Below are 52,189 nucleotides of genomic sequence, written 5' to 3'. Positions count from 1 at the left end.
TAGTATAATATAAGTATACTAAGTATACTAAGTATAATAGTATAATAGTAATAAGAGGAAGAAGAATCCCAGACCAGGAACTATTTTCAACAAGATCATAGAAGAAAATTTGCCTAATCTAAACAGATACCTATAAAGGTACAAGATGCAAATGGAACACCAAATAAAGTGAACCCACAAAAAAGTCCCCTTGGCATGTAATAAAAACACTAAACATAGCAAAGAAAAAATATTAAGAGGAGCGAGGAAAACAGGCCAAGCAATATATAAAAACAGACCTATTAGAATTACACTTGACTTCTCAAAGGAGACTAAAAATGAGAAGGGCCTAGATAAATGTCCTAGAGATTCTAAGAAACCACATATGCCCGCCTAGCCTACTACTTTTAGCAAAACTTTCCATAGATGGAGAAAATAATATATTCCATGAGAAACTCAAATTTAAACAATATCTATATTCAAATGCAGCTATATAAAAGATATTAGAAAGAAAAATCTAACACAGAATTTAACTATGTCAAAGAAAACACAGTAAATAATCTTTTGTTTTGTTTTGTTTTGTTTTGTTTTTCGAGACAGGGTTTCTCTGTGTAGCCCTGGCTGTCCTGGATCTCATTCTGTAGACTAGGCTGGCCACAAACTCAGAAATCTGCCTGCCTCTGCCTCCCAAGTGCTGGGATTAAAGGTGTACGCCACCACTGCCGGCAACAGCCTACTTTTAATAAGGGTTCTTAAATGATTTGGCTTCCCTTCTATCTCACCACCCACCAGAGGTAGTGGAAAAGAAAGGTTATTAGTATATGGGGGAAGTGGACCTGTTTAGATATTGTTCTTTGGAGCAAATCCAATCTGTGTTGTCAGGAAATCACAGGAATCAACAGCAGCAGATCAATCTATTTGCAAACACTCCATGAATATATTAGGAATCCAGTTCAGTAGTGTTGGGATAGCAAACACAAATCAGCAGCAGTGGCACAACCTAGCAAAAACAGCCAGGACTCCTCTGAATCTGCACAGGTGAGCAGGACCAACCAGAACCAACCAGCAGAGACACAAGGGGAAGTTCTCTGCCATGATTCTCTCAATGAAGTGAAGATCAGCACAGACTGGACAACAGCAAAGCATGACACAGCTAGCTATGCAAGCTCTGTCACTGTTGGCTGGGTCCCTATTTACACTCCCTCCAAACATCACATCTTCCCACGATCTTGCCTCACCACATGAGTCTGTCTTAGCAAAAGTCCACGTGAGTCTGACATCATTTTGCCATTAAGCTTGAGTCTGTGGCAAGAAGCTGCCAGAACACCACCAGAAGTTTTTTTGGTACATTTTTTTTTCTACAAAGTCACAACAAATGGAGCTCAGCAATGCAATGTGAGGCAAACCAATGAATGTGTGTTGTTAGTAAAGAATCTCTCATCATGCATCCTTTCATGTACATGCTTCAGCAAAATATCCTTTCACCTGAAGTGTCTGCTTCAAGAAAACAGTCCTTCATATGTCTGCCCCAACAAAACACCATCCAACAAAACTGTGCGCCACCACCGCCCGGCAAAACTGACTTTCTAAAGAAACCAAAATTTCCACTTCAGTAGTTCATAACATTAAGTGCCTATATAACAAAACTGGAGAGATTACATACTAGTAAGTTAACAGAACACCTGAAAATTCTAGAGCAAAAAGAATATATTCAAGAGGAGTGGATGGCAAGAAGTATCAAAATGAGAGCTGAATAAATAAAAAGGAAACAAAGAGAATAATAGAAAGAATCAATAACACCAAGAGTTAGTCCTTTAAGAAAAATCAATAAGATTATCAAAAGCCTTATCAAAACTAACTAAAAGATGAAGGATGTCTAAATTAAGAAAATCAGAAATAAAATGGGAACCATAACAATAGACACCAAGGAAATCCAGAGAATCATAAGGACATAGATTAAAAACATGTACTCCATGAGCTTAGACAGTCTAAAAAAATAGATAATTTTCTCAATAGATACCACTTACCAAAGTTAAATCAAGATGAATAATGCAAATAGATCTATAACTCCTAGTCAAATATAGTCATTAAAAGTCTCCTAAACAAAAATAGCCCATGAACAGATGGTTTAGGGCAGAATTTTACCAAATTTTCAAATAGTTAATGCCAGTACTCCTCAAAGAATTCCACAACATAGAATCACAAAAAAAAACAAAATTGCCCAATTCATTGTATGAGATCACAGTTACCCTGATCCTCAAACCACGTATTCAACAAAGAGAATTATAGACCAATATTCCTATGAACATAGATGTAAAAATACTCAATAAAATATCTGCATCCAAATCTAAGAACTCATCAACAAAATTATCCATCAAGACTAAGCAGGCTTCATCTCAGGGACGCATGGATGGTTCAATATATGAAGATCAGTACATGTAATCTACAATATAAACAAACTGAAACAAAGACACGAGGTCATTTCATTAGATACAGAAAAATCCAACACCCCTTCGTATCAAAAGTCCTGAAGAGATTAGAGATACTGGAGACATACCCCAACACAGAAAAAGCAATTTACAGAAAGTCTAGAGCCACATTAAATAAAATGGAGTGAAATGAAAAAATTCCATTAAAATCAGGAACGAGACAAGGTTGTTCACTTTCTCCAGATCTCTTCGATGTAGTTCTTGAAGTTTTAACTAGAGCTATAATACAGCTAAAGGAAAGCAAGGGGATTTGAATTGGAAAGGAATAAATTAAAGCATAATTATTTGCAGATGATATGATGGTAAAGTGACCTGAAAAATTCTACCAGGGAACACCTACAGCTGATAAACACTTTTAGCAAAGAGGCTGGATACAAGATGAACTCAAAAGAAAAAAAAAGTAACTCTCCTATATACAAATGACAAACTGAGAGAGAAATCAGAGAAACACCACCTTTCACAATAGTCTCAAATAGTGTAAAATACCATGGGGTAACTTTAACCAAGTAAGTGAAAGACCTGTATAATAAAACTTCAATTTTTTTAAGTATGAAATTGTAAAAGATATCAGAAGATGGAAAGATCTCCCATGGCAACTCATACCGGCAAGGATGCAGAGCAAGGGGAACACTCCTCCGTTCTTGTGGTAGTACAAACATGTACTGCCACTATGTGGGACTGTAAAATCCTGGGTGTCCAGCCATGCCCCCAAAACCCAGAGACCTAGCATAAAGCCCTCGCTAGGTCACGAGACTAACAGGTCTCTGCCTCAAAATTTACGTATTACCTGAAGCCCCGCCCACTTCCAAAATATAAACAAACCCTTTCCGACATGTTTCGGGAAAGCTCCACACCACCCAAACCCGCCGTCTGTTAATAAATCAACACATCTTAAATCTCCACATGTCTCCTGTATTCCGGATTCGTGTAAGTCAAGACTCCCACACACCCCTGTCCTTGCCGGGTGGGGAAGGGACTCTAGCTAGCCGTGCGCGGCTGCCCCGATGGCTCTTGTCCTGTGCCGACCCCCCCCACCCCCACCACCACCTCCCCGGCTGCTATGTGTCAGCTCGCAGGACAGGGAGATGAGAAGCCTTTCTCTCCGAGGTCGGCTCCATCCAGCGCAACTGAACAACACACCCCAGGACCGCCAGCTCCCCAGCCCATGACCAGCGCGCAGGCAGTGTACGACACCACTATAGAAATCAATATGGTAGTTCCTCAGATAAACTGAGGGATCAATCTACCTCAAGATCCAGCTATACCACTCTTGGGGATATATCCAAAGGATACTCCATCCTATCACAAAGACACCTGTTCAACTATGTTCATTGTAGCTTTATTAACAATGGCCAGAAGCTGGAAACAACCCAGATGGCCCTCAACCAAAGAGTAAAGAAAATGTGGTATATTTACACAATGTACTATTACTCAGCTGTTTAAAAAATGACATGAAACTTGTGGGCAAATGAACAGAACTAGAAAAAAATCATCCTGAGTGAGGTAACCCACACCCAGAAAAACAAATGTGATATGTATATCACACATTATTCTACCACTTCTGCTGTTCCTGGTGTTTATCCCATGGTACTGGCATTTTGATGCTGGAGTCTCTTCATGCATCTGGGCTACACTTTTACCAATACCCTCCTCTGAGTTTTCTTTAGGGACTCCAGTTCTGCCACAGTGCCAAGCCTAGTTCTCTATAATCCCTTTATGCCTTCAAAACCCGTATCACCTGAGTGACTTACACTACCAAGCCCTGAGGCCAACATGAGGTACAACCTTGGCCACATCTGGAACACAGCTTCTGTGTGCTGACCCTGAGGAAACACTTCCCAGAAGACTTCACCTCACTGATTTTGGTCTCTCCTTACTCACTCATAATTTCTCAGCTCCAACAAATAAGCATCAATTATGTAAACAAAGCAAAAGTTTCACTTTAGTGGCTCTGGTATCTTGTTAATCACAGCCAAGTCTTCAGCTCCAGCTAATGAGACCACAGATTCTTTTTTGTTTTGTTTTGTTTTTAGGGGGTGTCTTAGGGTTTTACTGCTGTGAACAGACACCATGACCAAGGCAACTCTTATAAGAACAACATTTAATTGGGGCTGGCTTACAGGTTCAGAGGTTCAGTCCATTACCACCAAGGCAAGAACATGGTAGCATCCGGGCAGTCATGGTGCAGAAGAAGCTGAGAGTTTTGGTTTTTTGTTTTGTTTTGTTTTTTTTTTTGCTTTGGTTTGGTTTTTCGAGACAAGGTTTCTCTGTGTAGCCCTGGCTGTCCTGGAACTCACTCTGTAGACCAGGCTAGCCTTGAACTCTCAAACTTAGAAATCTGCCTGCCTCTGCCTCCCAAGTGCTGGGATTAAAGGCGTGTGCCACCACCGCCCATCGAAGCTGAGAGTTCTACATCTTCATCTGAAGGCTGCTAGCAGAATACTGACTTCTAGGAAGCTAGGACAAGGGTCTTAAGCCCACACCCACAGTGACATACCTACTCTAACAAGGCCATTCCCTGGGCCAAGCATATACAAACTACACAGGGGATTTTTCTTTCATTCCTTTTGGGTTTTTTTGGTGTTGTTTGTTTTGGGTTTTTTGTTTGTTTTGTTTTTGTTGCTATTTAGTTTTTGGTTTTTTTGAGAAGGGGTTTTGATATGTAACAGCCTCAGCTGTTCTGGAACTAGCTCTGTAGACCAGGCTGGCCTTGAACTTCGAGATTCACTTGACTCTGCCTCCTGAGTGCTGAAATTAAATGTGCCACCACTGCCCAGCTAGCAACACATTTTTAAAATAGCTTGATTTTTTACTTTGTTCTGTTAAGTTCATGAAATTTACTATTTTGGAACATAGCATAATTGATGCTTGTTTGTTCAAGATGAGAAAGTAACAGTGACCCAATTCAGTGTTCCTGGACCATGATCATGAATATTTAGTTTCAACATAAACTACCTCTTATTCCTTTTCACATCAAAGACGAAGTTTTGTATCATCAGTTTTCGGTGTAGATCTGCCCTCAGCCCAGAAGTCACATAAATTGGTGTCAGGTACCAGCATACGATCCTTGTGTTCAACAGTCTGGTGTTTCCTCTTTGTGTGGATATTGGTGAATTATTATTAGGGCTGAAATCTCTTGTGGTTTATTTGATGGTTCATTGGTTATTGTGGGTCAGTTGTTAGGATCCTATTTGTTTAGATTTTTTTCTTGGCTTCAGAACCTATGGTTAAGCACTGCGGTGGTTTGAATATGCTTGGCCTATGGGAAGTGGTACTGTTAGAAGATGTAGTCTTGTCAGAGGAAGTGTGTCCCTGTGGAGGGAGGGCTTTGAGGAGATAGAGATAGAGATAGAGATAGAGATAGAGATAGAGAGAGAGAGAGAGAGAGAGAGATAGAGATAGATAGAGAGATATGCTTGAATCTGCCCAGTGTGATCTAGCCCCTCTTCCTTGCTGCCTTTGGATCAAGATGTAGAAATCTTGGCTCAAGTCTGCTTGCACGGTGTCATGATTCCTGCCACAATAATGGACTGAACCTCTGAAACTGTAAGCCAACCCCAATGAAATGTTTGTCTTTCTGAGAGCTACCTTGGTCATGGTGTCTCTTCATAGCAATAAACCCAAGCAAAGACAAGAATCCCTTTATTTGTGTTCAGTGTGTTCAGCTTCAAAGCACTGGTTTATTTTTGTTTCATTTGCTTTAGAATTTTGTCTTGTTAATTTGTCAGTTTTCCCACCATTTTTCCCTTGGATTCCTCCAATAGTAGCTCAAAGAAGAAAAAAACTCCCCATTTTGTATTCCAGTTGGTTTTATGCCTCATATCTGTTAGTTGTATTTATACACATTTGAGAAATGATAAAATTTAGTTAAATATAGTTGGTTTATGCTTCCTTCAATTAGGAACATTTGATCCTAATCTGTTGTTGTTGTTTTTGTTTGTGTGTATGCTAAATTAGATGTTCTAGGCAATAGAATTAAAGATCATGAATGCTGTTCTGTCCTGTGCCCTGATGCCTCTTTGTCCAGGGCCACTGCTTCTTTATCACAGGCTCTGTGCTCTGCTGGGTAGAAAAACAAAGAACAGGAGACATTTCCTTGTTACAGTTAATCCAGTGACAATAAACTCATGTGGGATGTCAAAAAAAAAAAACACCGGGAGCTGGAGGGATGACTCAGTGGTTAAGAGCACTGACTGCTCTTCCAGAGGTCATGAGTTCAATTCCCAGCAACCACATGGTGGCTCACAACCATCTGTAATGGAGTGGTCTGATGCCCTCTTCTGGTGTGTCTGAAACAGCAATAGTGTACTCATATACAATAAATAAATCTTTAAAAAAAAAAAAAACACCTCATATTAAGAAACCATGATAAACTAGTAATTTACAAAAATAGGAAACTACATCCAAGCTAATGAGATGTTAAAAAGTTGGACATGGTGGCACACGCCTTTAATCCCAGCACTGGAGAGTCAGAGGCAGGTGGATATCTGAGTTTGATGACAGTCTGATCTACAGAGCAAGTTCCAGGACAGCCAGGGATACATAGAGAAACCCTGTCTCGAAAAAAACAACAAAACAAAACAAAAACCACAAAAAAGAACTACAGGTAAAAAACCTTAACTAAAAAAAAACCTATTCTCAGACTTCTACTTACTAAATTTAAAAGAGAGAGAGAGGCGACAAGTTTGGATTAAAAGAGGGAGCCCGGGGGCTGGTGAGATGGCTCGGTGGTTAGGAGCACTGACTGCTCTTCTAGAGGTCATGAGTTCAAATCCCAGCAACCACATGGTGGCTTACAACCATCTACAATGAGATCTGATGTCCTCATATGGGTGTCTGAAGACAGCTACAGTGTACTTATATATAATAAATAAATAAATAAATAAATAAATAAATAAATAAATAAATAAATCTTAAAAAAAAATAAAAATAAAAGAGGGAGCCCGTAAGGTAGCAAGCAGTCCTTTAGATTTGAAGAGATACAGCACCGTGGTCATAGGCTGCCACAATGGGGTCTTGAAGAGAGGGGAGAGCACTCCAAATACACAGAATAAAAGGGTTCTGATGCTTACAGGGTTTCAGGGGATTGGTGGGCTAAGTTCATAAATATGTGGTTTAGCTTGGCCTATCCTTGTGCCAAGGGGAGTTAGGCATCACCGAAACAACACAATATGGTTTGTTATAAACTCCCCATCCAAGAAGAAGGTGGGAAAAGGGGAGTAAGGCGGGGGAGGAGAAAGGCTTGGAGACAGAACCTGATTTCTAGGAAAGGAAAGAGGGGCTGGTCTATGATCTAATAGGACTCTCATCTCTTCTACCATCTTGCTTTTTCCTACTTTCTCCTCAAGCATAATGAAATTCTGTTTGAAAAAAAGGTTTGTTGCAGTCTTTTTCAAGATGAAACCTTAGGGTGGATTGTTTTATATCAACCTGACACAAACCAGGGTCATGAGGAGGGAATCTCAATTGAGAAAATGCCTCTAAGATGCAGTTGTAGACAAGTATGTAGGGCATTTTCTTAATTAGTGATTAGTGAGGAAGGGTCCACTCCAACGTGGGAAGGGCTGGAGGTCCTAAGTTCTATACAAAAGCAGGCTGAGCAAGCCGCTCAAGGAGCAAGACAGTAAGCAGCACTCCATGGCTGCTGCATCAGCTCCTATCTCCAGGTTTATGCCCTGCTTAAGTCCCTATCCTGATGCCCTTTGGATGATGTACTGTGATGTGGAAAGTTAAGCCAAATAAACCCTTTCCTCCCCAGGTTACTTTGGTCATGGTGTTTCATCACAGCAATAGTAACCATGACACAGACAGACACTGGCTCCAGTCTTGTAGGGTATTTCTGTAACAGATCTGACCATGTTTCTTTTAGAACTGGGGAAGGACTTTGGAACTTTGGGCTAGGAAAGCCATTGAGTCAAAGCTCAGTGAGCTATTCTGTGTGAGCTTGGAGGGTAAGAACCTCAAGAGAATGCAAATAATGGAGGGCTGGCTTGTGAAGTTCCAGAGGGAAAGCTTGAGAGTGTAAACACATTTAAAAAAAATAGCAGTTTTTCTTTGTCCCCAGCTAGATCCCAAATAAATGAGACAGAAGTATACGATTCATTTGATAAGCTTTACAACACAATAATTGAACACTTATTAATTTATTCTAATCTTCTGAGCTATTCTGGCTACCTCCCAGCCAAAATTCCCATGGTACTTGCATTTTTAGTATTGGTCTGACTCTCTGGGCTTCAGGTGTTTTTCCATGATGTCTCTCCTGAACACCTTCCTAGAGATGAATCCCTCTTCTTCCTCCCCTCTTTCTCCTCCTCTTCTTTCTCTCTCTCTCTCTGTCTCTCTCTGTCTCTCTCTGTCTCTCTGTCCGTCCCTCCCTCCCTCCCTCCCTCCCTCCCTCCCTCCCTCCCTCCCTGCTGGTAGAAGTCCAGCCCTATCTATTCTCTATTGGTTGATCAGCTTTTATTGACAAGTCAGAGAATAAATGGGAATCAATGTTTACACAAACTTGAAACAGGAGATTCTTAGAATAAGTATTACAATGCCATGTCCTGATTACAATAAGATATGTGGGCAGAGAAAGCAGCATTTGAATAATGCAAGGATAAATTTTAACACAGTGTACAAAAACCCATTATGCCTGCATGAAAATAACTCCAGCTATTGAACATTTTCAGTTAAGACTCTGTAGTGGTAACACATGCCTTTAATCCAAGCCCTGGGAGGCCAAGGCAGGAGAATCCCTATGTTTGAGGACAGCCTGGTCTACAAAGTGAGTAGTAAGACAGGCCAATCTATGCAGAGAAACTCTGTCTGAAACACCATGAAAGAAAAAGAAACAGAATTGATAGATGGTGTACATATTGGGAGTGGGAGAGGTGGCATTGTAGTGACTTACAGCTGTGATGAGGGTAGTCCAACAATGACTGCCTCTTGATGGAAAGGTCAAGAATCCAGTACTTGTTTAAGTCACTGGATGTCTCAGCAGTCTGGATCTAGATCGGCACTGTAGTCCCAGAGGATTCCTAGAGGGCTGCTGTTTTTCAGTCTATGTTGGAATCCCAAAGAAGTACACCCCAATGCCAGTGAAGAAATGCTCAACGGCAGAGCAGATGAACTTGTCAGTGAGAATGAAAATAAACAAGCAAAAAGCAAAAGCCTCCTTCTTCCATATGTCTTTGTTGTTGTTGTTGTTTGTTTGTTTTTTGTTGTTTTTTTTTTTTTTTGAGACAGGGTTTCTCTGTGTAGCCCTGGCTGTCCTGGAACTCACTCTGTAGACCAGGCTGGCCTCGAACTCAGAAATCTGCCTGCCTCTGCCTCCCAAGTGCTGGGATTAAAGGCGTGCGCCACCACCGCCCAGGCATATGTTTTTGTTATTGTTGTTGTTTGCTTGTTTGTTTTGCCTTATGATATGGGGCCTCATTGTGTAGCTCAGAATGTTCTGGAACTTACTATGTAGACCAGACTGGCCTCAAAGTCATAGACATTCACCTGCCTTTGCCTCTCAAATCCTGAGATTAAACACATGTGCCACCACACTCTATTCTTTTACCACCAGAAGATGTGGCCCAGATTTAGAGTGAGTCTCCCCACTCGATCAAATTATCAACTCAAGAAAAATTCCTCATAGCTATGTTTAGTTGCTCGAGTTTTAGCTGATTCCAGATGTAGTCAAGTTGACAACTAAGATTAGCCATCACAATGACCAGTCATTACTAGGTCTTGATAACAGTCTGTGTTTGTTTTCACACAGATTTGAGGAATCATTCAGTGGCCTTCATACACAATGTCCTATGGAACTAAGTGAATCCTCTCCATTGATAGCAATATCAAGAACATCGAAGATGTTCCTTGCTAACTGGAATGTCCACATGGTTTCTGTTTTCTTTACAATAATCTGTAAATCATTCTCAAATACAAAACAACAGTGTCTGGTTCTAAGTACAGAGATTAAGTACAGAGATTTTAGGTTTCTTTAAACATAAAAGAAAACAAAAACAAACTACCATTTCTTCTGCTTGAGCAACCCCTGCCCATTGTATGTGGCAATATAATCACCAATACTTAACAAACGCCTAGTATCTTTGATCCGTGAATATGCTCTCTAAGATCACAAAACATGTCAGCAATGCCAGTACTTTGAAGAGGAGTGTTAGAGACATGAAGACACTCTGCAGCATTGAAGGAAGACCCCAATATAGTTTTTGAAACACCCTAGGCTAACAGGAAGCAGTTGCCATGGAAATGGTACAGACAACATCTTACAGTTGCTTCATGTTTGGCCATCTGAGCTGTAGTCTCTGGGTTCTCTATTTCTTTTAAAATATGTGAATACCTCTGCATGATTATTTTACCATCTTTTACAATTATTTTATAATATTTTATAATTATATTAATATAATTATAATATAAATATATATTTATATAAGTATAAATAATTATAAAATTTAAAAATCATCTTATAGAAAATTTAAATGTAACTGTTATTACATAAAATATATAGTCACTTAAATAGAGATTACATGGTAGATTAATTCTGAGAAAATTGATAACCTACATAATATTGGATATTCATATACAGTTGTCTTTTTTAACCTAGGTAACAATACCTTTCTTGATATAGGTGTAATACTTTAACATTTTGCTTATGTAAAGTAAAATTACTATTGCTTGCAAATGTCACTGTTAGAATACCCTAGAGCCTCCATCAAAAAAACTGTTTGAACCAAGTAACAAATTTTCAGTAAATCTTCAAAATATAAAGTTAACATACAATCGAAAAACCAAAAAAAAAGTTAACATACAAAAACTAGTTGTATTGATATACACTAATAACAGCTACCAGAAAAGGAAATTAATAAAACAATCCTACTTGCAATAGCATTAAAAACAAAAGCAGGGTGGAGTCCGTGGGTACAGGCTCCTGCTGCCAAGCCTAAAACTTGAGTTCAAGTCTTGGAACTCACACAGTGAAAGGAAAGAATCAATCTCACGAGTTGTCTTTTGATATCTGCATTTGTGCCATGGCACAAGCATGTACACATACAATAAATAAATGTCAAACAAATGTAAAAATAAAATACAAGTCAATAGCCCAAGATTAAATTCTATATACTGATAACACTAATAAAAGCAGACAGGAATGCATAAGTGGAAAGATATACTATTTTTATGGATTGAAAAATTAATATTAAAGTGCTTATATTACCTGAAAAGATGGATCAAGATACTCAGTATCAAAATTATAAAGGTTTTTTTTTTTATAGAAAGGAAAAAACAAAACAAAACACTAGACCAAAAATAAAGCAGGGCATGTGAAGTCAACAATTTGACAAGAGCACTAAGATACTTAAATTACTAGGAAGGTAAGTTTTATATAGTATTCTATGTAAAATAAAAGCAAAGCCCACAGTAATAATGGAAAGGGTGGGAGGAAACTTGAGAGGTGAGGATGGTGTTTATGACCTTGATTATTATGGTTTCACAGATGTATATACTTGGCTGCAACCTGCACAACATTTTGTCAGTCATATTAAATAGTGTTTTTAAAACCTTACAGTTTTTAAATCTCTATTGTGATGTTTGTATTGTTACACAATTAACCAGTTATTGCTTATATCTAGAAATAGTTTTTGTTGAGGCCTACCCCTCCCGCAGCATAGATGTAGCCATGCCTGCCAGCTATTTCATATTGTTGCTATAATATACCTTGCCAGTCATTGACACAGAAAAACAACTGGACTCAGAACAAGGTCATGCTCATCACATATCCTCTTAGGTTCTGTATGAGGTTTGTTAATCTTAAGAAATTCCACAAAACTTTACGAAGGACCCATCACATCAAAGGCCAATATGAACTGTTACGTCTAAAATGGCTTCAGTCAGGCCAACCAACAGGCAGCACTTCCTGCACCCGAGTATGAACTCATTACGGTTTTTGTGGTTTTCTTCTTTTATAAGCTGATAGAGAAAGATGTTAGTAATCACAGCTTCAGCCTCTAAAATCTGAGGTACAGCCCTGATCAGTCTTAGGGTATACGCTCAATACTGACCTAGTATGGGCTATATTGCTGAATTTTCTTGTTGGTGACTTTATTTTTTTCTTTTGTACAATCACATCATCTGAATAATTATTTTCCTCTTCTAAATTTTATATTTACTTCATTCCCTTACCTGGTGAAGAAAGAAACCATTCAGAACAGAAGAAACAAGATGTAAAACTCCAGAAAAAAAACGCAGAAACTGGAAACTTTGAGATAGGAAAAGACACCCCAACTTGATGTATCCTTGTCCTCGCTAGTGGGATAATGGTAGTGCCTGGAATTCTACATATTTCGTTACAGAGAAAATTACCTAACAGTGATTTGGATCATTTTATGTTCATAATGAGAGCTAAATTTTCTTTTAGAGTCACAAAGAAAAGACCTAACAGTTTGACTTAAATATATAGTGGCATTGCTGGGTGTGGTGGCAAACACACTCAGGAAGTAGAGGCAGGCAGATTTACCTGAGTTCGAGGCCTGTCTGGTCTGCAAGGCAAGTTCCAGGACAGCCAAGGCTACATACACAGAGAAACCTTGTCTCTAAAAAACAAAAGTATATAGTGGCATAAGTCTTGTGAGTTCCATTACTATCGTTTTTTGGTAAATTATCAATTTAACATTTTTGAGAATGTACAAACTTCTTACTATTCAAGGGCAAGACTTAAAACCATTTTGAGTAAGACTCTAAAATCTCTCAGGACCGAGATTGTCCTGTGCAATTTAATTAAGTCTTTGGTTCACCAACTCCTTTCTAGTCTTAAAGACTGTTCTCTAAAAACTTATATTTGGTTTCCTCACTGAATTGTAGACTTCTGAAGGTCATGGCATTTTGGCCTTAGAATTTTGCCATTAACCAGTCCCTAGTTATACACACTATTTACGCAATAAATTCAGCGCTGTGCAGAAGGGTGGCCTTTAGCCTCGTGTTCAAAATGGCTATATCTCAATTAGTACTGCCCTTTAGTTAATAACGCTGACCTGCCTGGGGAAGTGGATTTGGGAGGCAAGCGCGCAGAGGACCACAGCAAGAGCTCGCCCCGCTTAACTGCGGTCCCAGCTACCCGCCGCTGGTCTAGGCCCTGCGCGCGTGGAAGGACGGCGAGAGGTCAGCAGTCACAGCACTATGCTCCGATTCCGAGCGGGAAGGCTCATTGTGACGCGCACGCGCGGCCGAGTCTAGGCGCGAGCTCGGGGCCGAGTGCGCGGAACGGGGCAGGGCGGCGCGGGGGCGCGCACGCCCCTGAGCGCGCGCCCGGAGGGGCGGGCAGGGACTCTCGGCTCACACGCCCTTCGGCTGCCGGGAGCCCGAGCTCCCTTCCGCTTCCGACGCGCTGTCCGCCAGCCGGTGCATGTGCGGCAACAACATGTCCGCCCCGATGCCCGCCGTTGTGCCTGCCGCCCGGAAGGCCACCGCCGCGGTGAGTGGCGGCGGCCGGGCCTGGGGCCCCAGCGAGACCCAGGCCCCCGCGCGTGGATGCGTCCGCGTCGCCCCTCGGGCTCCTCCGGGGTCGGGGCGGGGAATCGGAGCTGGCGGGGCGCCGCCTGCCAGCCTAGCACTCTTCACCCCTACCCCTGTTGCGACGTCCGAGGTCCAGTGCTGAAATAGCCGACCTGCGGCGCGAGTGTCTGTGCTGCAGAGCTCAGGTTAACTTTTGCTTCGGGAAACTTTTGTGATGGAAAAATTCGACTGTGTGTGTGAGGCTTTCGTGACTTGACTTTAGAGAGACAGCTCTCTTTATCCGACTGTGTGAGACCTCTGAGTGCTAAAACGGCACGTTAGCCTAGAGATTAAAAGGAAGGGTTATAGAAATTAATTAGCTTGTGGAATAGTGTTCTGTTGTAAGTTTTTAGGACCTTCATTCGCTTTTGTAACTTAACAAAAGATGGAACAGTCCAGTGTGAGCTTATTTTCTCTTCTTCTCTTTTAGGTTATTTTCCTTCACGGATTGGGAGATACTGGGTAGGTACCATTGTTGGTAACTCTAAGGAGATAGGGTCATGCAGCTACTTACTGGTTGGTCAAAAGGTTGTATGCAGAAGAAAGCAAAATTGTAAGAACAAGTATTTTTCTCAAGCAACTTTTCTGCTTTCAAACGCTCACAGTTCCCCCTTATCTTGAGTTTCTCATCTTTAAGATTGTCTCTGGAACATGTTAAAATTGTTCACTGCTCCTTGGATGTGCATTGGATACCAGAGGAGTGGAATGTTTGCAGAGGCAGTGTGCAATTTCAGGGCAGGTTGAGAAGGACCAGTTGATTTTGTTGTGAGAAATAGCAAGAATATGAAGCATGAGTCGAAGATCAGAGTGCAGATGATCCCTTAAAAGAGAAAAATCAAAGAAGGTGGAAGGCACAACGCAAAAGTTAATTTGGAGGCTTATCAAACAGATTTTGCTTTTGTGGTTCTGGAGGACACACCCAGGGCCTTGTGTGTGCTGTGGGGACACTTCACCAGTCCCTTATCAGACTACACTGCACTAACATTAGCATATGATTTTGTTATTAATTCTTGGGTCTTCTTGTGTTTAATTCAGTGATTATCTGATTGAAACTTGGGTTACATAGGACTATCAAAATTTTAAATTGAAACTGGGGAGATGGGTTAATGGTTAAATGCACAGGCTGCTCTTCCAAAGGACCTGGGTTCAATTCTGAGCACCCACATAGTGGCTTTCCAGCTATCTGTAACTTCAGTCCCAACAGATCCGACCCCTCTTCTGGACTCCACAGGAGCTGCACATATGTGGTACACAGGCATGCAGGGAAACACATGCAGGCAAAACATCTGTATACATAAAATAAATATAAAGATTTAATTTTTAGAAATCTATTTTAAAAAGGTAAATTTTTATAAAGTAGCCAAGACATTAAGTATTTTTTTCAACCACAGCCAAAACAAAACAAAAAACCATGACAGAAATCTCCAGAGATCCATCTGTCCCCGAATACTAAACCTATACTTTAATGATGATATACTCTGAACTCCTGAACTCAGAAAAAGAAGTGCCCTTCCTGAATTGGATCTTCCCTTCCCTTCCCTTCCCTTCCCTTCCCTTCCCTTCCCTTCCCTTCCCTTCCCTTCCCTTTCCTTTTCTTTTCTTATTTTAAAAAATACTTTTATTGCTGGGCGGTGGTGGCACACGCCTGTAATCCCAGCACTTGGGAGGCAGAGTCAGGCGGATTTCTGAGTTTGAGGCCAGCCTGGTCTACAGAGTGAATTCCAGGACAGCCTGGGCTATAAAAAGAAACCCTGTCTCGAAAAACCAAAAAAAAAGAAAAAGAAAAAGAAAAAACCAAAAACTTTTATTTTAAACTTTTTTTTTATTGGATATTTTATTTATTTACGTTTCGTGTGTCATCCCCTTTTCCCATTTCCTCTCCTTAGAAACCTCCTATCCCGTCTTCCCTCCTCCTTTTTGCTTAAAACTGAAGTTCTACGACCTTGAGTTCAATCTCGTGGCCATTATCACTGCTGACTCAGAGAACACAAGCTTGTTGGTGTAATCTTTGAGCATCCTGACCAACAGTAGTCTCCAGAGGTACTTCAGTACACTGGTAGGGAGGTCATTGGCTAGGATGAAGAGAAGGCAGAGAAGTACAGCTCTAGTCCAGGGTGCTGACACACTTCCCCCATGATGGTATCAGGCTTGTGGCAATGCATTCTGGGTTAATTTTTGCAGAATCCAGAAACTTCACAAGGAATTATGGAAATATATTATGTTTAGATTTAACTGATTTGCCATTGGCCTCTTCAAGATGGAAGAGAATATTTTTCAAGGGGGAAAGTAAAAATTCAGAAGAAAATAAGTTGGGAGTATATCTCCTATACAGAACCTCACTGTCAAGAGCCTAAGACTCTCACAGATACCCATTCTATCCCTATCTTCCCACTCTGTATGCCTGCTGCACTCATCTCAGTAAATGCACTTGGTTACTGAGGTGAGGATAGCGGAGATTCCTACACCACTATGCCTCTGTATCCATCGGTGGTATTCCACTGAGTCTGCCCCTCTTCACCCATTTTCTGCTTTCCATCTTATCCATCCTTATTGACGTAACATGGCTTTAAAAACAAAAATAATAAAACAAAACCCGTGGGTCACTGCTGTGTTCCTTTTAAATTGGCTTCCCTTTCACTGCTTTTGTTTTCTTCAATAATTCTTATGGTCATCTGGCATAAAGATGTTCCAAAAATACAGATGTGCTTGCATGGCTGTCCTCTTCATATACTCTTTCAGCGACCCCTCATGGGTTTAAGAATAATGCTAGCAATTTATATACAAGGTACAAACTATTATTAATGTTTAAACAATTTAAAATCCTAAAATTTCCCTTTAATCACTCATGGGATTCCAGCCTCCTACTGCTACCATTTTGATGTGTAACACCATATATGTTTTCATTAGATGTGTTATTCTACATTTGTATATGTGTGTTCATATATTCACAAGAAAAGTCTGGGAATTGAAAAGCAATATAGACTGATATGGATATAGACATATTTTTAAAAGTATATAGATGGCCTTAAATTTGGTGTTCATATTTACACTTGATCACATGCTTTGGACAATCTTTGCTCCATTAATCTTCTTTGGATTTCATTATAGTCACCAGTACTAAGATACATGATAGTCAGTAATTTATTTAATAAACTCCTTTTTGGTGAGGATTTATACTTTTAAAAAGTGTACTTCTAGGATAGTTATGTAAATACAGAGGTTATTTTTTTTTTCTTTTTTTTTAAAGATAGGATATCCTTGCAGGTGTAGAATTCCCTATTTCAGAGATTCTCAACCTGTGGGTCACGGCTCCCTTGGCAAACCTCTATCTCCAAAACATTTTTTCTATCTATCTATCTATCTATCTATCTGAATATATTTTTTTTTTTTTTGGTTTTTTCGAGACAGGGTTTCTCTGTGGAGCTCTGGCTGTCCTGGAACTCACTCTGTAGAGTGAGAAATTTCTGAGTTCGAGGCTAGCCTGGTCTACAGAGTGAGTTCCAGGACAGCCAGGACTACACAGAGAAACCCTATCTCGAAAAACCAAAAAAAAAAAAAAAAAGAAAAGAAAAGAAAAAAAAACAGTAGCAAAGTTACAGTTCTGAAGTAGCAGCAAAAATAATTTTATGGTCTGGAGGGGGTTGTATGTATGCCTTTAAAAATAAATGAATGTTTAAAATGAATGTCTCTAAATTCTCTGCCAGAAATCTGCTTTAGTCTATAATTTTAACAGTAGTGAATTGCAAGTATGTTCCATTTCCAATGTAATCTCTGACTCTGGTAGTAATGGTAATCTAAATTTTGCTAAAACAATATTCTGGGTGTATTTGAGCTACTCTATTTGTGTGGCTGTGACTGTGCTCTGTGCTAACCTGTTTCATTGCTGGGCTTTTCTAATTAATATTAAATCAACTAAAATTGTTTTTTTAAAAAGAAAGAAAGTAAGTGCTTTAACTCACTGAGCCATTTTACCACCCCAGTTATTATTTTATTTTATTATTGTTATTATTTTATTGATATATCCAAGGGTGGCCCAGAATTAACAACTATCTTCCAGCTTCCACCTCTGATAAACCTTGAAATTAACCTTCTAGATCTCACCTGCTCTTTAACTGTTTTCCTTTTAATGGATAATTTCTCTTTCCCTTTCTTTCTCCCTTCTTTTCTACATGCATGGCTTCCTTTGTTTGTTTGAGATTGTCTGTGCTTCCCTGAGCTCAGTGTAGACCAGGCTTGCTCCAAACTTCTGCTCCTCTTCCCTCTGCCTCCTGAAAGCTGTGTTACAGATATTTGCCAGCGTGACATTCAGTCTATGGTGAATGTGCGTGCACATGTGCACATACATGTGGGGGCTGGAGGACAGCTTTAGTGTTGTCCTGTGTTAACCTTTAAAATTTGTTTTTGAGACAGGATTGCGCTTGCCTGGGTTTTGGCTTCGCTTTTGTTTTTTAAAGCTCTATTGATTTATATTGTGCATTAGTGCTTTGTCTGCATTTATGTAGGTGCTTGTGTATGTGTATGCACATGTGTGTTTGTGTGTGTGTGTGTCTGCAAGTGCTCACATGTGTTTCTGATGTTTTCATATGCCAGAAGAGGACATCAGATGTCGTGTAACTGGGCTTATGGATATTTGTCAGCCAATGTGTGTCCACTGAAAACCCAACCCAGGTCCATTGAAAGAACAAGCACAGCAAGTAGTCCTAACCACTGAGCCATCACTCCAGCCCCTGTCTTTTTGTTTGTTTGTTTGTTTTGTTTTTTGTTTTTTAATGGTTTCTGGCAATTGAACTGAAGTCTTCATGCTTGCAAGGAAGATAAGCATTTTACTACCCAGACTATCTCCCAGTCCCATCCCTAGTTCTTAAAAGTAATTTATGTTTCATATTCTATTTGTGCTAAGTGTAATATGGAGTTACTGAAAATGTTGTAGGACTCTATCAATACATCCAGGAAACATGACAAGACTTGTGGGTTAGGCCTGGTAACACAGGCCTTTAATCCTAGGATTTGGGAGACAAAGGCATCTCTTGAGTTTGAGGCGACTGCATAATGAGACTCTGCCTTAAAAAAAAAAAAAAAAGAAGAAGAAGACGAAGCAGAAAGAAAGAAAGAAAAGAAAAGAAAAACAACTATCTACAATACTTGCTTTACTAAATGGACCTTTATGTTTTTGTTGCTTTTTTTGAGACAAAGTCCTTTGGTATCCTGGAACTCCCAGTGTAAACCAGGAGAACCTGGTTTCAAATTGAAGAGATTTGCTTCATAGCGTGCTGGACTTAAAGGCTTGTTCCCCCATGTCTGGCAACCAAAAGGGTTTTAAATGGCAGAACTTCTGGGAAGGTGCTTTTTGTTTTGTTTTGTCTCGTTCATTTATTTTGTTCACTGCTTGGTCTTGTAGACTAAGCAAGGCAAAGCAAGAACAAAACTTTAGTATAAGCAAGTTCTCTATAGACACAGTGTGGCCAGATTCCTCAAACTGAAGAGTGAAAACGTCAAGGAAAAAATCAATTTCAAAATGGTAGAGGCGCCGGGCAGTGGTGGCGCACGCCTTTAATCCCAGCACTTGGGAGGCAGAGGCAGGCAGATTTCTGAGTTTGAGGCCAGCCTGGTCTACAAAGTGAATTCCAGGACAGCCAGGGCTATACAGAGAAACCCTGTCTGGGAAAAAAAAAATGGTAGAGGCTTCTGGAATAAGAGATGAGTTACTCTTTTCATGTTTCAGTTGCTTCTATAAAAACTCAGAAGTATCCAAATGTGAAAACACCACACAGACTATCACTAAAGAAATAGTAACTTGGTTAATTTAATGAATATGTGGTGAAACTCAGAGCTAAACAGTCTAACAGGTAGTAATTTAGTGTTTAAAATTCTTTAACTGAAGTCATCTGGCATCTCATATTTATAACTTGTGTTAAATGAAAGTGAATATTGAGGAAATCGTGTTCTTATTGCATGAAATCGGTTTTCTTCCTCTTAACGTAAATAGCTTTTGTAATTTGAAAATGTTAAAATTGTGTGACAAAAAAATTCAGAATATATTTTAAAAGGGAGTGAAATGTGTTGAAGTTCCACAATCCCAGATATCTCCTATTTTTATAGCAGTTAAAAACTTACCTTGAAATATTTCCAGACTTATAAAAGTTTCAAGAATAATGCAGATCCCTGAATATACTTTGTCTAGATTTCCTAATGTCTTCCTTTACTGACATACATATGCCATACCTGTAAGAGTAAGTTGCAAATATGATAGTGACAGTTGTATGTCTCATATGCCATATAACTCTTATATATAAGGTGAAGGCTTTTTCTGTATAAGGACATCTTATATAACCGTGGAGCAGTTAACCATTTCAGGGTGTTTAATAGTATCTAATGTAGCATGTGCACAGATGTTGCCAGTTTCCCTCAGCAGTGTAATCCAATTCATTGTCACACATGGATTTAGTTGGCAGGTCTATGTGACAGAATGTTTCTGTTTTTGAAAAGAGTACTGTTTATCCTATAATTCTAGTTGGTTTTGTTGGTTCTGTTGTTGTTTTGACACAGAGTCTCTCTACATAGCCCTGGCTGTTCTGGATTTCACTTTGTAGATCAGGCTGGCCTCAAACTTAGAGAGATCCACTTGCCTCTACTTCCCAAGTGATGAGATTAAAGATGTGGCCACTGTACCTGTCCCTGTCCCATTATTCTTAACAGGTCACTTGTTAAGGTGGCCTTTCCCATATTTCCTTACTCCATTTATTTTCTCTTTTTAATTTAAAAGCAAGTCATGGCCTTGGGTGGTGACGCATTGGTTGCAGGATTGCAGTGCCTTGGTAGCAGCTTGGGTTATCCACAAAACTCCATTAAAATAAAACCAAGAGCCTAGGATCTGTGTGGTGATACTTAGTATACTTTAAGACTATGAAGGTGGTTCTTCACCAGACTCTCACTAAGTATTTTTAGCAGTTAGCTAAATAGTTAGCAGTTAGACTAATTTAGAACATATGACATAAGGAGTTTGAAAAATTTGAGGTCAGTCTAGAGTATATGAGATTTATCACAAAGAACAAAAAAAATTAGAGAAAAATAAAAAGATAGCTGGACCTGATAGCACATAACTTTAATCCCAGGACTGGGAGGTATGGACAGATGGAACTCTGAAGAAGATATTTGGCATTAGAAGATACTCTTTTCCTCATCACAGTCTTAGTTTATAGGTAACCCCTAAGGGTTTCTGTACCAATTTCCTCTGGCCTCCTGGTTTCTCATGTTTGCTTCTTTTGGTATAGTTGCAGAGTAGTCTAGTCTCACGCTTTGATGACATTCCACAGGTCTAGCTTTCTTTCCACTCTCAAGAGTCCAACCTCTGTTAAGTCATTTTGCCTTTGGCCAGTTAGGTGGACGGGACTTTTGATGCGTTGAGAATTTAGATAGGATTAGGGATATTCCTTGCACAGATCTAGGCAGAATCATTGTTGATATTACTGAATAGGGAACACAAAGTATGCTTTACTTTGCAGTCTCTTCTAAAAGATAAGCAGATTGGAGTAAATGTGTAGGATTTATTCAGTTTCCCCTAGACTCTGACATGTTAGCTGGTTGTGATGATGTCCACCATAGTACACCCTAGGACACAGAGGCTGAAGCAGGTTTGGAAATTCCATTCCAGCTTAGACTGTTCATAGCTGAAAACAGCCTGACCACAGAGCAGGACCTCTTATTTTTAGTTTATGTGAAGAATATTCTGCCTGCATGTATGTGTGTGTACTATGTATGTGCCTGTTAGATCCCCTAGAACTGGGATTACATTGGCTGTGAGCTACCATATTGGTGCTGGGAATCTGACTGTGGTCTTCTGAAAGAGCAGAAGTACTCTTAACCATTGAGTCATCTCTCCAGCCTGGCTAGACAATTTCAAACAAAAAAACAAATTCCAAACCAGACAATGCCCTAGAAACTTGCATTATGTAAGTTTGCTATTTCTCTCTCTCTCTCTCTCTCTCTCTCTCTCTCTCTCTCTCTCTCTCTCTCTCTTTCTTTCTTTTTCTCTTTCCTTCCCTCCTTCCCCTCCCTCCTCCTCCCTCTCTTTTTCTCTCTCTCAATATTCATTTGGGAATGCTTGTCTGTGCATGGAGGTCATAGTCTGACTAGATTTTGTTTGTGGCTAATGTTGGTTTGTTCTTAAAGCTTTTAAAGTTCTTACATCTGTGAAAGGTAATGATACAAATTCACATAGACAAGGCTGGCCTTGAAATTCAGATATCCCCTGCCTCTGCTTCTGAAGTGCTATGATTAAAGGCACTTTAAATAAAGGCCACCATTTTAAACTCCTTTTCTTTTTCTTTTCTTTTTTTTTTTCCCGAGTTTTTCAAGACAGTTTCTCTGTGTAGCCTTGGCTATCCTGGAACTGGTTCTGTAGACCTGGCTGGCCTCAAACTCACAGAGATCCACCTGTTTCTGAGTGCTGAGAACAAAGGCATGCACCACTACAGCCCAGCTCCTTTTGTTTTTCTTACATTAAGAATTTTTATCATTTTGTGAGTGGGACAGAGGTTGAGAGACAGTGACCCAAATACATTTAACTGTGGCTTACTGCTTACTGCTGTTATTGAGATATAATCCACATACCATAAAATTTGCACCTTTAAAGTAGAGGATTGGGTGATTTTTTTATTTGTTTGCAAAGTAAGTTGCAAAGATCATCATCTTAAGTGCAGAATATTTCCAACATCCCACAAAAGACAGTCTATTTATTCCTCTCTCAAGCGTTACGTACTCGTTTGTTCATTTCCTATAGTTTTGATTATTTGGAATGTTTTATATAAATGGAACCCACTCGTATTGTCTTTGGCATTGAGCTTCCTTGGCATGTTTTTCAGGATTATTTATGTTGTGACATAGATGATTATTGCATTTTCCTTTGGGGCTGGCATACATATGCTCCAGTGTTATGATACTGATGCCCATGTGCACACATGGGCCAGAGCAGGACAGTCATCCTCTCTTACACTCCTCCTTATTGACTACGAAAGTTTCTCTCTCTGAACTAGAAGCTCATTGTTTTGCCTAGACGGGGTGGCAGGCTCTTAGAATCTGTCTCCATCTTCCAAGGTTGGGACTATAGACATGTGCAGCCATTCTGTGCTTTCTACATGGGTACTAGGATTCAAATTCAGAACTTCACACTGTAGAGCAAGTGTGTTATGCCCTGAACTGTCCTTGCAACCCTGGGTATTACACTCTTTTATTACCAAATAATCCATTGCATGGCTATGCAGTTCTAGAACTAATGAATATTTGGGTTATTTCTACCTTTCAGCCTCTATGAATGATGCTACTCTGAACATTCATGTGCAGGCTTTTGCATGGACATAAGTGTTTAGTTCTCTATATTGTTTGCTGTGGTAGAAGTGATGGCTCAGTATTCTACCCTTTGAAGAACTCCCAAGGTATTTTCTTTTCTTTTCTTTCTTCTTTTTTCTTTTTTTTCTTTTTTTTTCTTTTTTTTTCTTTTTTTTATTTTTCAAGACAGGGTTTCTCTGTGTAGTCCTGGCTGTCCTGGAACTCACTCTGTAGACCAGGCTGGCCTCAAACTCAGAAATCCGTCTGCCTCTGCTTCCCAAGTGCTGGGATTAAAGGTGTGCGCCACTACCGCCCGACAAGGTATTTTCACAGGGATTGTGCCATTTTACATTTCATTTGAGGGGAAAGGGGACACATGTGTACATGGAGACCAGAGTCAATCTGTTGTATCATTCCTTGGAACCCACCAAATTTTGTTTTTCTGACACAAGGTTTCTCATTGGCCTGCCTGGAGCCTATCAAGTAGGCTATATTGGCTAGTCAGTGAGTCCCAGAATCCTACTTTCTTTACCTGAGAGTATCAGAATACTGTTTGTTTGTTTGTTTGTTTTGGTTTTGGTTTTGGTTTTGGTTTTGGTTTTTAGAGACAGAGTTTCTCTGTGTAGTCCTGTCTGTCCTGGCTGGCCTCGAACTCAGAAATTCACCTTCCTCTGCCTCCCAAGTGCTGGGATTAAAGGCATGTGCCACCACCACCTGGCCTGTTGTTATTTTTTTTTAATGTGTATTCTGGGTATTTAATTCAGGTCCCATGCTTAGAAGGCAAGCATTTCACTACCAGAAAGAACTCTTTCTACACACCCAGGTTTGCATTCAGCAGTGAGATGGTTCTGATTTCTCTTCCTTCTCATTGATACTGTTATTCTCTCCTCCTGTTCTTCCTCCCGGTCTCCATCCAGCCTGGTTTGTATAGTGCTGGAGTTCACGGCTTCATGCAGGCTACAAATCACTCTGCCAAATCGTGCTATATTCCCGGTCCCATGACTCCAGTTTTTTTATTCATCATTGAATATGAATAAATGTAGAAGCCGCAGAAGGTCAGAAGAAGTGTAAAAGCCTGCAAGCATAGACCATTTGATATGGAAAAAAAGATTTTGTATATTAAAAAGCATTGTAAAAATAGTAGGTTTTTGGGTCTTTATCTTATTTTCCTAGTTGCTATACATTTAAGTCCCTACTTCTCAATAAAATGAGATTACAGGGAGGTGAGGCTGTCTGGCATTCTAGTTAGTCATATTAAATCAAGCTTTATTATGTAGTGAGTTTTCTCCTTATGAGACTGTCTTGCTGCCTCTTCTAAAATTACTTTTAATTCACTGTATATGTCAGTTGACCCCACACTCAACAGTTTTCATGCCCTAGCCATCCAATTGCTGGGGATCATCATATGTGTGTGACCAGCCAGGCTTGTAGTAATACTGTGAGGAAGATAATTGAACCTGTGTTCCACTTGGACTCTTAATAATTAGTGGACAATTGTTTTATAAATGTGGTTTTGGTGATTGTCCATTCCCAGAGCTCTAATTAACTGAAGTCTGATCATGGTTTTATGTCTTATTTAGTTATCCCCGAGGTCATTAGCACAATCCCTAAACAGAGAATACATTAATGAGTTGAAAAAGAAACAGAAACAGCATTGGCAGCGAGCAAGGTGTGTGTGTGTGTGTGTGTGTGTGTGTGTGTGTGTGTGGTTTAAATTTTATGTAATTACAGTGTTTTGTTTTTGTTTTTTTTGTGTTTGAAACAACGTGTAGCCCAGGTTGGCTGTAAATTCAGTAACCTTTGACTTAGCTTGAGTGCTTGAGAGTACCCAGAAGGTTTTGTATTTTATTTTGTTTTACATTTATTTTATGTGTATGAGTGTTTTATCAACATATATGTGCATGCCTAGATCCTGTGGAGAACAGAAGAGAGTGTCTGATTCCTTGGAACTGAAGTTAAGAACAGTCTTGAAACCACCATGTCAGTGCTAGGAACAAAGCCCAGACTTCTGTAAAAGCAAACAAGTACTGTGTCTCCAGCCCTACATTATGTATTTTAAATACGGATTTGGTCACATGTCTTAAAAGGCCTCTCAGGGTAATGCTCAGAGGCAAGGACTACCTTGATTGCTTGATAATTTCTGGTTTGGTCTGGTGATCTAGAATTGCAGGCATATATCAACACTGTAGAAAGTTTCTTAATGTGCACGTTGTGACACATACCTGTGTAAGCCCAGTACTCAGAAAGTTGAAGCAGGAAGATGGCCATGAGCTTGAACCCAGCCTGAGCTACTTAGAGAATACTAAGCTATCCAGTTACAAAGTAAGACCATGTCTCAGCAAACAAATAGCAAACTTCCTACTTTGTCCTTTTGCCATCCTAGTGGATATAAAGTGGAACCTCACTATCTGTTTCCATATATGTAGGTTTTAAGACAAAGTTTGACTGTGTAGCACAGGCTACCCTTGAACTCTATCTCCTCCTGCCTCAGTCTCCTGGAATGATAACCCTAAGGTTGATTTTGACTTATTATTTCCTTAATGACTAATGATGATGAATATCTGTTCTTATATTTAGTGACAATTTGTATGTTTTCTTTGTATAATGTCCTTTGCTCATTTGTAAATTGGGTGCCAATTTTCTTTGTTAGAGGTGTTATGTATGTATTATGAATGGCTACTGTCTTCTAAGGGTTTCATTGTTGTGAAGAAGCACCAAGACCAAGGAAATTTTTAGAAAGGAAAACATTTATTTCGGGCTAGCTTACAGTTTCAGAAGTTTAGTCCATTATCATCATGGCAGGAAGCATGACAGTGTGCAGGCAGACTTGGTGCTAGAGAAGCTGAGAGTTCTGCATTTTGATCTAAAGGTAACTAGTAGGAGACTGGATTCCACACTGAGTGGCGTTTAAGCACAGGCAGTCTCACAGCCTGCCCACAGTGGCACACTTCCTCCAACAAGGCGATACCTCCTAATAGTGCTACTCCCTATGAGCCAACTGAATCTATGGGGGCCAAACGTATTCAAACCACCACAGGTACTATTAAATATATGATTTACACATACATTTTTCTTCTTTAGATTGTCTATACTTTCTTCATAGTGTCCTTGAAGCACAAGTTTTAAATTTTGTTGATTTTACTTTATTTTTTCATAGTCATTTGGTAAGTTCTAGATTTGTTTGCTATATTTAATAATTTAATAGTTTAATTTGGGCCAACTACATTGGTTTAAAAGACTTTTTTGAACTGGCTTATTATGGTAATTTTTCGTTGACAGCAGTTGTGGTTGTGCATTTCTGGATTCTTAGTTGATTTATAGATCTATCCTTGCCCTGACATTACACTCTTTCTTACTATTATATTTGTTATAACTTTATGAATTAGAAAATGTTAGCCTTCCTACTTTGTCCTTTTGCACGATTTTCTGGTTCTCTTGTTCCCCTGTGAATTTTAGAATTGGGATCAATTTCTGCAAAGTCATCTGGTTAAGGCTTTGTTTACTGTAGATCGAGTTAGGGAGTCCTGCCAGTTAAACACAATGTCAAGTCTATAAGCATGGGGATTTGATTCCATTTCTATAGCTCTTTGTTTAAACATGTTTAATAGTTTTCCAAGTAAATCTTAATATAGATAAATGCACACACACACACACACACACACATTTTTAACCACTTGACAGGCAGTGGGACCTGGGAGAATGGAGCCAATAAATGGAATGCACTAAAGTCTCATGCAATAGTCAACTTTATTCAGAGCATCAGACAATTTATACTCTGAGGGTTAAGGAGGGTCACATGAGTAAAGTATCCAATCACAAAGACAAGCACCACATGGCAGACAAACCACACATGGCAGAACATGTTCTTCTTTAGAGGCATATAAACAAATAACAATAACCAGTTGTAGTGAGTAATCTGAAGAAAATTTATTCCTATTCTCTACACCTGGGAGGATCATGAAAGCACATTACAAGAACAACTCCTTGTTACAGGTATCTGGGTATACTGGCACATGCTTATAATTCCAGTACTTGGGAAGCTAAAGAGGACCATTACAGTAAGACTGAGGCCAGCCTTAGAAACCTAGTAAGATTAACAACAGAATTGGGTTTGTTGTTTATTTCTGGGTGGAAAGAGTATGAAATTTGAGGGAGGGTTGTGGGGGAGGATTTTGTCTTCTATTTTAAACATCAATTTATATGTTTAAAACCTTCATACAGTTTATTTTTCTTTGAAACCTTCATACAGTTTATTTTTATCATATGTCTTTCCCCTTTCTCCCAACTCCTCCCAGATAATCCTCTTCCCTACGCATTCAACTTCATGCTCTTTCTCTTAAAAAGTAAAAACAAAAAGTACAGAGTCCAATTTGTGTTGGCCAACTATTCCTGAACATGGAATCTGCTAGAATGTGGTTCACATACCCAGTATCATTGGTTAAAGAGAACTGATTTTTTTCTCTCCTAGGAGCTATCAATTGTGAATAGCTTCTTGGCTAGGAGTGGGACTTGGTGCCTACTTTCCTCTGTGCTACAATTGTGTCTGACTTGAACTAGTCTCTGAGTTCTATGTGCATCTGTCCTGTTGTGTCTTGAAATGCTGTTTCCTTGAAGTCATTCATCGCCTCTATTACAGTCTTCCCATCTCCTCTTCTGCATAAATCCCTGAGCTTTGAGGAGAGGGGGTTTTACAAATGATATAGTCCATTCCAGGCTAAGCACTCCAAAGTATTTCGCTTTGCACAGTATCAAGTTGTGACTATTTGTGTTAATTACCTTCTGGAGCAAGAAGGTGGTTTTCTGATGGTGATTGAGCAATACACTGAATTATGAGTATAGCAATGTGGAGTTTGAATGAGAATGCTCCTCACAGCTCATATATTTGAATGTTCGTTCCAGTAGGTGGAATATTTAGGAAAGATTAGGAGGTTTTAACATTTCAAACACCCATGCTAGGTCCAGTTTGTCTATCAGGTCCTGCCTGTCTGTCTGTCTCTGTCTCTGTCCCTCCCTCCCTCCCTCCCTCCCGCTGTTTGTTTATCCGTCTGCTATGTACATGTGGATTAGATGTACGCTCTCAGCTTGTGTCCTAGTACCATGCCTGCCTGCCTGCTGCCATGTTCTCTGCCATAATCGTCATGGACTTTAACTCTCAGGAACCTTGAATCCCCAGTTAAGAAGTATATAATTTGCTTTTTTATGTTACAAGGTGTTAGAATTAAGAACGTATCTTGAATATCAAAGGGTATTGGAGTTGGGACTTTGGACTTTTAAAGGATTATGGAGATGTGAAGTTGGACTGAGTCATTTTGCATTATGATATGTTCTCAAGCCTATGGCCACCAAAGAGTGGAATGTGGTGGTTTGAATGAGATTGTCCCCTCATATAGGCTCATATATTTGAATGTTTTGGTTTCAACTGTTTAGGAAAGATTAGGGAGTATGTCACTGAGGGTGGGCTTGGAGGTTTCAAAAGCCTATGCCAGGTCTAGTTCCAGTTTCTGAGCCTTTTGCTTGTGGGTCAGATGTAACCTCTCAGCTACCATGTATCTCTCATCTCTCAATGCCATGCCTTCTGCTACACTCCCCAGCATAATGGAAATAACTAAGTCTCTGAAAATACAAGCAAATGCCAATTAAATGCCTTTTTATGCATTACCTTGTTTGTGGTATCTCTTCACAGCAACAGAACAGTGACAAAGCAAACAGTATGTCATTAGGAGTTGTTTTATTGTGATATTCATTTACTAGACTGATGAGTCTTTACCCAAGGCCTCATTAACAGTATCAGTTATGGGTTCTATCTTTTGGAGTAGACCTTACATCCAATTTTTAAGAAGTGGTTGGTTACTCCCCTAACATTCATGATATTATTACACCAGTGAGTAGGCAGGTTGCTATTTCTGATAGCGGATCTCATAGCTGGGTGAGATTGATGATTACTTTTTTTTTCCTCCAGTAGTGTGTATAGAGCCTTCTATCACTATGACCATTAACCACTAGGAGTGAAGCTTCCAACTGGGCACCAGCTTGATTTCTTCATGTTTGATGATATAAGTATGTTGTGTCTTCAACAATAGGGCCTTAACCATCAGATTGTAGGGGTATCCAATAGCATTGCCAATGACCTTTAATGTTTGGTAGTGGGGATGGGGCAGCCTATGGGACCCTTTGGCCTACAACGCAAATCAAAGAGATATGACCCATTTTTGTTACTAGAGGTTTTCTTTGGTACTATACAATGACTAGTTGGGGTGTTTCCCCCCTCCATTATATGGTGAATCAATTTAAATTCCTTTTTTATATGTACATGCTTTAGGAAGCATCTATAGCAGGTCTTCATATGGCTTTCAAAAGCTGTTAATGTTAGTTGTCCCTCTGCATAGTCCCTCTCCCCTACCTTACCATCCCCACCCCACTTAATCCTCCTGTTCTAATTTGCTTTTACCCCTTTATAACTCTATATTTTATATCCCCTTCCTTGGAAGACACCCCACCACCACCTCTTGGTATTCTAAATGACATACACATATCTGAAGCATAAAAACAAACATCCCTATATAAAAGAAAATGGTGATATTTGTTTTGCTGGGTCTCAGTTACCTCCTGCAGGTTGATTGTTTCCAGCTCTTTCCATTTACCTAAAAATTCTATGCTATCATGTTTATCAGCTGATTTGTAAAATGTACCATTGTATAAATGTACCATATTTTCCTTTAAATTCATGTGTTGATGGACATCCAGGTTGCTTCCTGTTTCAGGCTATTAGGACTAGAGCTGCAGTGAATATGTATGAGCTAGTGTCTTTGTAGAAGGATGTAGAGTCCTTTGGGTATGTGCCCAACAGTGGTATAGCTGGATCTTGACATAGATTCAGCTTCTTGAGGCACTCCCACTTACAATAAATGCTCCCTTCCCCCACATCCTCACCAACATGTACTGTCCTTTGCTTTTTTTATTAATCTTGGACATTCTGAGTTGCACTAAGATGAAATCTGAAAATAATTCTGTATTTTCCTGATGTCTTTAAATGATTCTTAGTCATTAATATTTTATCTTTTCATAAATAGTTTTACATCCTATTTTAAATGATGATATCTCCTTGATGTTCCAGTATTTTGGAGTTTTGTTTTTACTTCTTTTATATTTTATTACTACCCCTCTTTCAGATGTATGATTGATAAGTTTTTTTTCTATTATGTAGGTTTGTCTCTTTGCTTAAATGATGGTGTCCTTTGTTGTACAGAAACTTTTTATTTTCATGAGGTCTCATTTATTGTTAGTCTGAAAGTCCTTTCCTGTGCTAATGAGTTCCATATTTTCTCTTTCATTAATTCAATATATCAAATCTTAGGTTGATATCGTTGATCTACCTGGAGTTAAATTTTGTGTAGAATGAGACATGAGGCTTGAGTTTCCTTCTTCTGTATGTAGCTATCCATCTGATCAGTACCATTTGTGGAGATGCTGTCTTTGATCCAATGTGCATGGTTGGCCTGTCGAGAATCAGGTTGCTGAAGGAGTGCAGGCTTTTATCTGAGTTTTTCATTCTTTTCTACTTATCAGTGTGTCCATTTTTATGCCAGTGCCATGTGGTTATTACTAGAGCTCTGTAGAAGTCAGGGATGGTGACATTTCCAGCACTGTTTTTATTGCTCAAATTGTTTTAGCTACCACAGGTCATCTTTATTTCCATATGCATCTTGAGATAATAATTTTCAACTTCTGTGAAGAATTGTATTTGGATTTTGATGGGAATTATATTTAATCTGGATGCTGCTTTTGGTAGGATGTCTATTTCACAGTATTAATCCTACTGACTCATGAGCTTGGGGGGTTATTCTATATTCTAGTGTCTTCCATTCCATAGATAGACATCTATTTATCTGTCTTAGAATAACTATATTTTGAATATATATATTTTTAAAAATATATATGTTATTTGTATACATGTATATATGTAAATTATGTATGTAGTATGAATGTATGTATGTAATCTGAGGCTGTTGTGAAAGGTATTCTTTGTCTTGTTTGTTTTTTTTCTCAATATGTCATTTGTATATAGGCAGGCTATAGATTTTAGTGTTAATTTTGTATTCTGTTACATTGCTAAAAGCTTACCAGCTGTAGAATTTTCCTGGTGTTTTTAAAGGCCTTTTATGTATCAAATCATATTATCTAACAGCAGTGTCTGTTGACAGAACTCATGAGAGACCATCTTCCTTTATGTAGGCAAATATTAGAGAATGGCCCTTGCTTCCAGGTCTGCAGTGTACTCAGTAGCACATTCTCCGTATGCTCAAGGTAATAGATGGAGCTGACGTCTGTTCTCATAAAAGTTTTAAGTACTGTTCTATACCAGTTTACTAGAATGTAAAACAGTAGTTAATAGCATGCTTTTAATGATTTTAAAATTATTAAATTTTCTGCCCAGGCACGGATGGGCAGAAGCCTTTGCAGATATCAAAAGTTCCCACATCAAATACATCTGTCCACATGCGTGAGTATTTCTAATAATTTTGGTTTTCTTTCTTCCTTCAGAATCTAAACAAAATTGTGATAGCTTTGCTTTTCCAGGAAAATATTTGAATATAGTTGTTTCCCTTTAAAATAAAAGATGAGTACCATTCCTTAAAACTAAAATATTCTCTTGGTTAAACTGGAGGCTTGCTTTTTTGAAATTTAAGATATTCTTCTAGAGGTGAAGTGAACTTAAACCCAGAACAATTCTTTTAGATATGTAAGTGCCTGTGAAGTTCCAGGGGTATCCAGCCAGGGTTATCTGTAAATAGGGTTTACTTGCTAGATTGGTGAGAAATCTTTATTAAATTGAAGACACTCAGCTTTTATTAATTAGAGGCAGTGTAATGTGCTGTTATAGATAGGGTTTTAGTACCTGGTTCTGAAATGTTTGCTGGTTCAGTAAGAAGCTAGCAAGTTTTGAGCAAACTCAGAAAATTGGCTAGTTTGAGGTGAAAGGTTACTAAGTGCAGCCATGGACTCTAGAATTGCCGGAACAATGCCGGTGAGCTTGTGCTCACTCCTGAGAAATGACAGCAGCACAACTGAGAAGAATATGCAGAGAGGAGTGAAACTTGAGGGCTTCCTTGCCCTCCAGCAGAGGCTCTGATATACCTCTGTAGGCTGCAGCTGAATGCTTTAGCAGCGTGGCTAGCCCAAACAAGGGACAGAATTCTTGACTATATTTGCCCCTAAATTGAATTGATTGCTCTAAGGCTGTTTCTTTCTTTCTTTTTTTTTTTTTTTTTCCACGAGGGGAAGTTTATTAAGAGAGAGGGAGAGCGAGAGGAGAGAGAGAGAGGCCGACCATGACCACGTGGAGAGAGGGGGAAGGGAAGGGGGAGAGGGGAGAGGGGACCACGAACCTGCAGGCTCGAGGTCAAGGGACCAAGAGAGAGAGAACAAGCTGTAAGGCTGTTTCTTAATCTGGGGAAGTTTGTTTTCATTTAATTGGTTTTGTTGTATGAATCAGGAGGACAGTGGCATTGGTAATTAAAAGTATATTCACGTTCCTTTCCTCTTGTACCAGGCTTTTTTGATAACTCAGCCTATTTTTCATTCCAGTCTTGAGTTGAACATAATGGTCACTTGGATAGAGCTTATATTTATTTATAAGTCTCTTAATCAAGCAGGCATATAGCTAAGGAATAAGCAAAATATAATCCAGGCATGTGTGAATTAATGGTACAGTAGCTAGGCAATAAAATGCTCTTACCAGAGTCTCAATTGTTTGTATTTCCTATTGTCTCAGTTCCTAGAAATTACAGGTATATAAGGCTGTTGAGACAAAAAGTGCTTGATATGAGCCAAGTTTATTCCTTGGCAGCGGTGCTCTGTTTTCAGAAAGTAGCTGCAGACAAAGGGAACAGAGCTGGGAAGGGGAAAGTGTGAACTGCATCCCATGTTAAAGTCAGCGTGAAACAAGGCTGTTAGCGTGATGTGCTGTCTGTTTTCTTTCCCAAATAGGCCTGTCATGCCAGTCACATTAAATATGAATATGGCTATGCCTTCTTGGTAAGTAAGAGTTTGTTTGCTCACTAAGGACCTGGTAGCCTTTGCAGGAGGGCTCTTGTGTGCATCCTTTTATTTAGATATTTTTAAACTATAAGAGAATGTTTAAGCTTAACCTTTACTCCAGTATTCATACTTTATTATCATGAGTTACCTTAAGAAAAGGGTAGAAAAGCCAATTTCTGGAAGTATTGAAGAGAAATCTATCCTACTGTTTGGTGTTTGTTGGGCTCATTTATCAAACATTTGATTTATGAGATGCACATTGATTACACCACGGCCTCTTTATTCTGCCAACTCGTCTTTCTGTCTGTCTGGTTGGACGTTAAGGTCATTGCACTTGTTCTCTCAAGGTGCCTATCTTGCCCTTCACAGCCGCAAAGCAGAGTTAGTGAGGCTCCTCTGTGCTATTTCTGGATTTCTTCCCACTGCTGAGACCCTAGATTTGTCAAACAGTAATCTTTGGATCTTGACACTTTGATTTTCAGTTGAGCTCCTCCTGTTTTGTTTTTTGGGTGCATTTCCAACTTGACTGGGTTGGTTTTCCTTTGCTTCTTCTCCAGGAATATTTTTCCTTCCCTCAGATTTAATTATGCAGTCATTTCTTTAGTGCTGTCAAGTGGAGCTGTTCCAACTCTGAAGTCATTTAATTCAGCCCTGACAAGTAAACGTAGTAGTTGGGCTGGTTTGCACTGTGTATTGTGAGACTTCACCAGGACCTGCAGCCCATGTCTTCTCGACTCTATGTTTCCTACTCACTCTGTACTCTTGCTTGGCTGCTTTGTTTCTTTAATTACTTGATATCCTTACGAGTCCCTACTCCCCTTGACTTTGGGTTCTTTCAGCTACTCTTTCTGGCAAGATTTCCATCTACAAACTAAAAGTTGTATCCATTGTTCCTGGAGACCATCATGTCAGCAGAGAAGCACAAAGGGCCAAAGGATGGCTTCCCTGACTTCTGACTTGAGGTGGCACTATAATGAAAAGTTATGGAGACTATGAACAGAGGTCATTATAAGTAGCTGTTGATAGTACATACAAGAATGACGTGCTCCACATAAATGTCCTGTTGCATTGACCTACACTAGAAGGAAATGACTAAAATTTACTACAGATTTTTTAGCCTTGTTAGCTGAAGTCCTTACTTGAAGTCCTTAAGTACTTTCTAGGTTGTTATGATGTTGCAAGTGTGGGACATTGACTTTTTAACATTAGAATTGTGTCCACTTGGAGTAAAAGGAACATACAGAATGTCATCTTCATATATTTCAGTTAATTGTACCCAGCACATTTTAAACTGAGCCTCATTTCTCCAGAGTGCTCTACTATTTGTACTTTCTCTATAGACTAACTGATGTCAGTAAACACATCTGCCAGGTTTGGGCTTTTAGAACCAAATAGTCCCTTTTCCTTGGCCTTCTTTTTTTCTGTTTTTTTTTTAAATATTTTTTTTATTGATTATTATGCTTGTATTCTAGGTTTGATATCATTGGACTTTCACCAGATTCCCAGGAGGATGAATCTGGAATTAAACAGGCGGCAGAAACTGGTGAGTACCAAAAGTGTTTTTATAAAGGCAAAAAATTCATAAGTATTTTAGTAGATCTGGTAATTAAATTTTGATTAAATGCTTGATTAAATGTGACCTAGTTATGTGTTTTCAGAAGCTAATCTCTCTGTCCCTTACCTTTATTTCCCATCTTCCCTCCTTTCCTATGCCATGCTGGGGACTAACCTAGGATCTCACAAATACTATCCAAGCATTCTACCATTGAACCATATCCCCCAGCCCACTGTCTCCATTCTGATTACTCTCTCCTTTGCTACCACTTCTACATCCTCTCTTCCCCTCCCTCCTTCCCTCTCTCCCTCCCTCCTTCCCTCTCCCCCATCACCTCCCCATTCCTCCCCACCCCCCATCTCTCTCTGGTTTTTCGGTGTAGCCCTGACTGTCATGAAACTCACTATGTAGATCAGGCTGCCCCCAGAACTCAGAAATCCACCTGCCCCTGCCTCCTCAGTGCAGAGACTAAAGGTGTGTGCCGCCACCACCACATATACTTTCGTTATCTATAGTCTCTGGTACTCATCAAACTTGAGCTCTGTTGTATAGAGACTTCGTTTTGATTGATGTAAGCAAAGCTGAACATGTTGGTACCCATCTATAATCCCAACTTGTGGAACACTGAGGCAAGAGAATTGTAAGAGATAGCCACATCTGTCTCTTTGAGACAGAGATTGCACAGCAAACTCTGTCTCAAACAAAAATACATAGGCAATGAAGAAAATAGTACTTAAATAGTTGTATGTAGTCATTAAAGAGACTTGAAGTAATGATGACATAAGAATGTAATATATAAAGATAGCAGTAAAAGTGACATTGATGGTTAATATTAGTGACGAAGTGATAGCACTGACTAGTCACGTAGCTTCTCACCAACTAGCCATGTCCTGTAACCTGGCTCACTTAACACTCCTGTGAAATTAGTAAGTACTCCAGTCTCCTTTATATGTGTTGTTTTGTGGGTGAGAGATGTAGTTCTTAAGAACTGCACAGAAGCAGCCTTTTCTTTTATTTAGATGCATGTGGGAGTTAGGAGCATCCTTGGTTTTTCATAAGGTGCAATGACCTGAAATGACTTAGAATACATGCTGACTTCTGTATGTGGGCCACATTAGAACCCAGCCCAGCTGAGAATTGGTAACCTCATAGTCTTGGAGCTGTGGACATGAGCTGCTCTTTTTACTTTTATATTTATTTGAAGTTTTCCAAAATGGATTAAAAAATCAAAGCCCAGAAAAATCCTTTTATTCTTTTTTAAAAAAATCTTTAAAATATGAAATAGAGAACATATATTCAAAGCACATTAGCTACTTGGGATGTGAAACCATGACCACTGAAATTTTAGATTACCAGAATGAATATTAATGCTAGAATCCTAGAGTTAAGGTTTTGTGTTAAAATTAAATGAAAAAAAAAATAAGTGTGTTAGAACCTGGAAGATGAAAGAACTATCCTGGTTAGGTAAGCCCTGCCTAAGTGATTCTCTTATAACAGCAGAGTTGCTTATTTTTTTCTTCTCAAATATTGAAGAGAATGAAGGTCAGAGACTCAGCTAGGAAGACGAGGATAGAGAAAATACGCTACTGAATAAAAAGCAGTCACAGGTTGCCTTCTGGAAGGACATCATGCCTATGCTCTGAAGTAGATGGTGACTGAATGTGGAAGCCACTTATCTTCAAGTGGCTGCTTTTTTTATAGTTTGATTAAAAAAAATTCTTACTTCATACCATCTAGGTTATACCGTCAGTTGGTATAATCTAGAAAGTAAAGCTAAATAGTCTCAGGCTCCTGGGCTAGACGGAGTTAATACTCCTCAAGCCCACTGCTGCCGCTTCCTACCTAACAGCTGGGTTATCTCTGCACCTCCCCTCACCTGTCTCAATAGTTCTTTCATTTCCTGATGTAAAACCCATTGTCTCATGCTGTTCATACCGGTTGGACTGCTTTTTCTTTTTCATACAAACATTAAGAACTAATTTTGGGGTTTTATTTTTCTTTTGAGACTAGATCTCTCTATAACATGGGTACCCTGGAACTCACTATGTAGACTGGACTTGCCTTGAATTCACAGAGATCTGCCTGCATCTGCCTCCCAAGTGCTGGGATTAAAGACATGAGCCACTATACCCAGCTTAAGATTCTTTATAAACTAAAACTAACTTTAAATTTGGGGATAGCTGTCTACATCTGCTGTTCTAAAAATTCTGACATCCTCTTCTGGACTTCGGGAGCACCAGACACATACAGGGTACACTTAGAATTTCAAATATTCAAATATTCAATGAATATTTGAAACTCTTCCCCCATCATTTACTGTTTCTATTTAAATAATTCTAATAATTTGACTTAATAGTAAAAAGTAATGTGGTTTTTTAGAAACATGACTAATGGTTTTAGACACTATACAGACATAAATTACATAACCCTTAAATGTATACTATTTTAAAATGACAAGTTTTACCTAATTTCCATTTAGTTTAATGAAGAAAGAAATATAAATGTACATGCGAATTAACCATAAATAACAGGACATATATCCCTCTGTGCGGAAAAAGTATATATATAACAAGAAGTTATTAAAGTGTTAAGCTCTGCAGTTCCTGTAGAGTCTGAGGGTTAAACCATGACACTACATGCAACTTTGTACTTTAAAATAAAAATGTTTCAAGGTTTTCATCCATTTCCATCTTTAATATACTTTGCTTCTGTTATTTATTTCCAATTTACAGTTGTCTCAGTGTACTTAGAAAGTATATATGACACTTTTCTTGCTTTTAGTAAAAGCCTTGATAGATCAAGAAGTGAAGAATGGCATTCCTTCTAACAGAATTATTTTGGGAGGATTTTCTCAGGTAAGTCAGATTATCATATCCATACCATCAGCATAGTTATCGACAGGTATGTAACTTCAGTTCCATTTGTTTGGAAGAGTCCCTTTTTTGAAAATGTTACAGAATCCTAGTTAACTGGAATTATGCTCATTAACTGAATTAAGTTGGATTGGACTGGAAATTATTTCTGCACCATACATTTTTATTTCTTCATTTCTTCATTTATTATTGCCTTTCCTAGTTTTTTTTTTTTTTATAATATTTGCCTTTATCTTTTAGAGTGCCTTCAAAATTGATTCATTAAATAATTGATTGGAACCTAGAATGTACTTGGGGGTTTTTGTTGTTGTTGGTTTTGTTTTGTTTTGTTTTGTGGTTTTTAGTGTTGAGACTGGGTTTTACTGTGTAGCCCTGGCTATAATGTACTTTCTTAAAGTAAGCATAGTACACTGCAGTTAGGCTTCTGTTAGTGAAAGAACTGTAAGAGAACAGGTATAAGTGCTTAGGTTTCTAAGGTAGAGCTGAGATGAAAGTCTGGTCTCTTTTTCCAGCTTGATCTTTTCTCCATGTCCAGCTTCTTTATGGTGACCTTACATTCTTCCTGATTTGTTTTGTGGGGCTAGTTCTTGCCATAGGTGCTCGTTCAAGCTGAACAAGAAGCTGTGCATCCACACCTTGAACTTAGATTTTTATTCACCAGTTTTCATGCAGTCTGCTTTCAGAATGCTCTAGTTTCTAATCTCCTCAATCTTTGACATTGCTATGAGAAATGTCAAAATTTTGGAATCAGTTGTGACAATAAAAGTCAATAGTATGTAATAATATATGGTAATGTGGTTAATATATTAAAAAGGTGTTATTGATGGAGGCTGAACACATAATCAGCAGTTAAGAGCACTTGATCTTCTAGAGAACCCAGGTTCAGTTCCCAGCACCTACAGCAGCTCACAACTGTCTATAACTCCAGCTCTAAGGGATCTGACACCCTCTCACAGACATACACATAGGCAAAACACCAATGCATAACACATGAAAGTAAATTGTTTTAAAAAAATAATAAAAAGGTGTTATTGATATATGGTCTTTGTCTAGCTAATACAATATACATCCCCACACATGCATAAGGTCAAAAATACTTTAAATACTTTAAATAAATTAAATAAATTAAAATATAATGTACACATAATTATTATGTTATTTGATACTGATTACAGCCTAGAGAAATGAATTCCTAGGACTGGGGAGATGGCTCAGGCAGTAAAGTGCTTTCTGTACAAGCACAAGTATACCGAGCCGTTCTGCTGTTCTGGTCCGAGGGTTAGGGGGCAAGAGAGAGAGTGGGGACAGGGACGCAAAGAATGGAGGCAAGACGAAGTCTGGTCAAAGACGAAGTCTGCCTGCTGGAGACGGAGTCTGAGTCTGCCTGCTCTCTGTCGAGTCTGTCTAGTCGAAGTCTGTCTGGAGACGAAGTTTGTCTGCTCTGAGTAGTCTGTCTGTTCTCTGCCTCTGACTCTCCGTCGAGTCTGTCTAGCTCTGAGTCTGGGTCTGCCCTGGCCTCTCCTTCTCCTGAGTCAATCAAGTACTGGGATTAAAGGCGTGTGCTACCACTGCTGACCTTGACTGAAAGGACGAAGATAATTATCAGTGTGTTCAGCTGTTGTAAACAAGTCTCTTGTCAGGGCATATGGCTCAAGATGGCTGCAAAGATAATAGCCGCTTTCGGCTCAGAGTTGGCTTCCAACACACAAGGTGCCAAGTTTGTATCCTCGGAACCTGTGTAAAAATGTGAGTGTGATGGCAAATCTCCATAGCCCTAGTCCTAGAGAAGTGGTAACAGACTTTCCTCTGAGCTACCTGGTCCTTGAGTAGTTCCAGGTTCAGATAGATGAGACCATGCCTCAGAAAGTAAGATGGAAAACAGTTGTGGAAGATACCTGACTTCAACCTCTGACCATCACACTAACACTCTATACACCTAAGGAAACTAGTTCTGAAAACCTTCAGCAAGAAGTCAGTTGTAAGTCTGTGTCGTCATTATATCAAGAAAACAGAAGATAAAACTACAAATCAGGAAATAGGTGCTGTTTAGAATGCAATCCGGACTTCCTATCTTCATTTTTTTCTTTGTTTATTTGCCTTTCTACCAACCACTGGCTTATAAGCTTTTACAGTTCTGGAGTTTACATGTTGCATTTCGAGCTATATAGAGGCGGCCCAAAGGTAACTGAATCCTAATTCCACAGTCCTGAGAAAGAACATCACCGCTGAATCAGAATCTCCCATATCCCCATGTGGTACAGCAAACTGGGGGCCTGGTCAGAGTGGTGGCATCTAGACAGATGACAGAAATATAGTTCCCAACACAGAGTGTGGCAAGCTGTAAGGGTGAATCCTAAGGTGTCTGGTACACCCCCATCTGTATTGTTTTAAATTCCTGTTTCAGAAAAATAATTTAAAATCTAATTTTGAGTTTATATCTAACACTTTCATGAAAAGAGGAAAATGAAAACTATAAATTCAGACTACTCTTTAGCCAATCTGTATGTGAAAATCTGTATTGGTATGTTTTCTTGGAGGTAGAGGTCCATACATTCTGAATATATATTTTCATTCTTTACCTGGTTTGATTTAACATTGCTCATACAGTATCTTTTCTTATGGACATTACTAGTAAGAATTCTCTAACATGCTCTTGGCAGAACTGCTCCGTTAACTCCCTGCTTCTGTTCCAGGGAGGCGCCTTATCTTTATACACTGCTCTCACCACACAGCAGAAACTGGCTGGTGTCACTGCACTCAGTTGCTGGCTTCCACTTCGGGCTTCGTTTTCACAGGTAGCCTGCATGGTGTGCATAAACAAGATTACAGAGCTAGGAGTTAGCAGATGTTTAGGAGCAAGTCATCTTTTTTATTTTAATTTTACACACACACACACACACACACACACACACACACACACACAGAGGTACATATATAAAGTTTTAGGATTATAGAAAATTGACTGCCGGGAAGTGGTGGCGCATGCCTTTAATCCCAGCACTTGGGAGGCAGAGGCAGGTGGATTTCTGAGTTCGAGGCCAGCCTGGTCTACAGAGTGAGTTCCAGGACAGCCGGGGCTACGTAGAGAAACCCTGTCTAGAAAAAAAAAAAAGAGAGAATTGAGTGAGAAATAGAGTTGTCAAATTCCTTGTTTGCACCCCTCACACAGCCATCCCACACTACAGTGGTACCTTTCTTCAGTTGGAGAGCCAACTCAGTTCATGGCTTACATTAGGCATCTTATTTTTAAGATATTTCTTTAGGCCTTTGTGATGTATTAACTACACTTGATCTGTATGTCCTTTCTGTGATTTATAGAGTACAATATGCTTATCTTAAATTTAATCATTTGATACATTCTAAGATACATATTCACATATATTTTAATTTATATTTTAAATATTTATATAGTCATTTGACAGCAGAATTTTACTTTTATTTGTCACTGCTGAAGATTAACCCCAGAGCCTTGAGCATTGTTAGGTACATCACTGCTGGGTTCAAATTGCCATTGTTTGCTCTTGAGACAGTGTGTAGACCAGGCTGACCTTAAGTCTATGACCTCTTAGCCACAGCCTCCCAAGTGCTGGGATTGTAGGTGTACTAATGTGTGTCACACTCTACATTCATTTCTAACCTAGAGTTTAGTCTTTTTGCCGTGTAGTAACTTTTCAGTGTGCTATACATAATAGATTGTTAACTTTCTTATTTAACTCAAAGTTCAGGAGAGCCTTACCTGTGTGCTAATAGTTATTGATTACTGTTCATGTCAAAATTCTGAACATAAAAGATGAATAAAATGCAATTGGCTTAAAGAAACTGATTCATTGGAAAACATGTATTATAATACATGCAACATAATCATGTATGTCATAGAAGTTTAAGATGTTGGGGGAACATAATGATAGAGGGAGGACTTTACTTGGCCAACATATTCAACTGAATTATGAGTAATAGCACATGTACACATATCTATAGTTTTTAAGAGTCTGGTACAGTGTTTCATGTACTTGATACATAACACTGCTTTTGTGTTTGTTTTGCAGGGGCCTATCAATAGTGCTAATCGGGATATTTCTGTTCTCCAGTGCCATGGAGATTGTGACCCTTTAGTTCCTCTAATGTTTGGTTCTCTTACTGTTGAAAGACTAAAAGCATTGGTAAATCCAGCCAATGTAACCTTCAAAATCTATGAGGGCATGATGCACAGCTCATGCCAGCAGGTAGGTGTCTCTGGAAGCAGTGAGTAGAGTCACTATTTTAATTTCTTCCATGTTAATTTCCAAGATAAATAACACTTGGATGTTGGTGATTTAAAGGAGTTAATGAATTCACAATTGAATCAACTTAACAAAATTTTTAATATCTTAAATTTTAAAAATCTGATCATCTCTTACAAATAAGCATTCTACATAATCCAATGGCTGTTTATTTATTTATTTATTTTAAAAATTTTGGCTTTTGGAGACAGACTTTTTGAGACAGGTTTTTCCATATAGCCTTGGCTGTCCTGGAACTCACTTTGTAGACAGCCTAGGTCCACCTGCCCCAACCTCCAAAGTGCAGGGATCAAAGGTGTGAGCCACCACACCTAGTCCTCCAAAAGACAATTTATATATACTTTCTTAATGAGCCACCACACCTAGCCCTCCAAAAGACAATTTATATATAATTTCTTATTTAGTAAAATTTAAGTTATACTTATTAAAGTTTAATAAAAGAACATATATAACCAAATAACTACTGACAGAACAGATTGGGGTATATATTATTGAATTTGTAGTTTGTTTTGTTTTTAGATTATCCTAAAAAACATGAAAAAAATGAAAATTTATCTTAGAAGGCACTGAGACCATGATGTGACATAGCTAGAATATGAAGGTAAGATGTAGATACCAAGTATATATACAGGTAAAGGGACTAAGTGGCTGGCAGGAAAAGCAAACTGTCTGGTTTGGCTGGAGTTTTAGGCAAATCTGTATGTCAGGCTAGAGGTATAACTCACTTGGTAGAGTGGTACCTGATAGGGACAAAGGGCTCCATCCTTTGCACTTCCTATGGTATTGTCTTAGTTAGGGTTTACTGCTGTGAGCAGACACCATGACCAAGGCAACTCTTATAAGGACAACATTTAATTGGGGCTGTCTTACAGGTTCAGAGATTCAGTGCACTATTATCAAGGCAGGAATGTGGCAGCATCCAGTCAGGCATGGTACAGCAGGAAGAGCCGAGAGTTCTACATCTTCATCTGAAGGCAAACAGAAGACTAGACTAGCTTCTAGGCAGCTAAGACGAGGGCCTTAAAGTGCACACCCACAAGGAAATCCTTTCTCTAACAAGACCACACCTCCTAATAGTGCCACTCCCTGGGCTAAGCATATTCAAACCACTTCAGATGTACACACAGCATGATGGCACAGCTGTAATCTCAACACTTGAAAGGTGGAAGCAGGTCAGAAGTTCAAAATTATCCTGGCCAGCCTCAGGGGGCAGGAGTAGGACAGAAAAAGGAGAGAGATTTCAGGATAGATCATAAAGGGAGTAAGGACTCTCTTGTAGAAATATGTGTGGTGTTCGGAGGAAGGACATGTAATCTAGGTAGCAGGAAGCTATTTTTTATTGAAGTGAGATGTGGTCTAGATTATGAACCAGTTGAGGCAGAATCTAGTAGTATATTCAGTTTAATTCTATGGATAGAACAGTAGGTATCAAAGGGACTAAGGATTTATAGCTCACTTGACTAACAAATATGCCACCATAAAGTAGGTATAAGGTAGAGTTCACTGTAACGAGGAGGTGAGGTTGAAGTTAAGAAAAGGAAATGAGGACATAGAAATAGTATATATAGACCTCTTTTTATAAGTTTTATTGAGGGGGAAGGACTGTGGGAAGGAGTAACCAGGAAGGGGCAGTGAGTGGGATGTAAAGTGAATATGTAATAAATAAAATAAAATAAAATAAAAATAACTTCAAAGCATTTAACTTAAAAGTTTTGTTGAGATAGGGTTACACACTTCTGCAATCCCAGCACTTAGGAGGCTGGGACACAAAGACCTTGCTTTTAAGACCAGCTTGTACTGGTCTTAATTCTGGACCACCTTAGCAAAGACCCTATCTCAGAGAAGATAACAAATTTTAAATAGGGAGAACAATTGAGAGTCTTTTTTTTTTCTTTTTTAATGAAATGGGAAAAAGGCATCTGTGAGTAGGAAGTGATAGAGATATTTGATCAAGGGATATCTTAGATCATATATCATCTAGGACCATAGCTGGATTCTGCTACCTTAAAAGAGGAGAACATTTTCAGTCGAGATAGAAAAGGATTGGATAAGTATTATCAGGAGATGTCAAGATGGGGAGTAGGGTTCTTTGGAGCTTACATTGCATGCTTTTTGTCTTCATGATGAAGTAGAAGACACAGTTACTTAGATGAGAAAGACCTGGATGGGTTTAGGGTTTTTGTAATGCCCCAGAATAAAATTTGATTGATGGCTAATCTCTGGGGTATAGTCCACAGTTGTACAACCATTAAGTAAGGTTAAATCATTTGCTTTAGGGACAAAGGAAGTAGATAATAATATGACGTACCCCAAAAGGCCAATGTGCCTTGGATCCTACAGAGCCCTCCATCCCCATCCCCACTGTGAAAGGTACTGTTGAATACAGAAGAGTAGGGAGGCTCAGGAATGACTGAAAATCCTGAGCATCTTGAGTACCATGCACATAAATGAGCGCTTATGCTGGCTTTTGAGGACTCTGGACAGAATGAGCCAGAGTGGTAGGATAAGGTTGGAATATTACAAGAAACTATTAGGTAGGGTTTTAGAGTGTTGTAAAGTAGATCACTTTCATATGGTGGCTCTTCTCAGTGATGCAAATCCAAGGTTGGAAGTTCACTGCATGGCTGTTGTTGGCCAGTGAAGGCTAGAGACTTAGGAAAGGAGAAAAATGGATTAAGACCTGGGAGCCTTCCAGGAGAAAGCTACCTTCATCTTTCCCAAGGTCTGCTGTACATGCTTTCTTTCAAATGTGTACCTGTATGTAATTTTTCATGGAAGGCACACATGCAAAAAAGATTAGATATGAATCATTTCATTTTAATGAGGAAATGGGAAAGCAAAGCTTTTTTGCTGGTGTTCAGTTGTCAGGGAGTAGACATTACCAAAAGTTTTCTGTATAGATAGTATCATTCTGAACTTCCTGTCTCCCCAGTGTTTTATTTACACATCAGAAAACACAGACTTTAGGCCGGGCGGTGGTGGCACACGCCTTTAATCCCAGCACTTGGGAGGCAGAGGCAGGCGGATTTCTGAGTTCGAGGCCAGCCTGGTCTACAGAGTGAGCTCCAGGACAGCCAGGACTACATAAAAAAAAACCTGTCTCAAAAAAAAAATCAAAAAAAAAAAAAAAAACACAGACTTTGCACAGAACTAGATCATATGGGAGCTTTCATTTTGGTGTACAATAATAATCCTAAGAAATGTTCTGACATTTCTGTTGGTGCCTCACCCTTCTTATATTTCCTTTTACTGTAGTAGTAAAACATCCTCACCTGCATGGATTTTATTAGTGGCATTCTTAGAAATGTAATTTCTGGCTTATGTAGGTGTTTATTAAATCATTTTTTCCAAACAGGAAATGATGGATGTCAAGCACTTCATTGATAAGCTCCTACCTCCAATTGATTGACATCACTAAGAGGCCTTGAGTTGAAGCTCACCAGCATCACAGTAGTGATCCCATGACTGATCATAAAACTTCTAATGTTTGCAGTGTTAAAAATGTTTTGCAAATACATACCAATGATACAGACTAAATGATGCCTCCCTCATGGGAAATGTATGATCCTTTTAAGTTTCTATGCATATATTTGTATTATACCATTCAGAATATACTAGTATTACAGTAGGTAAGTGAAGCAACTAGCTTCTTTGTCTCAAATTAATCAGCAAAATAAGATAACACAAGCAGAGTTTTATTATAGCATTTGAAAATTACTAGTCTGAAAATGTGTTCAGGTCTAAACAAGCTGTTAAGATGTAAGTGACTGCTGGGCGGTGGTGGCGCACGCCTTTAATCCCAGCACTTGGGAGGCAGAGGCAGGTGGATTTCTGAGTTCAAGGCCAGCCTGGTCTACAGAGTGAGTTCCAGGATAGCCAGGGGTACAAGAGAAACCCTGTCTTGAAAAACCTAAAGAAAAAAAAAAAAGATGTAAGTGACTTCTCAATTCTGTGAGTTAAACTATAGTTTTACTCCACGATTGTTCAGTAACCATGCAGTATCTGTATTTGTATGTTTATATTCATACATACGTGACTGTAATACCTAAGAAAAGTAACTAATCAGATGGTATTAAATTATTCCTAGTAATAGGGGTTATGCTTTTATGTGTCAAAAAGTAATACTGCTCTCTTCAATTAATGGCCCTTCTACTAGGGAACCAGGCTTTTTTCCCCTTCTGTGTAATTTTTCTCCTCTCAAGGAAAAAAAGTAGTTTCTTTGTTTTTTGATTTTCCATAGAAAACTAATAATGCCTCTCTTTCATTAAAAAAAAAAAATTTGTCACTATATATTATTTGGCATTTTTACACAGACATACAGTATTTCTGATCTAGGTAATGTGAAAGGAAACCAAACATTACTTAAGGTTACATATTTCAAATAACTGCACCTTAGTCGAACTTTAGGCTATAGAGTTATCAGAATCTTCAGTCCTGGTGATAATTCTGTGGTTTTATTTTTCTGTAAAAAACTTAAAGGGTAAATAATATGTTGACATATTTAGACATACTTGTGACTGGTATTAAAATATAATTTCTTAAACATCTTATAGCGGAGTTTAAGTTTACATTTTCTTTACATGTTATCCTTAAAACCAAATACTGTTCAAGATGAGCAATCAGACTTTTATTTTTATCTGGGTAGTATACAAATTTGAAATTTTCATCTTAAGTAAAGGAGCTTTTGATAATCAGTCTCCTGTTCACACATTAAAATAACAATCATTTGAATATAAATAATAAACATGTTCAAAATACTGGTGAAAGTTATTTAATTTATGGGTAATAAGAATTGGTTAGAACATATTAAAACCCATATTTATAACTGTTACCACATTGTTGAATATGTTGCAAAAATTATTGCTATTTCTGAACGGTTGCTTTTCCTGCTGTTTTCCAACCAACAAAAAAGAAGTACCTTTATAACTGACGCTAACTGATACAGAGATCATTTTGAAATGTCCTAGATAGAATGTTAACAATGAAGCTGAATGTTAATGTCTGGATTTAAAACAATTTCAAACAATCATTTACTAATTTGCTTTACTTTGAAGAACATAAATTTACTTCAGTTATTCTATCTGGAATGATTTAATTGGGATAAGAAATATTACGTTGAATTTGTATGCTGTAATGTGGGAAAATGTCATGTTTTTCACAGTTTCTATTAATGTGAAATAAAATTTAATTTTGGCTTTATCGATTGTTTTATGTAGTACTGTTTCTTTCTTGTTTTTTTTTTTAAAGATTTATTTATTTTATGTATGTGAGTACACTGTAGCTGTTTCATACACACCAGAAGAGGGCACCGGATCTCATTACAGATGGTTGTGAGCCACCATGTGGTTGCTGAGAATTGAACTCAGGACCTTTGGAAGAGCAGTCAGTGCTCTTAACCTCTGAGCCATCTCTCCAGCTCCCCGTTCCCGAATTCTTCTTTTTAAGATAGGATCTGCCAGGCAGTGGTTGCGCACTTGTAAGCCTTTAATCCCAGCACTTGGGAGGCAGAGGCAGGTGGATTTCTGAGTTCGAGGCCAGCCTGGTCTACAGAGTGAGTTCCAGGACAGCCAGGGCTACACAGAGAAACCCTGTTTCGAAAAACAAACAAACAAAAAAGATAGGCTCTTACTTACATACCCCTGCTGACCTGGAAATTCCCTAAATTATCTCTTCTAAGTTGCTTTTAGTCATGGTGATGTATCACAGCAACAGAAAAGTGCTGGCCCACAACTCACAGATTCACCTGCCTTTGCCTCCCAAGTGCTGATAATATTATAGATATATGTTCCCATGGCCTGATGGGTTTTCAAGTTTATTATTCTTTTGAGGCAAAGTCTCCCTTATAGCCAGCACAGCCTTGCCTTGAAAGTCTCAATCCTCCTGCCTCTGCCTCCCTAGTCTTAAAATAATAGGACCAGCACAGCCAGCGTCAAGTAGTAACATTTGGGCTTCCTTTGGAATGATCCTCTATGTTGAAAGAAGAACATAAAGATACAATCATGAGGAAATGCATTGGGAGAGAAATTTTAATGTGATATGATTAGCTTGAATGGACCTAACCATGAGAAAGAAAAGTATTTTATTTTAATCTGCTAAAAATTCATACCCTATTTAAAAACTCTTAGCCTATTGAGAAACTTTATTGGGTGTTTTCATCTTTTAATGTAGTTATCACAGGAATTTTAAATAACTACCATATGTCAATTATCTAAATATTTTTTCTCTTACATATTTTATTGGGTTCTAAGTTGTACCACCAGTACAGGGGTCTATTCTTTTGTGTTAAAAAGTGTTTCTGGTTTTGAATACTTGAAGTTGACAGCTCACCTTTTTGTGATTCTGCCTGTTTGATTTTAATATAGTCCTAGTGGTAGGGGAGTTTGTGATGGTTTGAATAAGAACTGACCCCACAGGCTCCATACCTAGGTGGTGGTGCTCTCTGGAGGGTTATGTGGAGGGCAGGCTAGTTGGAAGAAGCACATCACTGTGGTCATGCTGTGAGAGTTTAAAGCCTTGTCCCACTCCCAGTTTGCTTTCTCTGCTTCAAGCTTGTGGTTGAGTTGTGATCTCTCAGCTTCCCACTCCTGTTACCACGCCCACTGATTGCTACAAATGCCTTCTCAGCAAGATGGACTCTTTTTTTGTTTGTTTGTTTTGTTTTGTTTTGTTTGTTTGAGACAAAGTCTCTTTATATAACTTGGCTGTCCTGAAACTCACTACACAGACCAGGCTACCTTCAAACTCCCAGAGATTAGCCTACCTCTGCCTTCCAAGTGCTGGGAGTACAGATGTACGCCCCTATGCTTTGATAGACTCTTAACCCTCTAGAGTAGTAAGCCAAAGTACCCCACTTTTTTTTCTATACATTGATTTTGGTTACTGTTATATCACAACAACAACAACAACAAACAACTAATGCAGAGATATGTAACAAAAATACTGTCATTTCTAATATTCAGTCTTGCAGATTTACCCTGCAAAGCAGCACCACATTTCCTGTGGTTTTATTTTTGAGTCAGGTTAGAGTCTTGTAATATACTTCTGGCTGTCCTGGAACTCACAGCAGTCCTTCTGCCTCAGCTTCCACAATACTTATAGGTCTCCCAGAGCTTAAGGAAGTTAATGAAACAGCTCCTGTAGCACATTTAACTTAGGGCTCAGAAGAGGAAAGATGTGGAAATGTCTACCACTACAAAACCATGATCCTCTAGAGGTTTCACACAAGGTGAACAGAAAAGTGACCTCGCTTTCAACAAAAAAATAAAGGACACTTGTCTCTTTGGGCCTATACACTGAATTGTAAAAGGGGAGAAATTCTCCTGAAATTCTTTAATCAGAAATTTGTTTTCATATGCATGTTGGTCTTAAATTTATAATATGTATTATAAATCAAACATAGTATGTGTGTAATATAAATATTCTATATATGGATTGGCAATGCATAAACATAAATTTAAATCAAGCCCCTCCTTGGGTCGCCCTGCCATTCTGTGGAGAGTTCCATATGTTTAACCCTATTTGAAGTGAGTGCCCTCAAACCATACAGCACCAGCCATGAAGGAGTGCCTATGACGAAAGAGTAGATGGTGATTAGATACCCAAGAACTGAAGAAAGAGTCTGGGGATAGTGTATGAGAATATTAAAGACAGCAGGGAGAAACAGCATTAAAATGCAGATTTGGACTCTTTCTTACTCTCTTGCCTCTAGCTTCTCTCTGTCCCCTCGCCCTTCTCCCTTTCCCTTCCCCCTTTTTCCACGTGGTCATGGCCGGGCCTCCACTTCTCTCCTCTTTCTCCACCATATTCTCCCGTTTCTCTCCCCATCTTTGCCCTCTGCCCTGAATAAACCCCCTCCCTTTTGGAAAAAAAAAATGCAGATTTTGGGGCACTGAGGAGGTGGTGAAAATCAGCCACTCCAATGAAAGATCTCAATGGAGAAGTAGCAAAAACACCTGAAAGACTCAAATGTCACAAGTGGGCCAGATAAACAGAATGTCATACAATGAACTGAAGAACAAAAGTGTTTTTTCAGAAAAGAATGCAGGCATTGTCTTAGTTTGGAACCAATTCAGGGTATACTCAAACAGTGATATTTAAAATATGCACAATGTGTGGTATAGAGGCAGCTCAGTTAAGAGGAATTGATACTCCAGGAGACCCAAGTTCAATTTCCAGGACCCCATGTCTAGCAGGTCACAATTCCTTGTAAGTCCAGCTTCTGGGGATCCACCACCTTCTACTGGCTTCACACACTTGCACATTTTAGTTCAGACACAAACACAAATATATCTGTGTAGTATGTACAAAGAAATGAGAGTGGAGACGATGGGAGTGGGAGAAAGGACATCTGCCCTTGGTATACAGTGATTATTAAACCAGATATTTTTAGTGTTTGGTTTACCACTTTAGAGATTATATACTAGTAGTTAGTTTGTAGGAATAAAAAATAATCATTCACAGTTGCCTACAAATGAATAAATTTAAATCACAGAATTTGGAGGCCAAAAAATTCTACAAAGTAACAGCAAAAGACATGAAAATCTAATATATGGTGTTTGTGGATCAGGCTGTGGATGGAATGAAGTTCATTTATTAAAATTCAACTCTTTTGGTATTATATTAAGAGAGTTGTTGTCATAGTTTCCTGTTACTATAATAGACTGCTTTGACTATTTCAGGTCACAGTTCTAAGTTACAGTCCACTGTAGTGTGGAAGACACAACAGACATTTAAAGGTCACATTGCATTCAGTGCTCAGTACCTTATTCTACTATATGTAGTTCAAAATCCCCTGCCTGGGGAGTAGTACTGGTGTTTTGCCCAGAGGTTAGTCTGGCTGGTTATTCTAATTTCGGTCAGGTTAACAACTATCACAAAAGCAGAAACAATGTATGATGTTTGGAGGGAGGACTTTTGTGACATGCTCAGGATTAACCATTAAGGTGAAAACCATATGTTGGAATCACAGTGGCTTTATAAGAGGTTAAAACTAGCCACACATTCCCCCTACCTATGATATACAATGTCCTGTACCACTTTGGTAATCCCAACCAGGGAAGGTGTCACCACATGGACCTCTGCTGTTTTAATGTTATCCCATATTATATTATCAAAAAAATTGATTAGCAAAAATTGGAAAATTTTGCACAATAATATCTTCATTCTTCCACATTGATACACAGGTTTAATGGAATTCCTAAACAGTTCCAATGTGTTGTTATACACAGGTATTTTGAAGTTTATGTGGAAAGACAATAGTACTTAGACTGGCTGAAACAATGCTGTAAAAGTAAAGTGTGGTGTTTTAGACATTATTAAATAGTGCCAGAAATTCATATTGACAGAGATAAGCATTCAGATGAACAGGACAAAATAATGTTGACAGTCTTACAAAAGCACACGAGGATGAGCAAATGGATAACCATTGACAGAGCATTTCCCTTTAAACCTTAACCTCAGACAAAAGTTAACAACTTGGTTCTTTCAACAAGCCTACCCAGATGGCACACATTTAATCCAGAGAGCTGGATGGATTTCTGTGAGTTCAAGGCCAGGCCAGAGCTACATAGTAAGACCCTGTCTCCAAAAACAAAGAAATGTTTGCAGACAATTGATAACTAATCATATAAATTATGTAAGTGGATCTTTAAACATTAAAAAAATCTAATTTTTAAAAACATGTTACTGAGGGAGCTATTAAATGAATAAGAAAATGATTGTTACTACAAACCTAAAGGAATTGTAAGTTAAAACCACAGTAAGACTGGCATACCTATTAGATCATCTAGGATAAAATGATAGTAATGGCACTAGCGACATTGCTCAATAGTTAAAGCATTTGCTGCAAGTCTGATGACGTCAGTTCAATTCCTGGCACCACATGCTGGAAGGGAAGAACCAAATGTTAAAAAAAAAAATTGTTGCCGGATGGTGGTGGCGCATGCCTTTATTTCCCAGCACTTGGGAGGCAGAGGCAGGCGGATTTCTGAGTTCGAGGCCAGCCTGGTCTACAGAGCGAGTTCCAGGACAGCCTGGGCTATACAGAGAAACCCTGTCTCGAAAAACTAAAAAAAAAAAAAAAAAAAAAAAAAAAAAAAAAAAAAAAAAAAAAAA

The 52,189-nt window shown here is 38.9% G+C and overlaps 1 protein-coding gene across 1 annotated transcript; it reads left to right on the top strand.

Annotated features, from left to right (window-relative positions):
• Nucleotides 1-13,819: 13,819 nt before the first annotated feature.
• On the top strand, nt 13,820-47,280 carry LOC114626054 (acyl-protein thioesterase 1). The gene is made up of 9 exons (XM_028773413.1): nt 13,820-13,926; nt 14,437-14,468; nt 31,765-31,830; nt 33,318-33,365; nt 34,841-34,911; nt 37,705-37,778; nt 40,490-40,591; nt 41,843-42,019; nt 45,432-47,280. Exons 1-9 carry the CDS (start codon nt 13,858-13,860, stop codon nt 45,483-45,485), a joined length of 693 nt encoding a protein of 230 aa, XP_028629246.1. The 5' UTR covers nt 13,820-13,857; the 3' UTR covers nt 45,486-47,280.
• The last annotated feature ends 4,909 nt before the right edge of the window (nt 47,281-52,189 follow it).

Source organism: Grammomys surdaster, unplaced genomic scaffold (genome assembly GCF_004785775.1).
Source record: "Grammomys surdaster isolate TR1022 unplaced genomic scaffold, NIH_TR_1.0 226, whole genome shotgun sequence".
Lineage (NCBI taxonomy): Eukaryota > Metazoa > Chordata > Mammalia > Rodentia > Muridae > Grammomys > Grammomys surdaster.
The sequence above is the reverse complement of the archived record's forward strand: the minus strand, read 5'-3'. Positions and strand labels throughout refer to the sequence as shown.

Excerpts from the sequence above, each read along its gene's own strand:
- LOC114626054 (XM_028773413.1), top strand. The coding sequence starts at position 13,858 with ATGTGCGGCAACAACATGTCCGCCCCGATGCCCGCCGTTGTGCCTGCC. Across the intron at positions 13,927-14,436 it reads CCCGGAAGGCCACCGCCGCG|GTTATTTTCCTTCACGGATT; the intron begins GTGAGTGGCGGC and ends CTTCTCTTTTAG. Across the intron at positions 33,366-34,840 it reads AATATGGCTATGCCTTCTTG|GTTTGATATCATTGGACTTT; the intron begins GTAAGTAAGAGT and ends CTTGTATTCTAG.